Consider the following 71,842-nt stretch of genomic DNA (forward strand, 5'->3'; position numbering starts at 1 on the left):
GTAATTGATTTTTTCTAGCCAATTCCTTAGCTGTTGCTAGCCTAAGATGTTTGGCTAGGGACTAAAACATTTATTGGAATTTGTGTTCCACCCCCAAGAGTACTAGCCAATCAGAAATTAGTACACATTGACAGGCACTTTGTATAGACACTGAGTTGTTAGTGCTGGTATTGTAAATTACCAGAATTAGGTGCATTTTTGTTTGACAAACTATGAAATACCTTAGGGTGAATGTAGAGGGCAGGAGAGTATGTACCAAACCCCCAAATATATGCAGATTAGCTGGTCATGTTGAAAGAGAATGATGGTAGCCTAGCAACAGCTAGATTGGGTTAGCTAAGATAGAATTATTTAGAGCACTAAACCACTTCACCCACTATAACATTAAAATCTTATATGAATTTAACATCCATTTTCTTTAAAAAGTAGCACATTGGAATTATAGTCATGCTTTTTGGGCTACAGCTTTAGTTAGTATTTGTTCTTGGCCCTATGCACTTAACAGACATTATATACAAAAAAAGCAGGACTTATAAATGAATATCCCTTTTTCCTCCAAACAAGGAATTAGGACCATAACTCCCCAGTAGAACTGAAGATGCACAGAGATGCTAACAGTTAAACAGGAAGTTGTAGCACTTCACAAATAGGACTGGCTGTTGTGAATAAAACTCCCATCATGTTAAGACACTGATAAGCACAAACCAGAAATTTACTTAAAATTCTGTTTTATTAGGTGTCCATTGATAAAACATAAATAAGTTTTTAAAAAAAAACACAAAACTGTTTGATTGGGCATTTCAAGTTTTAATTCCAGACATTTTAGCCTGTTCCCCAAGAAAGATGGAAGATGGCGGCTGAATATCCAGTGCAGTCTACAGAAGTATAAGAAATTATGTCTAACCATAAGTGGCTCCTTCATTCTTGTATAACTTGTTTAAAAGGCAGAAAAAATACAAGTTATATTTTAGAAAAATATAGATGTATTAACAAACATTTTAAAAAACATTCAATACGATTTAATATTTGAATGCGCAAAGCTAGCACTAATAAACTGAAGCTGCAAGACAAATTTCATTATCTAGACTTAAAATATGGATCTCCTCTAAAAGCTGCAGAAGACTGGTTCATACATCCCAGAAGAGATGAGGTATTTTAACTGTGAAAGATCTAAATCAGCTTAAGAACCCGTAATATCTTTTCATCCACGAGTGCGTAGACAATTGCACTGCCATCTTTGTTGAACTTTCTGTGCATTCAGTAATTCCCTGTTTAAAGAATCCAAGAAAAAGTGCACAGATATTGTTTTTAAAAAAGTCTTTAAAAAGGTAGCAAAATATAAGGCAAGTTCTCCAGTCTATTAGCATTAAAATTCTTAGTCATTCTTCAAGCAAGTCTGATATAGGGAGGTGGTTTGGATAGTTCTTCCTCTGCATCTAAGTCTTGATCTGGAAACTGCACTGGGGCATTAAAGATTCTGTTCCCATGACCTATGTGAGGGGGAAAGGAAAAAAGACAATAACTCAACATAGTGTGGCTGCTTGGGTCAAATTACTTTGTTTTCAGTCACTATCAGGATTTGGCTTGTAATACATATTCAGTAGATGATACTGTATGGAATGATCACTTTAAACCCCAATGATCTAACTAGGAGTTGGAAGGAGGAGAACGTTACTTACTTTGCATAGTGCAAACCAGTTCCACAGTCTGCTGAGGATCCTCAGCAGGTTGTAACCATTCCTAGAGATGAGATTTATATTAATTTTTTCATTGCTAGTCAAACATGGATGTTCTTAAGCAAGTTTATAATCCAGTTTAGAAATTATCCTTGAAAGTAAACTTTGAATTTGTATGTACAATAGAACCTCAGATTTACGAACACCAGAGTTATGAACTGACCAGTCAACCACGCACCTCATCTGGAATCAGAAGTACAAAATCGGGTGACAGCAGAAACAAAAAATAGCTTACACAGTACACTGCCATGTTAAACTACTAAAAAAAAAAAAAAGGGAAAGCAGCATTTTTCTTCTGCATAGCAAAGTTTCAAAGCTGTATTAAGTCAATGTTCAGCTGTAAACTTTTGAAAGGCCAACTATAATGTCTGTTCAGAGTTCATAACCTCCGTTCCCAAGGTGTTCATAACTGAGGTTCTACTCTAGTTTATTTGAAACGAGGCTAATTTTAATGTACTAGATTTAAATTTCATCATCATTTTTTCTCCCAAAGGAGGGCATAGTTTAACACATGGAATTAAAGAGTGACATTCACCACTTTTGATTTACATGTCATTTTTGACATGCATATATGATAGCCTGATACTTTATACAAATTCTTTCTTGATATGTGATGTAGTCAATTTTTATTTATATTCTGATAAAATAGGGAAAAACGTGATTTTGTACAAGTTGTTTATTCAATCCACTAGAAGTCCTCCTTTCCTACACTAAATTTAAAAAATCAGGAAAGCAAGCTAGAAAACTGGAGTCACAATATTCAGAGAGATTTTATAATAAATAGCTCAGATCTTAATGAAATCCGCTTGGTCAATTATAGTGCTGGTAGAACGTTTTCAAAGTTTGCAGTTTTTACACAAGAGGGACAGTTTTCCTGAAAATTACTCCTTTGTCTCTGACTGGCTCTACTGTAGTGCATGCACATGGACAAATAAGCTTAGCAAGGTATTTAAATTTAAATCTAGTACATAAAACACAAGAAGTGTTACTGGTATGAATTTGGGATGACATTTTACTCATAATTTATGCAGATCATCCCAAACAAGTGCTAGTAAAACCCTTTTCCTCATGATGGAGTTTGTATTTGCTATAGTTTACAGGAAGTGCAGAGTTTAAAATTAAGGGGTTATTTTATTCATCGGTTGGTACTTCAATTGCATTTGTAAATCAAACTGCCCTTATACAGGCCTCAAAAGGAAGAGATGATTACTAAGACACTTCAGAAACCTCTAAAATTGTTCTAAAATGCCTTTCCATATCTAGCATTACAAGTCTGATGTCTTGTGATCTACTAGGACTAGGAAAAAAGTCTTAGAGCATTAGGACGAGGCATCCTCAGCTCAAGGTCACAAAGGGCACATCTTACCCTCTGGGGGTTTAAAAGAAGATATCAGAACTTCTGCCTTTCATTGGATCAGGACTGTCCCGCATCTCAAGGCCAAAGTAATTTTAAGAAGTTGGGGGTGGTGGGGGAGGGAAGGAATCAGGAAGCTTTGACAGCTCCATTTTTGAAGAGGGAAAAAAGGTATGGCACTTTGACAATTTGAATTGTTAGAATTAGCCATAGTGGAGCTAGATGGCGTAGAATTCAGATAAACCAGTCAGATAGTTGACTAATGCATTTAGTCTAATCCACACAGTTTTCCCTACGTACCGCATGTGATGCAATAGAATTAGAATTAGAAACTATGTTCAAAAAGTCAACATTTACATACCATTCCAGTTACATGGTCATAACATGAACAGCGTGGAAGACTTCGGCAGCCCATGTAAGCAATAACTAGCACAATGAAAGCACTGCAGGTAGATGCAATTAACATTGCTACATTGGCTCCTTTGACAAGTTTATCAAGCACAAACTTCTGTAATAGAAACAAAGGAAATGTCAGATGGATAAACAATGCAGGCTTTAACTTAACTTCCAAAACAATGTTTTGATTAGTGACTGAAATTCTTATCTGTAGTGTATTTACTCTTTCCATTGTAAAAATCTTTCCCATTCTTTTACATGTCAATGGGAGACTACAATAGTTATTTTTAGTATTGAGGTACTTCAAGTACTTCTCATTTAAGATTAATTCAGTAACATCATTGATGTTGAGGGGAGACATTTCCCTTCTGTATTTGTGTTTTTCTTTGTACTACCCTCTGCAGAGGCAACAATAATTTCCTATCCATTTTGTACTATATAGTCAAGTTTGAAATTAATAGGCATTTTGTTTAAGGTTCATTGTATTTAACACCTTGTCCCAACACGAATGCACACCAACATTGACTAATGTCAGCTTTGGAAATTGCTGTACCCTTTGTTGCATCAGTAAAACTAAGTAAATACTGAAGGACCATCCCCTTAGATCAGTGGTCTCCAATCTTTTTACGCACAGGATCACTTTTTGAATTTAAGTGCAACCCAGGATCTACCCGGCCCCTTCCCTGAGGCCCCATCCCACTCACTCCCATTTGCCCCAAACACTCCCCCACATTCCCCCACTCTCCATCGCTTGCTCTCTCCCACGCTAAACTCACTTTCACCGGGTTGGGGCAGGGGGTTGGGATTTAGGAGGGGATGCAGGCTCTGGGCTGGGACTGAGGGGTATGGAGTGTGGGAGGGGTCTCCAGGCTGAGCCTGGGGTACGGGTGCAGAAGGGGGTGTGGATTGCAAGCTCTGGGAGGGAGTTTGGGTGCAGGAGGGGGCTCCAGTCTGGGGCAGAGTGTTGGGGTGCAGAAGGGGATGCAGGCTCTGGGAAGGAGTTTGGGTGCAGGAGGGGGAAGAGAGCTGGGGTTCAGGAGGGGGAACAGGGTGCTGGCTTTGGGAGGGGAGTCAGGGCAGGGGATACAGGGTGCAGCAGGGTATATGGGGTGCTGACTCTGGTAGGGGGCTTAAGTGTGGGCTCCTGCCAGGCGGCATTTACCCAGCAGTTCCCAGCTGGTGGCGCAGTGGGATTACTGCTAAGGCAGGCTCCCTGCCTTCCCTGGCCCCATGCCACTCCCAGTAGGGGCCAATGCACCCCTGTTGCCCTTTGGGGGGGCGGGGTGCACATGGCTCTGCATGCTGCTTCTGCATGCAAGCACCACCCCTGCAGCTCCCATTGGCTGGGAACGATGAACTGTGGCCAATGGGAGCGGGGGTGGGGTGCTTTCAGGCAGAAGCAGCACAGAGACCTCTGCCCCTGCTCCTGCCCCGTGGGGCTGCGCTGGCCATTTCTGGGAGCTGCATGGGGCCAGGACAGGCAGGGAGCCTGCCTTAGTGGCAGCCCTGCTGCACCACTGGAGATCACAGTTGACTAGGAGAGTCTCCAGGATCAACCGGTTGGTGACGAGTCAACTGCCTTAGAATCATCTTGGTCTACAGTGAGACACATCACACCTAAGCAGCATGACATCAGAAAGTTGGCCTGCAGTGCATGGGTCTATTTGCATTTTTTTCATAAATATATTAATCCCAACAAGCTGTTACTGGTACCAAAAGGATTTTGTACCAAGAGACCAGATATTAGCAGAAAATTTGCAAAAGTAAGTATCTAAATGTCAGCACCTAAATTTATGTCTAGGTACCTAAGTGGGCTGATAATTCAGAAGACACAGCCTATTGCTTCTAGAGCCTTACATCCAAGACCTCAAAGCATTTCATAGAGATGGGTAAATTTTCTTTTTACACTGTTTACAGAAGTGCAAATTGAGGTGCAGAGAGGTTAAGTGACTTGCCTAAATCATACTGCAAGCTTTGATGGAGTTGGGACTTAATCCTTTCCTCAAACCCCTAGACTACACTGCAGTTTAGTGAAGTTGCTGAGTTATCTTGTAATTTGTTTACATTTGAGTCCCCAATTTGTTTTATAGTAACTCAAGCCAATGGCATCCCTTCCTGTCCCACTCAAAGTTATTCATTGTTTGAAGTTGGGACAGATATTCTAATTTCTCAGTATTTCCTAGCACAATGGGCCTCAGTCTCAATTGGTTTTCCTATTTGTCTCCATAATCCAATAAAATTGTATGAATAGATTCTGTGGCCAAGAGGCGAACGGTTTCAGATCAAATCAAGTTAGAATGTGGACGGTTTTGTTCTAATTCTCCTACACTCAATTTCATATCAAGAACTGTCGGTACCAACTCTCCAGTTATATAGGCTACATGCTGTAATAGCCACCAAGTACTCCCATCTCGTGGGGAACATCTCCAAAGCATTTATGTTCTACAAGGCAAGAATCCAGATCTTCACCACTGAATGTTCTCTCTGTGGGGAAGACCCCGTGTTCCTAACATATTTTGACCACCAGGTTCCTTGCTACTCCAAATTGATATCTCCTAGGATAGGAGTTCAGGATCTTAAGAATTTCCACATCAGAGGAAACCAGTGGTCCACCTAGTTCTGCATTCTCTTTTGGACAGTAGCAAGTACCAGGAGAAGATTATACCATGATTCTTCAGAGAATCACAGAGCTTCCTGCATTCAGCAATAACAAACTGATTTTAGAATTGTTGGTGTATGCCTAGTTTGCACATACTGAAAGGAATTGCAAAGTCTGGATTACATTCCTACAAAAGGGAGCACAATTTTTTCACAAAATACTGCCACTTACTGTATGAATAACATGAACTGGCTCATGTGTGAGCATCTCATCTTCTTCACCATAGCTTAAAGTTAGGGAAGCATAGACAACTACAATGATGGTGGCACAACAAGAAAATATAGAAGCTAATATCATGGCATTCACCTGCATAGGAAAAAATTCAAGGAAAATGTGGGGGTGGAGACAGGAAGAGTTAGTGCATTGTCTATTTTTCCTTTAAAATTAATAAGCCACTCAAATATATTAACAATCAAACTTGAATAATTTCAAATGTTCTGACCACCACCCTTAATGCTGCAGCGATTATATTCTGTTGAGGCTGGTTTGAGAGATAGACTAAAGCCATGCGACTTTGCAACAAGATATCAGTGCATCAAGAGCTCCCCACAATCCCCATTACTGTGTTTACCAGCTGTTTTTTCCTCCCCTCTTAAGGGATCCACAATTCAGGAATCCCTTGTCTGATTCACTTCCTTTTATAGAAAAAAAAAATTCTATCTTGCCCTACAGATCTCTTTCCAACTTGGAGTCTTTGATATTAAGTGGGGCAAAAATCAGGATCATAATAGAAAATCATTTGCAGCAGCTCCTAAAGCTTTATAGTGATAGATTGGTAACAAAGGACAGTAGCAGGAAGAATTATTATGAAACCATGGTCAAGTTCAACAAGCATCTCCAAGCCACTACCACCTCTATATTATATATGCCCTATAATCTCAAATCTTGACCACAGAGATGTTTGTCTGTTAAAGCAATTAGATTAAGTAAAACCCCAAGGGTCTTTTAGCAGTTCACTTATTTGTAAATGAGAACATATCCTTTTGGAGTTTAGCTGGCCAGAAAGTCAAGAAGCAAGCTATTTACACATTCCATTTTAATTCCTATCGTACTATATAGTTCAGCAAGCAGATTAAATTTGTGAAAATATTTCTCTAGTACATTCAAAAGTAACTGCTAGAAAATACAGAGCTTGAAGAAATCTAAAATCAGTTAATAAGAAAAATCACATGTTCTGGAATAACTGATCAGTAAATGCTGCCAGAATTCTCATTTTTCTACAGAATTTAATACTGCTACACAGAACTCAGAGTGAGGATCTTGCAGCAGGATTTAGCACCAAGTGTGATAAAGTGAACCAGGCCACTACCAACTTGATGTTGCTTACAAAAGATGTATCTGGTCACCCCTTCGCCTACCACTTTAAAATAAATAAATAAATAAATAAATAAATAAATCTGCAAACTTACAAGAACTGGATTTTTTTTCTGGGAAGAAAATAAAGCCAGAATTCCAGGAACACCCATGACCTGCATGTGAAGAATAAACAGATGATTTTGCAACCGGAAAAAAAACCATGCTAACCAGTTATGCTACTATATTGGGTATGACCAGTTTCAGAAAATATATTCCATAAGGAGCCATTTTAAATTATAAGCACTCGAAGTTATTTAAGTTCATAGTGACCACACAGAACTAGGACCTTTGCACCCCACTTTATAAGAAAAATGAGCCTATGAAGAGAGCAGACATTTTATGCCACAATAACTGACGTGGTTTTAACGGTGCAGATCCTGGAGTTTAAGAAATGGCATTCTGTCACTTCTTTAGGAAATGAAACATTCTGAGAGTGAAAGTTAATATCAAATTAGCAGTTAATCCAGCCTTGCTTTATAATTTTGGAGCCAGATTTCACATTTCAGCAGTGTTACATTTCTGCCAGTGTGAAAAGTGTGTAATTAGCACATAATATTCCAGGGAATTAAGGACCATTTGCGTTTGGAAAACTGACAGCTCTCTTTAGTACAGGAAAACTTATCACTACATGTCTAGGAAAATTTACCACCATATGTGTCGGCACATTTATAAATTATATAGTAGTTTAAATTTCATCAACCTTTATAGCATATGCTGAAGGTATTATTACAGAGAGACTGTAGATAGCTCTCCATTACCACAAGTTTTGATGCTCTCCCTAACTTTGCTAATGCTCAGCTAATCCACTTGAAATATCTCATGTATGCTTCTGTCATGAGAATGTGTATAGTGAGCTGGGGGAGAGGCATAAAAATCAGGAAGGCATTTATCAAAGTAGTATTTTGCCATTTTAATATTGGTTTGTCATTGACATGTCATCTCAAGCATCTTGGCTGAGAAACTCCAAGCTTGCTTTCTTTAACTGGACTCAGTGAGGACTAGTTTCTCTGACTATTTTTGGTTAAGCCTGTTGGCTATTTGAGTTATTCAGGCTGATTTTGTAGACCTACAGTCACAGTGTCTGCAACAGACTTCATAATTTAAAGCCTGCCACTACCTACCTACCATTGGTCTAGAATTCCTGTTTTCTAAAGCTCAATCCATGAGGCAACCTTGTTTGGCTTAATTTCTGGAAATTAGGACATTTGCTGTCATTTATGTAAATGTGGTAACATCAATTAAAAAGGCAAATCAGGATATTAAGTTACTTTCTAAAATCTACAGTTTTCTGAACTTTCAGTCTTTAACAGCAAGCCAGTGGCAGCACTGGAACCCAGGTCTTCTGATTTCTGGGTACACTGTACTTCAGTGTCAATCACTGTGACCCTGAATGGGCAAACAGATGAGGACTGCAAGCACAGATCAGCTGAAATCACAGATGACATCAGAGCAAGGCTGTATTCTGGCAATCCCAGTTTGGAGCGGCAGAGACCAAACAGTTCTACTACCCTTCATAGTGTCCCAGAGACCAAGCCCAAAGTGGTGCACTCTGGTAAGAGTGACAAAGATGAAGATGGGGCAGAGTATTGGCCAGGTAGGGCTGAGGTAAAGGTGGCAAGCCTCTTGTTTCAGGACTTAAGCTTGTCTAACTAGTAGAGATCAGGATGAGACCTAATTTATTGGGTGATTATCTTACCGCTAAGTTCTTACACCTTCCTTTGAATCGTCTGATGTTGGCCACTGTCAGCGACAGGATTCCAGACTAGATGGGCCACAGTCTGATATGGTATTGCAACTCTTGTATTGACAACCCCAAGAACAGCTTTGAAGCTGCGCAATAGCCAACAACATGTGTCAAGGCACCAGTGAGCTACTAAAAAGTTGCTTACTCCAACATACATTAGTAGTTCCCTGCTCCTTTTGTGAAAGGAAAGAAGCTATGACTCAGGGGGTAGGTACGAGTCCAGGATGAAAGAGGATGCTTTGGGTCAGCAGCTCCCTGGAGTACATGGACAGTGAGAAGGGGAGATCTGGGGACATGTGAGGAACAGGGAGAAAAACTAATAAGTTTTGTACTTTTAATATTTTGTTTGTATTTTTAGGCACTATGGATCAGAAACATTCCCCTAATAAAGCTTTATTAACTGTGAACTGATGTCACTGTGTGCCAGTAACTTAAGGGATAAAATCTTAATATAAAGGTGCAGTCAAAATAATCTCGTGAAAGTCAAGAAACTCAGAAAAAGGAGCAGGGAACTACTAATGTATGTTGAAGTAAGGTTATATTTACCCTCAAACATTGGAAAGCATGGAAATAAAGAGTTTGTATACCCCCAATGTACCTTATATGGTGGCTGCACAAGATGGCAGGAATGAAAAAGCAGAGTTAAAGTTGTTTGTGGTATCCTAGTGCAGTGGTTTTCAAACTTTTTTTTTTTCCTCGCAACCCAGTTGAAGAAAATTTTTGATGTCCGTGACCCAACGGAGCTGGGGATGAGGGATTTAGGGTGTGGGAGCGGCTCAGGGTTCAGGTGCGGGGGTGAGGACTGTGGGGTGGAGCCAGAAATTAGGAGTTCAGAGTGTGGGAGGGGACTCTGGGCTGGGGCTGGGGATGCGGGGGGTTTAGAGCTGTAGCAGAGGGTTGAGATGCTTGAAGGGGTCAGGGCTCTGGGTGCAGGAGGGGGCTCAGGGCTGTGGTAGGGGATCAGGGCTCTGGGATGGGAGTGCAGGCTCTGGGCTGGAGCTGGGGATGAGGGGTTTGGGATGCAGGAGGGGGCTCCAGGTTTGGGGGGGCACTCAGGGCTCTGGCAGGGGGTTGGGGTGCAGGAAGGGGTCAGGGGGTGCAGACTCTGGGGTGGGGGTGATCAGGGCACAGCGCAGCGTTGAAACAGGTAGGGACTAGCTTGCCTTAGCTGGGAAACACTACCGATGGGACTTTTAACGGCCCGGTCAGCAGTGCCGACCAGAGCTGCTGTGATCTAGTGCCTTAGATTCCGGGGCCCAGTGCTGGGTCACGACCCACAGTTTGAAAACCACTGCTCTAGTGTATTTTTTGAGGAAAGCCTTCTGGCTTCCATTCCCATCCCCCTCTACATCACCTTTCCTGCCCCCCAACTTTAAACCCATATTAAAAGATGTGCATCTTTGGGTTATCTACACTTATCTAGAATGAAATCCTGGCCACACTGCAGTCAAGGGGAGCTTTGATAATTACTTAAATGGGGGCCAGGATTTTACCCCCAGGGTACAATTTATTTAAAGTTTTACACAAGTTGCACTTTAGTAACCTGACAACCTGCTCTGACTAGATAACAGAGAACCTATTCTTCAGAAGCAGTAGACAGACAGACAACCCAAGAAGGCACCACCACCGTGCAGCAATGACTCCTGATCATATTATGCTGTAGCAACGGTATGTTACTTTTGAATAGTAGGAATATTTTCATATGGGAAACCTTATGAATCTGAGCTGCTCACAACACCTATAAAGCTTTGATGCAATTATTAAGCTTTCATCCCTAACATCAACGAAGTGGTGCTGCTCCTAATAATGAAGTTAAAACCAATTAGGGTATTGCTGTACTCTTACTACAATTCATTCTCAGTGAAAAATTCAGCTGTGTTATATGGGCACTGAGTCAATCTTATGAAGTGAAGGGGTCCTCTGTGTCCCACTACTACACTGAAGCTCAATACAGTCATTAGCTTTATACATTTTTCTTTTGGTTGCAACTTTTAGAATGGCAACTCTCCACAGCCTCATTTTCTAAATCATCCCATGCCTGATGAAATAAAAGCGGAATTACAGTGTGTCTTGTTATTCTAGTCCCCGCTGGAGGTCTCCCCCCCCCCCCCACCTCGCAATATCCCCAAATCTTTTCCCAGTGCCTCTCCACTCTTGAGCTTTCAGAGCAGTGGACAAATACCAGATTCCAAGAAAGGTGGTGGAGAAGAGTCAGCAGAAGTTCTCCCAGAGGGAGCCAACTTCTGAACTATAACTCCTAATAGGATAAGTACACAGAAAAATAAAATATGCAACTTTACCATTCCAGCCCAGACGGGTGCTCTTGTTTTACTCAGCGCTGTTTGTGTTCGGAAGGTGCCATCCATTAATCCACTGATGACACACACTGTAGCAAAGGCTATCTGCAAGAACCCCAGCACAACCATACTTTTCTGGTTAAAAATGAAATATCTGTAGCGATCCATTACAATGAATCCACACGTGAACCTGTGTGTGTACACACTGTGTGATCTTAGGAAGAAGCACAAGGATTCTTCAGGAAGAGTCTGCCTAACTGTTTTTCCTAAACAAAAGGAAGAAGGTGCAAGAGGATTAGCACTTCAACAAACATCATCATCTGACAAATTGTTGACATACCTTGCCATTAATAGCATGAGGATCTGCTATAGTAGCGCAGCATCAAACATTCAGCTTTGCCGTGTACATGGAACTTATCTTTTTATGGTTGCCAGAAGATGTGGGGAAAAATACAAGAATGAGAAAAATGGATGTCGAAGTCACTCACGCACCACAAAAGCTTTGTTTTTAAATGCACCCAGTAAGGTGTTTCTGGATATAGAGAATTACCTAGACAGATAAATCTTACTTACAATCTCTGCTGCAAATTTTTTCCCCTTTTAAAATGTTCAGACAACCAGTAAGTACATGCAAGATCCAGTTTATTCTTAAGCTTTGTTTAGAAGCCAGGTTTTGTTCCCTTTCAGCGATGACTTGAGTGGTTACTCCTTGGACCAAGAATCAGGGATTATACTGCTCTAGTGTTTAAAATAAAATAAAACTGCTAATAACTTTGCTATAACAAGATTCAGATTGTAGCATGTTTTCAATGTTTTCAATGTAGTCTCCATATTAAAAAAACAAAACAAAAAACCAACTGTTGCCCCGATGTTACAAGCCTATCCTACTCAACGATTTAGCAATGCTTAATACATTTAAAAGGACAGGATTCCAGCTAGTTCATGACCTCCAGAAGTCCAGGGTTTAATCTACTACTGTCCTAACCTCACTACAATTAAATTACATTAAGGAAGCTAAACATTTAAAGAAATTTAGATTCCTAGTATGAATACACACAATGTTAATGACATTTCAGCCTGGCAGCTTGCTGTAGAATAACGTGGGGTTGACTAGGAAGGTGAACACACACAAATAAAGAACAGGTTTGCAGGAGTTCTCAAATTTTACAGTCCACATTTTCACACAGGGTCTCATGAACCTCCTGTTCACAATTATGCAGACTACATCCCATTCCTCTGACAACTACAGTAATTACTTATGTGGACATTTAACATTAAGAAAATAAGTGCTAAAGCTATCTTAATACAATTCTGTAACTGAAAACGCAGAGCTGCCCAATGTGATCAGCATGCTCTCTACTTACAACCTACAAGAACTCTGTGGTCCACAGTTCGGGAACTTCACTTCTGTAAGTCTTTGCTTTAGCTCAGTACTTCCAAACCAGGAAATAAACATGGATATTTGTCTGATCACATTCATATACATTCACCAGCTATCATAATGAAACCTACAGTAAAGACCCTCTCCAGCAGCAATCCCCTCTTAATAATTCTACAGAGCCTACTTTAAACAAGGTTTCCAGTACAGTTTAGTTTGACCTTCAGAATCCACCACAACTAGACAACTAAATTTTGCTCATTCTGGGAGCATCAAAAATATTACTGTGAGATAAAGCTGAAAACGAAACTGGTGTGTTGCTTACTTTGTAATTTTCAGCTCAATCGACATTACAAAGTTACCATTTTAAAATCTAAAAGGTGTTAACATAAATAAGGAATTTTTTAAACCTAAGGACTTGCCTTTAAAACGAATGATACAAACTATCCTTCTTGTCCCTAACACAGAGAGTTAGGCACATGGCTCAACATTTCAAGTCCCCACTAACCTAGGAATGGATTTGGGGGGAGACAGTGGATTCTCCGACAGTACAAAATATTATTGGGCCAGACTTATTCCCCCTTTAGCATCAGTTGTGAGTGGTAAGGCATATGATGATTTAATTTTGAAGAGGATCTTAAAATGGTGGTGCTCATACCAAATTGTTATCAAGAGAATAGTGCAGGTGTTTTGGACATTTATGTCATGTTAAAAGATTAGTCAAAATTTAACTCGGAAAATGTATATATATTTTTTAACATACATCTTTAAACAAAACTTTTTAGCCAATCAGTAGCGATGCCATATTGCTTCACCCTACAGGTTTGATTTTTACCCCCAGTAGTTACACATATTAAAGTAAACGACAAAAAAGAAATTCATAAGCTCACACTCTTTTTAACGTATCTTTTTGGCCTAGGTGCTAGGAGTGTCTCCAGTAAGCGAGATTTTTTTAAGGCCCTGATATGCCTAGACAATTGATTAAATCAGCTGTCCACTATGTTTTTTGGTTCTTGTATAGGAAAAGCTTTACTTCCAGAAGAGAGGCCTTCCAGCCTGGAAGAAGAAAAGGAGTACACGGCTGCTTATCTGAAACCAGCCTGAAAGAGCGTCACCCACACAAACAAAATATTCGTCCTAGAGTTTAACTCAGACTAAAGCAGCCTATCCAATATATGCTATAACTTACTATACTGAAAATCTGTTAATCTCACAGAAAAGCTTAAAGTCTGGTCCTAAGGAACAGCTTCAACGAAAAAGAGCCATTACCCAGGAGGACTGGAAAGGTGACTCATGTTCTTCCTACTGCAGCAGAGGTTTTTCTTTTAAAAGGAAAGGAGGACTTGTGGCACCTTAGAGACGAACACATTTATTAGAGCATAAGCTTTCGTGAGCTACAGCTCACTTCATCGGATGCATCTGGTGGAGTGCATTTGGTCCACCAAATGCATCCGATGAAGCGAGCCGTAGCTCACGAAAGCTTATGCTCTAATAAATGTGTTCGTCTCTAAGGCGCCACAGGTCCTCCTTTTCTTTTGGCGAATACAGACTAAGAGGGCTGTACGCTGAAACCTATCTTTTAAAAGGCACTCTTTCCTTACTTTGGCGTTAGGGAGAAGAGCCGCCCGGGTGAGCATCCAGAGATGCAGCATCGTTCGGGCCATGCCGGATTTGGGCGGGTGGGTACTTTTTGGACGAGGGCTGCGCCAGGAAAGACAGAGAAAAAGGGCAGGGTTGCTCATCGAGGGATGTAACAGCCTGCTGCAGAACGGGGCCCCGCGCCCTCGGAGCGGTGGCGAGTTGTTTTGCCCTTTTCTATAAGCAAACCCTGCGCGCGGCTGCGTCTGAGCGCAAGCGAAGGACCTTGCGTCTGAACCCCGCACCCACCCACGCCCCGGGGAAGCGAAGGGGCGGAAGAGGAGCGTGGGACCGACAGCAAAAGCCCGTCGGGGCCCAAGTAAGCCGGGGGAGGCGCGCACACGGAGCCGCCCGAGCCCTGCGGGGAGCGGCCCCAAAGCCGGCCTGGCCGCTGGCCCGCGGCGCGTCCGGAAGGGCAGGCGGGAGCGAGCCTCGCCCCCAGCAGAGCGGGCAGCCCAAGCGAAGGGAGCCGCCGGCCGGGGGGAACCAACTCACCCGCGCAGGCAGCAGCAGCGCCCCAGCCACCGCCGCCTCCACGCAGCGGGAAGCCCCGGGTGCACCTGGGCAGGTGAGTCACCGCGGCTGCGCCCTGGCGCCCGTTCAGCGACGGCTGCGGGGCGAGCCGGGGCCCCGCCCCCGCCGCTGGCTTTAACCCCTGCAGTGCCGCCCCCGGCAAGCCACGGGCCGCCGCCGCCGCCCCCCGTGCCCAGAACGGCCTCGGCTCAGGCCCTGGTGGGTGCTCCCCAGGCAATGGGCTGACGCTGCCTGACGACTGCGGAGCTGCCAAGTCCCCGCAGAGCGGCCCTGTTAACGCCACCGGCCTCAAGGCCCGGCTGCCGTGGCCGGGCGGGGGCTGCTGGAGGTGGAGCAGCCTGCCCTCAAGGCTGGCACCTTGAATACGGGGTGCAGTTCTGGTCTCCCCCTCGCCGCAGAAATACATTGGAACTGGGAAAGGTACAGAGAAGGGCCACGGAGCTTCTTCTGGAGCAGGAGAGGGTAAAAAGACCGGGCCTTTCCAGCTTGGAAAATAAGACAACTGAGGTCAAATGATAAGAGGTCAATAAACTCATGCCTGATGTGGAGAAAGTGAATAAGGAAGCGTTATTGACTGCTTGAGCTAACACGAGGAGGAGGGGTCAGCGAAGGAAATTAATAGGCAGCAGGTTTAAAACAAACCAACGGAAGGACTTCTTCACGCCCTGCACAGTCACCCTGTGGCCGGTGTAAAGGCCAAAACCGTAACAGGGTTCGACAAGAGCTAGGTAAGTTCATGGAGGATCGGGCCGTCAGCAGCTGTTAGCCAAGATGGTCAGGGATGCAACCCCATGTTCAGCGGCCCTCGCCTCTGACGGCCAGAAGCTGGGAGTGGACCCCAAGGGAGAGATCACTCCATAATTGCCTGTTCTGTTCATTTGCTTTGAAGCAGCTGGCATTGGCCAGTGTTGGAAGACAGGAAGGATACTGGGCGACGGGGACCTTTGGGCTGATGCACGATGGCCATTTTTATGACATTCTAATGCCACTGCAACAGGCTTCTCACAAGCAGGCTAGGGAGGTTATGGCATGCAGGGCGCTAATGAATTGCTCAAGGCTGTGCATGGGGAGCGTTCATGGGGATTTGCTTTTGATAGCTTGCCCCAGACCCCTCACGCCTCTCAGCTGAGCCAAGAAGGCCCAGGCTAGTAAGGGAAGCCTTGAGAAGCTACTCTTGGAGAGAGGCAGGGTGGGTAAAAGGTGGTCTCTGCTTCTCGAGCAGCCTTACAGAAACTCGTGGAGCAGAAGCTAAAAGGCAACCATACCCCACCCTGGCAGACCACTTCATCTCTTCGCTCCAGTACTGAGCGCACAGCTCCTGTCCGAGCAGGCAAACAGCAAATATATGCAGATTGTTTCGTGGTGCCAGGTCTAATTATTGTGCAAGAAAAGCTCTGCCCTGCCTGGAGGAGCACATGGCTAAGATCTTTCACAAGAGCTAGGTGGGAAGGTTAGAGCCTTGCTGCTGTCCTTGTCCACGGCAGCCCTAGGCACTGGTGAGGTAGGAACCGTGGCCAGCTACTGTTCTTTCCACCCTGCTGGACACACACACTTCTAGGCATTCTGGCTTTGTAATATGCACACAACCCTCCCCTCTGCATGGGGAGAGATCACCCTTCTTGTACATTTAGGACCTGTGTCCATTTTGTGCCCTCAGCACTATTCAGGTATATCTTCCAAGGGGGGCAAATTCCAGTCCCCCCTCCCTATTCCAGTCCCTACATATCCCCTTCTTTCCTCCCACAGGGATTCCAGGTCTCCTCCACTCAGCTGGAATCTCCTCTCCCCCTCGCCCCCCGACCAAATAAGCCAGTGCCATCAGGAGTCAAGTTCTTGGCAGACTCCCCTACTCACCACCATCTAGGAACAGCCTCCCCCTGTGCCAGAGAGGTGCAACCAGACCAAATTTGAGTGGCATTGGTGTTGCAACCTGGTGCACAGAGTCACACTCACTGATGCTCTGGCCACGCCTCCATTTGTATGGAGGAGCAGCCGGGTCAAATTTCAGTAGCACTGTGACCACATCAGACAGCTCTGGCAGCAACCCTACTGATTCAATATAGGACCACTGCTTGTAAGCGATCAGGTCATGGCCCTCCTCAGCTCTGCAGCCTATGGAACTTTGAGCAAGTGCAGGAACTTTGGAGGGGGATTGCTGCTGCCATCAACCCCTTCCTCCCCAATTAGCACCACTGCTTTCTACTTAGGTTTCCAGATTGAAAAGATAGGGGGAAATATTACCTTAAAAAGATGTCAGCCTGGGGCTTTCACAGTTCCATCATCTCCTATTTGTCTTATTTCTCTGATCTTCTCTTTCAATAGGCTCTCTTCTCTCCCCTCCCCACAACTTGCAGCTCTCTTATAGAAAACTCCACATTGGGGTCACTCCTCTCCTCCCTCTATGCCTCCAGGTGACAGCACTGGAAGCTGTGAGAGCAGATGAGATTTCTATGCCTGTCTCCCTCCAGTCAACCCAACCTTGCTTGGCCTCTCTAACATCTCCTGGATGTCTGTCAACTTAAAATTAATGTGCCCAAACTGAATTCCTGGTATTCCCTCCCATACTCTCCCCATGCAATCTATTGGTTACTGTTGACACCCACCACCCCCTTCCTTGTCACTCAGCCCCATAACCTTGGTGTCAACACCACCCTCTCTAAACCCACACATCCAGGCCCAGTTCAAATTTCTCCCTGCACATCTTCAAAACCTGGACTTTTCCATGACAATAGATAAAACTCTCATACATCTCTCCAATTTCCCTTGATTAGTGCAACCTCTTCCTCCCTGGCTTTCTGTGGCTCCATTCAGAATACTGCCATTAGCCTTTTCCCCCCTATAATTCTGACCATGTCATCCTTCTGAGTTCCTCTACTGCTCCATCTTCTCCACTGTAACAAAAACAGGTTTATTTTTAAAGGATTGTAACCATTTAGTGCCTCCCTCCTTTTATCCACTTTTCCGATTTATTACATCACCCTCTAACTTCCTCCACTTTGTACACAAAGGCAGTCTCCATGACCTGTTTGTCCACTTTTTGCACAATCTCCTGTTGTGTTTTTTTCCCCATATACACCATCTCCCAACTGGACTCTAAAGCATTATAATCAAGATTTCAATGCCCTGTACCATAGTAATACAGTAGCAGTTTTAACCCTCTATAGAGCACCACCTAAACACTAAAATTGTACTGATTAAACTATTGCTTTAGAAAGAATTAAATCAAGTCAGTGCAATCCTCTTGTGTGAGCCCTCTTAAAAATCCGTATCGGAATGGCTAATACTGATTTAGCTTAATTCTTAAATGGTATGGGGCTCAGATACTCATTTAAGTTTTCTAATTTCTGCAGGCTACACCACACTAATTGAAGAGTGTGCAAAATTTTAAAATAGGAATACTGATCTTAATTTTTTTTTTTTTTAAATAAAAGGCAGACCTTTTCCTTACATGCAGGAAGTTTGGGATGAATACCCATACAAAACTGTTGCCGGCACATCCTCCCAGGTAATTGTGTGTAAAAAGGATGGTTAAGCCAGTCCTTTTCCAAGTTTTGTCACCGACACAGTCTTCCAAGCGGCTTCATGATCTGGGTATTGGTCAAGTGTGGTAGCAGCCCATTTCTTCAGTATTATGATTATGGAAGTTCAACAGGCAGTGCAGAAGCTACACAGAGCAGAAAAAGGGCAGAGGTACAGGTAGTCTTCCTGTATACACCTGCACAGTGGACAGCACATCCACACAAGGACCAGGAAAATTTTTAAAAAGTGGAGATCTCACAAAGCTGAGATAGGACAATAGCCTTGCTCCTTTCCACACCAACCAGATTAAAAGATCCCAGCCAGAAGGGACTATGGTGATCTAGTCTAGCTTGTATAACACGGGCCATAGAACTTCCACAAAATTCCGGGAGCGTATCTTTTAGAAAAACATCCAATCAGAGAATGAGCATCAGCATGAACGAGTGGGGTGTGCATGGGGGGGGGGGGGCAAGGACGGATGAACATTTCAATGGGTATCCCAGGTACTTGTAGCATTCTGGCTACTACGAGCTTCTGTGGTTCTTCCCCACTTCCCCCATGCACACCACATTGACTGCAGCAGTAAGAGTTAGAATAGAGTCCCAGCTACAACCAAACACTTCTAAAGACGTTTTAAAAGCTGTTTTGGGTAAACAAAAATCAACGCACAAGACACACTTCATGTTACTTTAACATGAAAACCTAATTCCATGGGAAAGTGACTAGTACAAGAAATGTTTTCTTGTTAGTTTACTATTTTGTATTAGTACAACATAGCCCAAAAGACTGCTGAAACTGGGGCAAATTCTACTTATGCGCCACCAATAAATATGGTTGCAGGGATCAGAGCTGCATCAGAGTAATAGAAAGCACATAAAATAGGGCAGAGTGTTGGCAGTTCAAGATTTTATATTAAAAAACAAGAGAACAGAGATTATTCTGTTTGAGTATTTTAATACCTGCATTGCTTTCATCCCGCAATTAAACAGTCTGTAAGATTCATTTATCAAATGTTTGTCACTATTTTTCCCCAGACACATCTTTCCTACATCTGGGCACATGCACCCAAACACACTGTATAAAAAAAATCTCATTCATAACATGAGGAAGGGCAGGCATCGTTCATGTAAACATCTTTAGAGTTATCCATTGTTTTAAAAGTTATAAATAAACCTAATGATGTTCAATAAGGCTCACAGTTCTAGTACAAATGTCATAAAACACCTATCAAATTCTGTATACAAGCTAATTATTGTGGGATTAACTTCTCAAGTCACATGTAAGCTTACCCCCGGACTGGATTCTTTAGCATACCTCAGAATTCAGAGACCGAACAATTGTGGCCTAAAAAAGTGTAAAAATAGCAGAAACTGTCAGACCTGGAAGCTTAGATAAAATGGAATTGTTTCCAGTCTCAGTTTTAGTTAACTCAGTACAGTAGTTATTTTGAAATAAAATTACAGTTGAAAAAAGTTTTATAGGAGAAGACTGAGACTGAAGCTTTCATTATATAATGCATATAACTGAGGGACAATTGAAAGGTTTGTCTTAAAGATGTGATTGGCCATGGTATTGAAATGATTTTGATAGTTATATGCAACACTACATACATATCCTCTCTCAATAGCTTATCTATTAGCTACTGTAAGGATAATACACTGCATCTCCACATTTTAAAAGTTTCATGTACTCATTTTCAGTTATACTCAGATCTTACAAAAAGACACCCTTGTAAATTTGATTTCAAATACAGGGGAACTTTTTTTTTTAAATATATTCATTCTACCATGAAAATATTTCATACAAACATCTATTTACATACAAACACGTTAAAACTTGTGAAAAGGGTTTCCCACACCTGTGGTTTTATGGCTTGAATATTTCATTGCTTTGAATTTATATACCTAGTTCCTTTGAAAAAAGAATGAAGTCTATTTAAAAATCAAATGTATTTAAAATAAAATTAGAGAAGGGCAGCTTCTGCTTAACTGGAGGGAAAAAGACAGACACAAGAAGGATCCACTGGATAGTTAGAAATCAGTGTTCAAAACCTTTGATCTATGACAGGTAAACATACAACTATCAATCGTGCAACAATTTTTTGAAGTCATCTGGAATACAATTCCTAATCACTACTTCCAAAATATAGTTCTAAGGCTGCTAGTTCCATAGAGATATCCCCAGATTCTCCACTGGTTTAAGTAAGTGCAAATACATTGATTCCAGTGGAGTGGTGTATGCTTATATCAGATGGGTGAAGTTGGTCCTCTGTCTCAAGTTGCCCATCCAAACACTAACATTAGGTTACTTATCATACTATATACATTGCCCGTTTTTTTAAGGACCATGTTAGAGCTAAACAGGAAATAGTGCTTTTTCCCTTTTTTTTTTTTTTTTTTAAAATAAAGTTATCTGGTACCATTGGACCAAATTGAGAGGTGGCCTCCAGAGGCATGTATGGGCAGAAAGCTTTAGGATACATCTGTTGTGCAGATGAAATAAAGCCACGAAGAATCTGATCTGAGGAATCCCGTACCTCTGACCACCACCAATGTCCTCTCCAAGGGGATGTCAAGTCAAGTGAAAGTGGTCAAAATCGGAAGCTTTTCAAGGCAGAGATAATGCCTTCTTGTGTTTTAATACAGCCACTAGTGCAATGGGGCTGCAATCCTGATTGGCATTTTCGGGTTCTACTGCAATATAAGTGACACCCACAAACAGCAGCTGGGACCACACTGTATGAATCAGTAGGGTCCAAAGCCAATGGAAAAGGGAAGCAGATGGGCTACATCTACCTCTACCATAGACATCCAGTGGTAGCTAGAAGCAAACTAGGTGCACTGGCTATTCTGTGCCTGAAGCACGTGGTGGTTGTGGATCCCCCTGGCAGGCCTGCTGAGTTCTCTTGTTCCTGTGTGAACACAGCAACATTATTGCGGCTCTGATCCCTTGTTTGGGATTGTATAATGGTAGTCTCCCCTTTAATTTTAGCCTTTTAAGGCTTAAAACTCCATTCACTCCAAATGTCTAGGTTCTCACACCACAGATCATCATAGAGGTGGAGATCATCATCAAAGCAAGGTCCCAGATGATCTTTTGACTGTCTGTTTCACCAGTGAGCAGTTAAAAGTAGATCAGAACTTCAGAAAGGCAGAATGAAGTAGAGAATTCATGTAGTCAAATCTTTCTAACCCATTCCACTTTCCACTCAGATTGACTAATGGTGAGCAAAACCCAGCTCCAACATGATTTTGATTTTCCAAAATTATCCCAGCTCAGATTTGTCATGTTGACTTTTGTGGATTAATTCCTCTTAACTTGAGCAAAGCTCAGTGTGACACCCTCTTCAGATTTGTAGTTAAAATGGCCAAAACCAGAGGGAGGTTCAACAGATACAGGGATGCAAGGTGGGCAAATTATGGCATCAGAATCTTGTGGAAACCCCTTAGAATCCTTAAAAGGCATGGTGTGTTGAGCATGACTAAGAAAACAGCCTAATCCCATTTCCCTGTTCCTGATGTCCACAAAATACACCTAGCAGCTAACATTACAGTTCAGAGCCCTTCTTCTCATGCTGCTTCAGCTCTTCTACAATACTAGGTCTTTCAGCAACCTCAGGTTGAAATCAACCTCGATTTCTCTAGTTTCATGAGAGACTTGATGTTAGCTCTCCATAAACTACTGGATTCCTGACTACAATGACAAGCTGCTGTCTTGGCAGTGCTAGGTCCTAGCCAGATTACCTAGCAGAAAGAAAGGCGATCTAGGGCACAAACCACCATAGTATTTAGGTCGAGGACTGATTTGCAAACTGCTTTATGTGCTGCTCCTTCATAAGGAGGAGCTGGGGCAATCATCTTATTACAGAGACTTATTTATGGGAAGATTTTGCAGACCCCGATACAAACAAGGAGGCTGGAATTGGAGTCACACCCAAATCACAGTGAGAATCTAGGAGGGGACTACATATTCTGCGTGCCATCCTCCAGGAATAAAGAATACTATGCCATGTAGTCAAGCAGTGTTCCCTGGACAGCATGTGTCCCTATCTGTAGTTCATTTGCCTTCAATTTCTTGTAATAGGACATGTCTTTGCCAGGCTCTGAGCACAAGAGTTTGCTGTCCTCATGTGAATCTAACTATTTCGATTTTGGTTTATTTACATATTAGCAACCCAGTAAATGTATCCATTCTCCTGTGGGTCACTTTACATAAAGACTACTTGCCTAGAACCAGAGAGAAATTTTCTGTATAGGTCTCTTAAGTGCCACTACTCACAACTCATTCCACAAAAATATTTTACCTGAAGGTTCCACAAGTTTATCTGCAAGGTCTAGAATGGATTAATAAGTTAAACTGCAGGCTACCCATGTAATTCTGAACAATCAAAGGTTACTGAGCCAACAAGGCCATTGAAACAAATGAATATATCAGACTGCATTTCAAACCAAAGTCAGTGTCCCTGTAAAAGAAATGGATATTCACACCAGCTATTTCCAGTCCCCGAGAGCCCACAGGAGAAATGAAAAAGAATCAGACCTGACTCAAACAAAGAAGTTAATGTTATGTGTAATTGGGGAAGAACCAGCAGGAGGATCAACAGATTCTAATGGAGCAGGGAGAAATAGTATAGCAATGTGAAGAGAGATACTAGGCTTTTGCTTATCATGATTATGGCAAATTCTCAGACTTCAATATACTCAAATCAGTACTTGATAATATACTTGCCCAACACCAAAATGAATGGCTTTAGAAAAACAAACAAACAAACAAACCACAATTAAGACCATTATTTTGGCAACCTGAGGGCTTAATTCTCTATTTTTGCACTACAACAATCAAGTCTGAAAGCAGCAGAAAGCATTTGTCTAATGTTTGCCTTAAAAAAGGAAACAGATCACCTCCATGAACGAAGTTCATGGGAGACAGCAGAGGCAGGAATCAAAGTGAAGCAAGAGGACTGTAGCAGACAGAACACCTTATACAAGATTTTCCAAGTGACATGGAAATGTAAGCAGCCTCCCTATGGACAATTACCTAGAGTAAGTCAAATCAGTTTGCTATTCATTCATAGCAGGAGTTCAGCCAGACAATTTCTGTTCCCCATTGAAACACAACCCAAATTTTCAAGATCCTTTCAACAGTTTAAAGGAAGACATGCCTCTAATAAAGCAGCAGTTACGCCTCAACATTGCGATGCTCTTAAAATGTTGATTTGTGTGGAGGCAGGAATAGTTCTAACATTCATATTTCCTTTTGAGAATCATCTGCTGAAGTGTTATTGTCAGTCAGCCTTTGACAACTCTCCACTATGCGTGAGGATCAGTTTGGTCTCAGCATACTCAAGCTGAGTCACCAAAATATCATCTGTGTAGGCTACCTGCCATATATGAAGAAACACCAATGTGGCTACAGTCTCCAGAGTGAAGGAGTGGGTGTTGAAAAAGCCTGCATTCTGATCTTTGCTGGGAGAGTACCATGGAACCCAGGGCATAGACCCACAAACTGAAGATTAGCTTCTGTGCAAGCCTAAATGTCAAAGTCCTGAAAAGGCTTTGTGATCAACAATTGTATGAGCTAAATAAATAGAACCCCAAATTAAAGAGGGCCTTACTTAAAATTCCCTAACTTTGTATGTACATCACATTGAGGATCCTCACAGCATAAAATAGCAACATCATTCTTCTGTGTCTTTGGTCCATCCAATGCATTTTCTAAAAACATCTAGTTCTATACTGTCACATGCTTTTCTCTATTTGAATTGGAAACCTGTATTCATACTAGTTTTCAGATCCAAGAAAACTGGATGAGTAGCTCTCAACTCTTAAAGCAATAGATCAAAGATGCTACTGCTGTTGTTGAAATTTAGGTCTAATTTTCCCAAAAATTTTTGTATGTCACACACACACACACAATTCTATACTCATTTAAACATAAGCATATTGAAAATGCATTTTAACTGTTCCTGAATTACTTAAAACCCCCAAACAAAAAGGTCAACATAATTGTAGATCCCCAAGAAGGCCCGGATTATCTAAACTGAAATGGTGGCTTTATTAATCTCTGCTACAACATTAGGCAAGACTTGTTAATTTCCAGATGAATGTTCAGGAGCCCGTTATCTGCTGAAGTAGATCTATAAACAAGAGAAGTTGACATTTTCTAAATGTCTCTTAACAATAGCGACTGATGTTTTTACATTAATTGTTTCAGTCTTTCAGTAAAACCCCTTTTGCAGTTGCTATTTGAATCTTAGTATGTCACCTATCACTAAACTCATTTACTATGCCTCAAAATGAACAAGACCAGTATTGACCATATTCTCTGCAGATGTTACACCAGTGGAGACGGTGACCCTCTATACTAACCCAGGACTACCTTCTGCCTGCAGATGCATACACTTCTACTGACTTCAAAAGAGAAATATGCATTCAAAGACAGAATTCAGCCTTAAGAATTAGTAGCTCTGGTAAGTGAGACATAGAAAAAAGAAGTCCCGCAGACAACATCCAATGCTTCCTCCCCCCCCCCCCCCCCGAACATAGGTGCTGGAAGTAAGGGTGCTGGCTTAAAGTGTTGTCCATCATATAGATGGTTTACAGTTTGGTACGATGGCTCTCCGCACCCCACAAAATAGTTCCAGCACCCTTGTTCCTGAATGTCAATCTTAAAAATAATAATAAAATCAAACCCCACTTTCTCATCTTCAAACATCTTCATGCAAATACATGTTAATTCATGTGCGATCATAATTAAACAGTGTATCCCAGCCCCAAAGGCCAAACAAGTATTTGTTTTGGACATGAACATCACTAAAACTATTTATATAAAACGCCACAAAGATCTATACACAGCACTCTCTTCAAGTACACAAACCTTTTTCACTTGTTAGAAAGGTTTTCTCCTGCAAGAGAGGACTTGTAGAAAGAACAACGCTCAGATAAGAGGACCAGGGAATTAAAAACCCAGCCTCCCATACACCAATAAATAAACTGCTCTATTGCAAGATTAAGATCAAAGGTTTAAAAAGGCAAATTACACTATTAGAGAATATCAAAATATCATCATAATCACAAATGGCATGTATGTAAAAATGCAGTCGCACAGTAATGCCTAGGCCGTAGAAATAGTAACACTGAAGTCTGCTGACTAAAAGTGAATGATCTTTTCATTTTCGGTCTAACCTTTTGGCATCTTTGCATATGGTGCAGAATTAGATAAAAGCTACTAAAAATATCACACTGCCTTGTATAGAATATTTAATAATTCTTTCAGATAAGACTGGTGCAACACTAGCTAATTTAAAATCTGCTATGAATAACACAAACCTAGTTAGTATGCAAGAAACTGGTTTTTAACACTGAATGAGAGGTTATGATGCAACAGCATGAACAAATCCCTGGTTGTCCAGTTTTCAGTATAAAGGTAGTGCATAGATCAAATTTTCTATTTCAGTTTGCTGAACTGAGAATTTTCCTGCATTTCACTTCTGCTGGGCAGCCTGGAAGGCTTTCAGTTCCACCTGGTACCATTCTGGTGCTTCTGGCCCATTCTGCCCGATGGGATTGTGATCATATCCATAAGCCACCGTTAGTTCTTCATCCTTCTCCACAGCCCTGATGGTGCGTATACACTTGACTGGGCCAAAACGAGGATGAACAAACCTAAACAATGAGGAGTATGCATTGTAAATTTTAAAAATAAATAAACAAACAAAACAAACAAACACTAAACCTTCACATGTAAATTCACGATCCCCTGCCACACAGATTTTTTTAAACCCCGCTAATTAATATTTAAGCCATCAGATCAGTCTTGTGTCTCAGAGTTGGTTGGCACTTAGCAATATTTATGAAACCTTGATTTACATGAATTAAGAATTTGTTTAAGGAATTACTGCCTTGAACTTCAAGACTTACTCTGGTGTAAGATTTAAAAAAGGCTTCAAATACTGCGTCATGTTACATCAAAAAAACAACTTTGAAACTATGACTTGGGTATTCTCAATATTCCTGTAAGATATTTATGGTCTCAAAAAAGTAGTGTCTGATTTGTGCAGGACTTACAACTACCTTCATAATAGGACAACAATGAATATTATTTGCAACAGGGGAAGTCAATCATCCATGTTTATCTACTACAGGTTATTTACTAAATGTTTTACAAGAGCACACTTCTGCTCATCTTCCCCAGGGACTTGCTGTAAGCAAGGCAGTTTTTTAATCTCCAAGTGTCCAACCCATTATAGTTGTAGGTAACAAAAGAGTACTAGAACTTCGGGGGGGGGAGGGAACACCCCAAAACTAGTTTTTTCATTTTTTGTGGATTTTTTTTTTAAGCTGACAGCACTTTGTATAAAAAAAGATTTCACTGTTTCCCATGAACAGTCAACATTACCCAAAACTATTTTTAACTGTCAATTTTTTTTTTTTTAAGTGCCCTCCCCACCCCCCGAACATAATGCAGAAATTTAAGAACCAAAGGTCTTGGGCTCAAAATCAGGCAAAAGAAAGCCAAGCAAGCAGCACTATTGCTTATTCATTGTTCACGTGAAAACAAATATTGACTGGATGTGTAGAATTCACTCAAGAGATGTGAAAGAAAACAGTCATGAGCTTTTTTAATTTGCCCTTCCTGTATGTACTATTTTATGTCTAGGTAGGTTGATTCAATAAGTTCAAAATATTATCACTAAATTAACAGATTCTAAGGGTGATCACCTAGTCCAGGGGTTCTCAACAAATTTTTTTGTGGCTTCAGAATGCGGCCACCAACTCTTGCTGGTGGCCGCTGTTATAATTTTAACTAAAATTCCTAATTAAGTTTAAGACAGACACAAATATGCACGTATACATGTCCAAATCATTAAATTTTTTGGGGGGATTTTTTGCAGACAAAAATATAATGTACACTTGTCTCTATTCTTTATTAGACCTGAACAGAACAGAAACACAAATAAGCTGCTTTGCACGTTCTTGTCTTTTTTGTTGTTTATTTTGCTTTTTTTGGTTGCTTTTTTAAAGACTTGCTAGCTAGTAAGTCTGCTGCTGTGAAAAGGGATATTAAACATAACTTTTCACAGCAGCAGATTTACTCAGCCCTGGCATGCCCAGGAACAAATCAAGCCCTGGATGGGAAGGTGGGTAGGCAGGCAGTGGGGGCCAGAGCGATGGGGAGAAAGGATGGGGGGGTTGAGGGAAGCAGTGGGGGCTGGGGGAATGGATGGGGTAAGCCCAGAGCTGGAGCCTCCTGCCCACTCCAGGGAAGGTGAGAAACTCACTAGAAACCTACTCGTCCAGCATTTGTCTCTAGATGGGGGGCAGGACCCAACCCCTGCTGGCAGCCTTGGAGGTGGGGTCACTGCTTTGCCCCCATCACTGCCCAGGAGATTGTAGCCACAAGAAAAGCTCCTGGTGGCCACATGCGGCCGCATTTGAGAAACGCTGATCTAGTCTGACTTCCTGTATAACAGAGGCCATAGAACCTCCTCAAAATAATTCCTGTTTGAGCTGGAATGTGTCTTATAGAAAAAAAAAATCCAAAAATCCATTAAAAATTGCCAGTGATGGAGAAACTCCCCACTTAAATTGTTCTAGTGGTTAATTACCCTCATTGTTAACAGTTTGTGCCTTATTTCCAGTCTGAATTTGCCTAGCTTCAACTTCCAGCCATTGGATCTTTTATACCTTTGTCTCTTAGGCTAATGAGCCCTCTTATCAAATTTCTGTTCTCGATGTAGGTACTTACAGACTGATCAAGTCACCTCTTAACCTTCTCTTTGTTAAGCTAAAATCAACTGAGCTCCTTAAGTCTAATCACTATATGGCATGTTTTCCAATCCTTTGATCGTTCTCAGTGAGGGCTGCCTTTGGGGGTGCAGACTCTGGGATGGGGCCAGAGATGAGGAGTTCAGGGTGCGCGGGGCTCCGGGCTGGGTGGGGGAGTGTGGGCTCTGGAGTGGAGCTGGGGATGAGGAGTTTGGGATGAAGGAGGGTGGTCCAGGCAGGGATTGAGGGATTCGGAGGGCAGGAGGGGGATCATGGCTGGGGCAGGGGATGGGGAGTGGGGAAGAGGCTCAGGGGTCCAGGCTCCGGGCGGCGCTTACCTCAAGTGGCTCCCGGAAGCAGTGGCATGTCCCCCATTCGGCTCCTATGCAGAGGCGTGGTCAGGCAGTTCTGCACACTGCCCCGTCCACAGGCACTGCCTCTGCAGCTCCCATTGGCACGCTGGAGGGAGCCATTGGAGCATGTAGGAGCCAGAGGAGGGCTATGTGCTGCTTCTGGGAGCCGTGTGGACCAGCCCCCGACCCTGCACCTTGGCTGGAGCGGGGAAGGCCCCAGGTCCCGCTCCCCAGCGGGGGCTCGAGGGCTGGCTTAAAATGGCTTGCCCACCCCTGTGTAGCCAGTGTTAATGGGTGCCATAAAAATATTTATTTATTTATTTGCTCTATAGACCATTGCAGAGGCACTTGAGGCTGTGCTGAGGAACTGGCAGGGGCTTCATGCATCTCCCATTTTCTTGCCCCCCCGCCCCCCAACATCAATAGGATTCTGACCATTTATTCCTAGAAGATTCCCGGACATTTGGAACATATATCATACGCAGCGATCAGAAGTGGTGTGCAAAAAATCACTGAAGACAAATAGGGAAATGTTGAGTTTAAGACCTTTACAAGTTTGGCTGAAAATATATGTAATTATGTTGTTAAATTGGCAAGGATTCAGAGAAGAGCACCCCCTCCCACACCCCAACCCCAATTTTGTGAGCATTCATGGCCTGCCATATAATTTCTATTCCCAGATGTGGCTCTCGGGTCAAAAAGTTTGCCCACCCCTGTGCTAGCATAACAATATTCCTATTTTATCTCTGCCCATTCTCCCAATAGCATTTAAAATGTTGGAACCCTGAATAACTTCTCTCAGATAGAAAAGGGGGGCAGGGGGAGTGGAGGAATGTGGGGGTGCACATAGCTGTTGGCATGGGGGGAGAACGGGGGACCCTGTTGTGGGTGGAGGGGAGAGTATGGCCCACCCAGAACTCCTGCCATGTAGGAGGAAAGAGGACCCTGGAATCAGTGGCACAAAACCTCTGGAGACCCTGACATGGGAGAAGGGAATAGGGGCCATATAGAGAGAGTCGCTGGTGTTTGGAGGAGGAAGTTGCGAGGAGTCCCTGGAAACAGAGGGGGAAAAGGGAGGGATACAAGGAGCCCCTGGTACGTGAAATAAGTTTGGTCTATACAAGCTACAAAGCATATGCCCCTTCCGCCCCTTACTATATTGGTTTTAAAATATGTACATCCTTACACATTTGTAAATGTCAACAGTTTTTCAGCTACTAAAGAGTACTAGAAAAATTCTTATTTTTGAGGCTTCATGTTCCAAAATGATGCACTGTAAAACATTCTCTGTCAAATGCTAGGAGTGAGGCAGCCATGGCCCTATCCTTGGACAGCTAAGATTCATGTTTCAGCCAAGGACGCTGTATTTTGTGTATTTGAGAATCAATGGTCAGACACAAACGCATAATAAACATGCAATATAATTCTAAACCTGAACCTGCCCTAAACGTTTAGAGATGTTGTGTACCTGCAGTGCCCACTTGGTGCAAGTCTCAGCTCCAGTACATAAAGACTGCACGTGAACCTGAAGAAAGACTCTTGGATCCAGAGAGTACATCCGGCCATCTCAAAACATTGTACAAGCGCAGTGCACTATAGTGCAGCAGTCTCACCTCTGCAGTGTTTGGTCTGAAAAAAAGGCTAATACTTACGGGTCATAGATGCAATTAGGAGTGAAGGAGTGGTTGGCCTTATGCCCCAGTGAGGCACAATACTTGGTGGCGTGGTTGTAAGGCTCTGGCACATCTATGACTGTTTCATCATCCAGGGCTATTGTGTTTTCATTGAGCGCCCAGTCTCTGCTGTCCACCTGATTTGCAAGTTAAAAACGCAGCATGTCTGGTCACCTTTTATTTGTTTTCAAAAGTTCCAGTAAGCACACTCAAAAAAAATCTTACATGAAAACAGTTTTAAAAAAAAAAAAGCAATGAAAATTCAGACTGGTTCTATTCCGCCTGCCGCCTTACCTCCTGGTGTGTAATTCGCACTCCATTATAAAAGGACATAACCGTGTGTGATCCTGCTGCTATTTTAGAAAATAATCCTTCACCAGCACTGGAAATGAGAGATGCATCAACATACACCCTAGAAAATAAAAAGAAAGGGTAGAAATTGGATATTTTCTCGTTGTCACGTTTGCAGTCCTCTACACAGTATTATTACTACAGCTACTGTGCAGAGGTTAGTCGTTCATGCCCTTTAGAAAATACAAAAGCAAAAGAACCCAAGACCTAATAACATTTTATTATTAGAGAAACAGGAGGACTTTTCTTGGGACATAGTTCTTAGGAAAAAAGAAGTTACTTCTAATTTCATTTTATTGTTCAGATGACCACCATTTTCCAGTCTCCCCCTAATGATGGTTAAACATGCAGGGACCTCCAATCCTCACTCCATGACTAGTCCAATTGAAATTCAATGGGACTACTCATATGTGCAAGGACTACTCACTTGAGAAAGCACTCTCAGGATCAGGCCCTAGAACTCCACGTTTCTAAACAGTCACTAAGAACCTTTTGCTACATCACACATTTAGATGTCTGCAATACCAGAAGAGGAAGATTATCATCAGGTATACAGCAAAACCTTGTAAAATGAATGGCATTAAGGCAGTGAAGACAAGCAGTTCTACATGCCGTACATTGAAAGCATAAAAAGGTCATGTTAGTGACTGACTGGAATCCAGCATTCTGTAGAGAAACATGGCATGTCAACAGTCTCCCTTTCCCCAGGGCTTTGTACTTTATTACATAATAAACCCAATCCTGCTCACTTTATTCTGGTCAACAAGACTACTCAGATGAGCAGATTTTGACCTAACCTTAATCGCTATGCGTGGCATACGCATCAGTTTGAGACTGATTCTGTCTTCTGAAAAAGGGAACAGTGTATTTGCACCAGATCCTTTAAGATGCTGAGCACCCTCAACTCCCCTTGAGCTTTACCTCATAGGTAGGCCCTTAATGAAGAGTTCTGGACTTCACTGAACGTGACTTTGCAACTATATTTTTTTAAAGTCACTTTCAAGATGTTACCCAGAAGTATATTATGTCCATGTTCTGTCTACTAGATTGCCAGTTTTTCCATGTAAATCCAAAAGAAACTTCAATTCAATTAAGTCGATGCTCCACATCAGTCAAGTTAAAGGCCCAACCTGGCAAACCCTTAGATACCTGACTAGTCCTGCAATTGTTCGTATAAGTAAGGGTTTGCAGGATCGGGTCCCTAAATGCACAGCAGACCAAGAAGTTTACTGAAAGATTTTTAAATGGGAAAAAGAAAAATTCTACCTCTCTGACTCGTAAGGATCAGGAAGAAGTGCATTTGTAGAAATGCAAGATGAAGTAGATTTATCAAAACTGTATACGGGGCCTAAAAATAAATCAATACAGGAATTAAATTAATGGACAATATTAAAAGCATTTCTCTCTTTTGTTAAAGGGACAAGCATTCAAGACATTCAAAAGCAAATTAAGTCTGAAAGCTAATGAGATGAACAAAAGAAGAAACATACTTAAAAAGGATATTACATAGAGCTGCACTGAAAACAAAATACCTGAATCCTCAGCCAGTTACTCCTCCTTGATTTTTCTCCTCCCAGGCAACTGAAAATAGCATATTTTATATACAAGAGCTTAAAAAAACAACCAAAAAAACAAAAAAACCAAAAACAAAGAGGATCTCTCTGATTATTAAAATTAGGGCCTATTTTTTTTTTTTAAATGACTAATGGTTTGTGTGCCCAACTTGGACACCTTACATGGGCCAGACTTTGAGGAAGTGCTAGCATCCACCTTCTGACAGTTAAGCCCTTTATAAGTCTAAATTCTTGCACACTTGTATAATCAACTGTCTGATGTAAATTTGCCCCAAAATAAGCAATGCAGGTGGAAAAGGCAGGGAAAAAGCTGAGTATTTTAAAGTTTGATAAAAAAGTTGTTGTCCATGGTAACCACGTTCTAAAAATGGATCTCTTCTTTCAGCTTTGCACACAGAGGGTAGTTGTATCCTATTTACAAAGCACAAACTGTACCCTCTCAGCTAGATTTTCTTCTTTTTAATTGTGCTGTGCAAAGGTTTATCTACAATGTTTAAAAACAAAAGGTCACTGCTGTCCTCTGGCCTGTTTTCCCCCCTTTTTCCTAATGTTTAGGTTATTTCCAGACTGTTTAAGTACATATATCTTTGGGGCACAAAAGTAACAGTGCTAGGATAGTTCATATTTCTACTAATGATCCTTTCTTGTCCACAACTGTAAAAATATCTACAACAATTAAAGAAACACGCCAAAACACTAACTGGTCAATTCACCATAGCCCTACACCCTAATCATTTACCGCAGTACTGAATTGGTGTAAGATACTATCATTCTTACATTTAGCATTTTACACCCACACGCTGGTGTGAATGACTACACAAGTTGCAGGGAAATGGTGAATCAGATTCTTTCTTTTTGAAACTCATTAATCCTGATGTCTATGTTCCATGCTCTCTATTAATGCAGTATCTAATGGCACCCAACAGTGTTGGTACTGATTTGTACAAACAAACCCAATAGATAGCAATACAGTTAGGATTGAATCATGACCCTTCCTTGCTTGTTTGTTTGCTCGCTCATTTTAACAATACGTCTGTCAACACGAAGAATCATTATAAGCTAATCTTCCAGCTGGCATGGGGAAAAAAGTGAATTTAAGGAGTGAACTGGATGGGGCAGATTTCCCAGACTTTTCCTCAGCCTTCCCCCTGCGCTGTAAATTCCCACAGCATTTCTGCATTTTTCAGAGCAGTGGACAACACTGGAAATACACACCCACCCCACCTAACTTATAAAAGTCCTCATTAATGTTCTGTAACAGAAAAAAAATCTGGTGTTCTCCCCAATTGATTCCTCCTTACCAGTCAGTCCTTACAAACCCTCAAGGGGAATATTCAGAGTATGGGGACTGAGGTGAAGAAAGAGAATGAGACACACAGACCAAAAATGATATTTTTTTTCGTCAGTGTATAAGCTGCACATCAACTGAACTTACTGCCTGGTATCAGTTCAAAGTGTGGCTTTCCCTCCTCTACAGATGTAAGAGTTGCCAGTTTTGCTTCTATCATTTCTCCATCTATGAACCTTCCATAATATGCAGTCTTCTCATCAGGGTACACATAGGCTATTTTTTCCCCCGTCATCTCCCCTTCTTCATTCACTTCTCCTACAAGGCTGCCTCCATCCTGAAAGTGTCCAAAAGAAAAAAGTTTTTAATTATAATATATGATAAAAGAGCTGGCTATAAAAATAAAAGTGTCGGAGAAGTTCCTTCATAGTTGTTTACCAATAGAGTTAAAACTAGTTCGTAAGGAATCTATATAGCCTTGATTAAAATAAGACACTTTTATTCTAAGCTAAGTTTGTCCACACACAGATGCACACTGAAACAACAAAAGGTGTGAATTAAAACTCATTTCATTATTTCAGTGCCAGGAGTAATTCCAATCAATGGAATTACACCAAAAAAAAAAAAAAAAAAACCAAAAAAAACCAAACCAAACCTGGTGTAAAATCTGAATTAGGCCTTCGGTCCTGTAGGTAAGTAGAAACCACAAGGACTTCCCTTCCACTTGAAACAAACATTGAGATTTCAAACAAGTAGGGGTAGCAGAGCTAGGCAGTGGCCCAGGGCACTAAAAACCTAATGATCCTGCCTTGTCACATTTTGCAAAAATGGTTCAGTGCTGGGGAAGCGGGAATATGGGGGGGTGGGAAGAAGAGAGAGGAGGAGGAAGAGGAGGAGGAGAAGTGCTGCTTTGTATATTGTTATATGATGGTACATCAGAGGACTGAAGCTTATAAAGCATTATAGATGTATGTATATTGGAGATCTGGGAAGTAATTAGGAGTGGCACTGGAAGGAATGAACAGAATAAGAACTACAATGGAGACAGTAAGAGAAGAAACTAGAGAAAAGGCAATGAATTTGGGGAGAGAGAAAAGGGGACAATGGAAAGAAAAAAACATCAAGAAAACTGGAGAGGTAGGGAGAGAGTGGAATACCAAAACCACAGAGAGAGTGCCTTGTCAGTTGCAGACTTTGAATCACCACTTCCAGCATTCAGGTGGAAAGAAGTGGCAGGAGCAATAAATAAGATCAACTCACCTGAACAAAAGGAAAGAAAAAATGAAAAACAAGAGACTAAAGAGAATTACAAATAATTATTTTTTACTACCAATGCTTCCAAGCAGCATTTATTTTTCAAAGTTTTCCATGGAAAAGACCCCAAGCCACCCCACCTCCTCCATCTCCTGTTGACAGCTCCCGGCAATGTAAGCCCCTTCCCTTTTCAGCTCTTCTTTCTTCCACCCCAACCATGTCATTTCAGTGCAAGATACTGTTGCTGTGCCAGTGTCAGTCCAGAGCTACCTACAAGAGCTTACCTACTGAATACCAGGGAGCTTAAATGGGTTATAACTCCCAACTGTTGAGTATATTTTGCTCCTTCCAGCCCCAAAATTACAGCTCATCAAATTTTGGGGGAGAATTTTTCTAGGCTTGGCTTAATCCTTGCTGGCTGCAGGAATGCCATACAGAGACACACTGGATTATGTACCATACTGCCCAACTACAATGGTTGTAGAGTTTCTAAGGCCTAGTCTTCAAGACAAAACTATCTTTAAACATGGGTATGGCTTAATGATGTTACAGCATATTTTGACAACAGCTATGTTTAAACAGTTATTTTTGGAGCAAAAATGGCATCTTAGAGATCACTTCTCATCCTAAATTCCATCCTGACAATTAATGCTAGCCAGACTGTTAGGAATGAACTTTCCAGGACTTGCAGCAGAGTTCTATCATTCGGAACTTGAAGGAAAAGTATGCGACCTTCATGGCAAGGTGTATTTAATTTTTTACTTTCACTTGCACTCTGTTCTCGATCACAGATAATTGCTGTTGGCATTTCCCTGGCAGCCTCAAATGTAGTTTTAGTTACCTAATTCACAGACTGGACAGTAGTAAGTTAGGTTTTTAATTCCTCTAAGAAATACCCAATGGTCACAGCATTTGAGAGGCACTATATATGCATACAGATGTAACACAGGAGACTGCCTCTTGCCTCGAGAGAATTCAATCTACTGGGTAGATAATTGTGTACAGAAGTCTTCCACTCCAACACTGCCTTTCATTTTCCACACCCAAAGTTCTTAGGGCCTTTGCAGGCATGCTACAGACAAATGTGCTGTACATGGTCACTTCAGGCCCTACTCAGCACTTACTCAGGCAAAATTTCTACGGACTTGAGTGGCCTGAGCAGGGAGTGCTGAATAGGGCTATTCATGAGTTTAAAAAAAAAAAAAAAAAAAAAAACGGACCACTACTGTACAGTCTATAATTTAGCACATTTTAAAAAAATATTCCCTAGAAGACAAAGATTCACAAAGAAGAGTCCCAGCATTTACTTAGAGACTGAAACAGGAAACCCTTACTATTTTCTGGAACTAGGACTTTTTACCCCTAAAGGAGCGGTCATAGGGAATAAACCTTATTCTTTAAGCCAAGTTTATGGAGCCAGGTCTAGCAAAATGTCTTGCAGCAACTAGAAAGAAGCTTCCTCCCTAGGCCACATAGCAGTAACATATTTCAGCCTATATGGCTTCTGTGCCCTTCTTTTATTCTCCAACAAAGAAAACAGGAGATCAGGCTTACCACGTAATATATCCAACACACGCCATGTCGAATATTATCTTTGTACTGCCCTTTGAATATCAGTCGTCCATCGATGTCATATTCCTGGGCAGGTCCATTAAGTTCTCCATCCACATGTGTGCCATGAAGAACCCCTCCATCCTCATAAGTGTAGAGTCCCTGGCCTTGGAGAGCATCATCGACATAATACCCTTCCAGTGTGCTGGTAAAGAAAAATGGTGCAGTTGTTCCCCACTTTTAAACAGAGCTCTTGAGAACTGAACAGTATACTCAGTACAACCCTCACCCCCTGCTTAAAATCTGGGCATATTGTATATCATTTTAAAACCCCAAATCAAAAACAAACAAACAAGCTAGTCTCCACTGAATTCTCTAGTTAATTAACACTTAGCACTTGTATTGTACTTTCATTGTCCAAGCACTTTATAGATGTTAATCATTCCATTGTACTGATTCAGCATTCTTGATCCACACTGCTACATTTTATAAATGGGAACACTGAGGAAGAGAGGAAGTGATTTATCCAAGGCCAAAGAGGAAATTCTTGTCAGAGCAGATTGCTTTTGGATTAGGATTCTCTCTCGTCTAACGCTATGCTCAGACCTTCAGATCCCATCTTTTCAAAGTCAATGTGTACACTACCCCCCTGATCGACGCTCTGGGGATTGATGTACCAGGGTTGATTTAGCAGGTCTAGTGAAGACCCACTAAATTGACCATAGATGCTCTCCAGTTGACCCCAGTCCTCTACCCCGAATGAGAAGAGTAAGGTAAGTCGACGGGAGAGTGTCTCCCATTGACTCAGCGTAGCTTGGACCCCGAGGTAAGCCGACCCAGGGCTGGCTCGAGGTTTTTTGCTGCCCCAAGCAAAAAGTTTGCCACCCCAAACTGTGAGAGCGCAACTGCCCAAGCAAGAAGAAGAAGGGGGGGAGGGGAAATTAAAAAGGAAGTATGGCTGGAATGCCACGCCTGGAATTGTGCTGCCCCAAGCACATGCTTGCTTTGCTGGTGCCTAGAGCCAGTCCTGAGTAACCTAAGCAACATTCACTCCAGCTACATTATTCATGGGGTTGTGTAGCTTAGGTCGATTTACTACGGTAGTGTAGACATAGCCTAAGTCTTGGTCTACACTACCAACTGACGTCAGTAAAATTACGGTGCTCAGGGTGTGGATATTCCACACCCCTGAGCAACGTAGTTATATCGACCTAACCCCTAGCGTAGCCAGCACTTCTCCCATCAACATAGCTACTGCCTCTCGGGGAGGTGGAGTACCTACGCTGATGGGAGAAGCTCTCCTGTCAGCATAGGCTAGCAGCTGCACTGCTGTAAGTGTAGCCAAGCCCTAACATAGTACCAGCCTGGTGTTAGTTCTTGTCAACAGCGTATTTAACAGCTGCCTGCACCAGATTTTCCAGAATCGCTGTCATTTTGTTTTTTATTAGGGCTGTCAAGTGATTAAAAAAATTAATCGCGATTACTCACACTGTTAAACAATAATAGAATACCATTTATTAAAATGTTTGGATGTTTTCTACATTTTCAAATATAATTTATTTCAATTATAACAGAATACAAAGTGTACAGTGCTCACTTTATATTTTTTATTACAAATATTTGAACTGTAAAAAAACGAAATAGTATTTTTCAATTTACGTAATACAAGTACTGTAGTGCAATCTATCATGAAAGTTGAACTTACAAATGTAGAATTATGTACAAAAAATAACTGCATTCAAAAACAAAACAATATAAAACTTTATAGCCTACAAGTCCCTTCAGTCTTATTTCTTGTTCAGCAAATTGCTCAAACAAGTTTGTTTACATTTGCAGGAGCTAATGCTGCCCACTTTTTGTTTACAATGTCACCTGAAAAGCGAGAACAGGTGTTCACATGGCACTATTGTAGCTGGCATTGCAAGACAGTTTACATGTTAGATGCGCTGAAGATTCATACATTTGTTCATACTTCAACCACCATTCCAGATGACATGTGTCCATGCTGATGATGGGTTCTGCTTGATAATAATCCGAAGCAGTGCGGACCAAAGCATGGCATCTGACTCAGATGATGAAAATGAACAACAGAAGGTTGATTTTCTTTTTTGGTTCTTCGGGTTCTGTAGTTTCCGCATCAGATTGTTGCTTTTTTAAGACTTCTGAAAGCATGCTACACACATCATCCCTCTCAGATTTTGGAAGGCACTTTTGATTTTTAAATCTTGGGTCGAGTGCTGTAGCTATCTTTAGAAATCTCACATTGGTATCTTCTTTGCATTTTGTCAAATCTGCAGTGAAAGTATTCTTAAAATGAACAATATGTGCTGGGTCATCATCCGAGACTGCTATAATATAAAATATATGGCGGAATGCAGGTAAAACAGAGCAGGAAACATACAATTCTCTCCCTAAGAGTTCAGTCACAAGTTTAATTAATGCTTTTTTTTTAAAAAAAAAAACAAACAAACAAACAAACATCAGCATGGAAGCATGTCCTCTGGAACGGTGGCTGAAGCATGAAGGGGAATACGAATGTTTAGCACATCTGGCATATAAATACCTTGCAATGACCGCTACAAAAGTCCCACTTGAACACCTGTTTTCACTTTCTGGTGACATCGTAAACAAGAAGTGGGCAGCAGCATCTCTGTAAATGTAAACAAGCTTGTTTGTCTTAGCGATTGGTTGAATGAGAAGTAGGACTGAGTGGACTCCTAGGCTCTAAAGTTTTGCATTGTTTTGTTTTTGAGTGCAGTTATGCAACAACAAAAAGTCTACATTTGTAAGTTTCACTTTCACGATAAAGAGATTTGCATTGGAGGTGAATGGAAAAATACTGTCTCTTTTGTTTATCATTTTTACAGTGCAAATATTTGTAATAAATAATAAAAAGTGAGCAGTGTACACTTTCTTTTATGTATTGTAATTGAAATCAATATATTTGAAAATGTAGAAAACATCCAAAATACTTAATAAATTTCAATTGGTATTCAATTGTTTAACAGTGCAAATGAAACCACAATTAATCGCAATTAATTCTTTTAATCATTTTTTTTTAGTTAATTGCATGAGTTAACAGATTGACAGCCCTATTTTATATATGTGTGTATATATATACACACATACATATACATACACACACACACACACACACAGAGCTATTAAAAAGGAATGTACGTTGTCAAGCAAAACTCAAAGCATTTCACTAGTGAGTCACTGATTTCACATAACTTTTCTCTTGCAATACCTGTAAAAGAGTAGCAATGATACTCAGAGCTAGAATATGCTGTCATTTGTTTTCTTTTTTAGAAATCAATGCTGAGAGAAACTAACAATTAGAGATTAAAAAAATTCTTTATAATGTCTTTTTCCTTGCAAGCTAAAACTTTTTTTTTTTTTAAACAGTGTCTACTTTGCCTCAAGAAAAGGAGTACTTGTGGCACCTTAGAGACTAATAAATTTGTTAGAGCATAAGCTTTCGTGAGCTACAGCTCACTTCATCGAATGCTCACGAAAGCTTATGCTCTAACAAATTTGTTAGTCTCTAAGATGCCACAAGTACTCCTTTTCTTTTTGTGACTACAGACTAACACGGCTGCTTCTCTGAAACCTACTTTGCCTCAATATATGTAATTAACATATTAGCTGTTTTCTACTTAATGTCTAATAATATTGTCTATATAATTTATCTTAAAATGCAATGACATCTATGGTAAAAGCATAACTGTCTATCTGGGAATATAAGACTCTATGTGTTTCAGAAGGTTTCAAATATTTGCTTTATTGTTGTTGGATACGGGTATCAAAGTGACTCTTGAGTTTCTAAAGTTTCCCTTCTTGATTTTTACAGTGTTTTGTCCCACTGCAAAAAAGATACTTTTGCTGATACAACGCAAAGCAAGATGCCCATAACTCAGTATTTCAGATTGCACTAGGACTTCAGGTTTATCTGCAAAAGGAAATGAACCTGTTCATTCCAAATGTCAGTTGAGGGAAGGCTAAGGAAAAGTGGTTGTGGACATGGTTTGGCTACTAAAATGGACAGAGTTAAACTTTTTTCAACAAGGACAGGACATTCAATACAAGCACAGGGGACCAGTTGTTGTCAACCACTGGCCATTTTCCTAGTGTATAAGGTGTTAGTTTTCCCTGCTTGTTTCTAGCTCCAGTAAAAATCAGCTTCAGAAATCTTCCGATGAAGTGAGCTGTAGCTCACAAAACCTTATGCTCAAATAAATTTGTTAGTCTCTAAGGTGCCACAAGTACTCCTTTTCTTTTTGCAGATACAGACCAACACGGCTGCTACCCTAAAAAGAGATCTTCCTGGTAACTGAACATGCAAAGAATGCCTGAATTTTAAGAATGTAAGCTCCTCAGGGGAGGAGTCACCTTCACATTGTGTCAAGCACATTTTCAGCAGTTATTATTATAATAAATTAAAATGTTAAAGCCCCAGGTCACTGACATTACAACTGCCCTGTAAATCTTAGAACAATTTTTGGGAGGTTGTTTGTCTTCCCCACCTCTCATTTTCTCCAATTCAAGTCTCTGGGATTTCTCTTTACAACTTAAAAATGTCAACCTCCCACCCTTCCTCTCTATGCTCAGGGATGCCTCAATCTTTCCCACTTCTAGTAATTCCCATACAAATAGGCTTCAAACTTTCCCCTCTGTAACACTGTTCTCAGCACTTGCTAGAGAAGTGCCAGTTTAGAAAAGGCATATGAAGAAGTGGGTTTTTTACCCACGAAAGCTTATGCCCAAATAAATCTGTCAGCCATCGGACTTCCTGTTTTAGTTTAGAAAATGTTTCTAGTTCTCCATGGAGAACAGCAGTTGTTCGATGACACCCAACGCTTTTCTGCTCACAGGGATTATTCTCAAAATGCTCTCAGACAAATGTTAGTGTGAAAGTAAAAGTACCCAATACAAAATGTGGAGCATGCTGGAGTTGAAATTACATTCTTTGCAAAACAACATGTTTTTTCTACAAAATGACAATTTGATCCAATCTCTCTCACTTCTTTAAATAATCAACAGACAGGACAGCAATGCTGACAATGAGCTGAAAGGTTAACTTCTGCTAAATACCCAAGTGCTGGTTTGGACCATTTTATTCCCCTATCCAAAAAAAGTTTATAAAAAATGAGAACATTTGTAATGTTGCATATGGGCCCTATTCAGGGTTTGGTAGGAACAACCTACTCCTGAACAGGAGAGCTACAGTGCGGTTGTCAGCCTTCACTGGCAGAACTGCAATGGGAACTGGCCATGGAGGAAATGTGTCTGGGCTAAGCCAAAAACAATTAATTTGTGCTAAAGCACACAAGAGTATAAGGGGTTGAGTGTTTTGGGAGTCATGACAGAAGGAGCTGAGCTCTGATGAATACATGGAGCAGGGAAATGACAGTTTTGATGAAACCAGGGGAGCAGAAAATCTGGTGTAATTCCTTGTTTAAGAAAAAAAATCCTTAAAAAAAACAAATATTAACTTTCCCGTCCCTTCCCCCCCCCCTCATATTTAAACCATGAACTTTTGGGTGCAGCATCCTTTTTTGTTAGCTGTCCCAAAACTGTGCAAACTGCAATATCATCAGTTAGGCTTTCCAAAAGTAACTAGCAGCATTTGAGTCAACTCTACTTTAGTTAAGCTCAAACCTGTATGGGCCCTATCCACATTACAGAAAACAGTTTTAAAAATATATATATAGGAGATACTTAGACTATTGTGTTTAATTTTGGTCTGGTAGTTACCAAAAACGTACAATAGCTAACTGTTTTGTTTTTCAAAGAATCTGATGTTCACGAAAGGTGCTGGGTTGACAGCTCTGAAGAATTACAGAAGAGACACGGCATAAATACAGAGAAGCTCAGGCTGCCAATGCAACCCTACCTGCACCCTGCCATTTGGAGGGACCTCTTCTCAGAGAGAAAAACAGTAGCTCAGTTTCCATATCTAGACAATCTTTGGCCTCTCTGTGGAGATTTCCAATAAGTATTATGTATACACTGAAGCTTCCTCTGAGAAATCAAACCTCATTTTACATATGCCAGTTGTTAGTAATATCTTTCAGTCATTCCCAACAGGCCTTGAAATGGCCAATTGCTACCGACAAATAAGAAGCTTTCCCTAGTGAGCATACAGGCCCACGAAATTCATTTCTGCAGAACTTATTCTTTAGAAAAATCATTTAGAAAAATTAGGTTACAGGCCCTTGTGGCTTGGAAAATAAACTTGCCAGTCTGAACTACATGTAAAACAATGCCATGCTGCACTCCTGAGTTAGCTGATAGGCAGCTCCAGTACCTCTGGCTGCTGCTCAGAACTTTGCCAAGCATAAGCAGAATGGAATTGACAAGACTTTGGGGGTCAGTTTCACCAACACTATTCATAGCACTACACAGCTGCGAAAATCAAGAATGTTGTCATTTTGTATATCAGCTGCTCCTTCTGAGGAAATTGCTGAGCAACAGCAAAGAGGTACTAGACCAATTTGTGAGGAAAGGGGTGGGGTGGGGGGGAGAAATACAGCTAGGAACAGTAAAGTAATTAAGACCTTCCACTTTTTACAAATGAGGAAACTAGCCTGATTGTCACAGCATAACTCCCACTGAAGACAGTGGCAACTGTAGGTGCATTTCTGAAAAGAAGAGTCAGGTCATAAATGATTTTTACAAGATCAAAGAGCTGGGAATAGAAGCCATATTTAATTCAGTCCAGTATTTTAACCACTAGACCACACAGTGTCCACTAAACAAGTTTCAGCACTAATTAGATTGTAAGTTCTTCTGTGCAGAGACCATTTCTTTCTATATCTTTGTAGTGGCCCCAAATCCCAAATGGAGCCTCTGGGCATTACCATAATACAAAAAGCCCATTGAACCAGCCTGGAAAATAGTTGTCAGCAGGTTTTTAAACCACCATGTATGGAGTCTTAAAATCATAAGACTTTCTTGAAACCTTGAATTAATTTAAAGCTTTAATATTAAACAGGACTACAGTTACTTGACTCTCATATTAAGGAGCAGTCCCTGGGGTCACTCCATTATTTTCAGAGTTCACAAACAGATGGAGACATTGTCTGTTACTCTAGCCAGCACACAATGAAGAAACTATCCAACTAAAGCTCTCATGGGAAAGCAGCTGCTGGAACTAGGAACACATATCCTCCCCCGCCAAAAAAAAAGTTACATACTGCTGTAAACAGGAGAAAAACAAAAGGAAGACAAGCAAAGAGCCAATGTTTACCTTCCATCAAAAAAGAAGAACTTGCCACGGCCGTTCTTTTCTCCATGCACAAAGTTTCCCTCAAATCTGTCTGTGGACGAATAGGTGACTGTACAGAATCCATGTGGCAACCCATCATCATCCAGAAGCCCTTAAGCAAAAACAAATAAAAAATAGCAAAGATATCAGAACAGGTGTGCAATCACATATAGTAATCAACATGCATCTCCCTTCCATATGTTGTTGCTCCCCAAAATATTTATTTTAACAGACCTACTAGTCAAAATATTTTATTTAAAAAAAAAAATGGACCAGAGCTATTCAGGACTATTTGCAGCAGTTACTTCATGTCAACAACCTGTTTCAAAAATCTCTGGGGGGAGGGGAAAAAAAAAGTCAAGATAGAGTAGTTGATGGAATAAGACAACACACTTCTCAACTAAGTATTGCCCATACTGTATTGTGTTCAAGTACCTTTAAAAAAAAAAAAAAAAAAGAGCCATTTCCTAGAAGTATTTCTCCCACATGTTTGGAACGGATTCAAGACTTTAATTCATACAATTCTAAATTAAAAAACAAACAAACTTGTACATCTTGAAAAACATGCTCAACACCTACTAGCCCAAAGACAAATCCTACTAGCCAGGGTAAAAAAAAAAAAAAAAAATCCCTTTGTGTCCAAACCACATCCCCTGAAATTTAAACAAGCTTTGTAATGTTTATTATTTACTCTAGTTGTAACAAATCAGACCACTTCCTATTTAACAGACTTTAAGTGTAGTTTACTATGTCTTGCTTGCTCAGGTTATACCTCCTTTCCTTCCAAGCTTCATGTCCCTTTTTCCTTTATTGCAAGAGATCACAGTGCATCTTTTTCTATTGCTTTCAATCTCTTTTTCCTCTCTTCCTTCACCCTTTGTAAGCTTCTCTTCCTACACCGTGTGCTTTTCCTCCTCTCCTGTATTTTCTGTCTTTCCCATTTCTCCTCAAAGGCTCTCCGCTATCCCTTCCTCTATTTCTTCCACCTCCCTCCTTAAGCAGACAAAAACCAAACATCTAAAAAGCGAGAAGATGATCACATGTGGCCCTGCAGACTAGAGGCGATATCCAGGTGAAAAACCCAAGTTCTCTCCACAGCTGCTGGAAGTGGGAGAGTGCTTGGGAAATTCACTGCTTTGTCGACTCCAGCTGGGAAGTGTCTGATTTGAACACCTCCCAGCCCGATCTGACCATTCCATTACACCTCTGCTATAACACAGCTTCTGGTTTCTCACAGAGTGGGGAGCATGGCAAGTCTCTGCTAATCTATACCTCCTCAGCTTCTGATTCTGGGGTTCCTCTCTAGGAAACAGCTTCAGCATCTGCTTCCACTGTTGCTCTGAACTTTCCCAAGCAGCAGCATGAATAAGACCTGATTCCTCCCACTTTCACTACTGCCCATAGGATTCAGAAGAGCAGCTGTGTAAACTGATGAAGGTCTGTCAGTTTTCACTCTTCTGTAGTTTTGGAAAACCAGGAGCAGCAGCAGCAAAGAAACCAAAGTCACTTGATTAAGAAAGATGATACTTCACTGGTTACCACTTGGATTCACATTCTGGAAGATGATCTTCCCAACTCCACTGTTTTTCGCTGCCCTGCCAAGCTTACAGTCTAGGTCAGAGAGGAAAGATGGCACAGAAAGAGACACTGTAAGGGAAGGAGGACAAATGAAGCTTCTATGAGCTCAGGGAAAGCATGTTGCATAAGCATCAATCCCCCTTCTCTTGAGTCAGGACTTTCTGTGCCCTTATTTCCCCTTCTTTACTATTCCCTAGAGCTGAAAGCCCCATGTTATCGTTTATCTACAACTCTTCTACAAAGTACACCATGCAGTTCAGAAAAAAATGTAACTACCTTTTTCCAGGTAACACACGTATATACACTCCTACATCAAAGCTGGACACAGTGTGCTCTAAGGAATCTCCTCTCAGTGTTAATAAGTTACATGCACAGACCAAGGGGGATAAGCCAAGCCGCCACATCCATCATTTTAAAGCAAGCTGGTTTTCAATACGTCTCCTTAAAAGGATGCTGCCAGCTAACAGATCACACTGTCAACATACACATTTCTTCACCTTTGTTACCAATATCACCTTGAATTATTAAAGACCTTAAAATCCATTTTACTGTCACTGCTGTTTACTGCTTGCATTTCTCTCACTTGGATAATTAAAGTGCACAGAGTCAGTGTTAGCTTGTAAGCGCTGCAGCAGTGACTGTCTTTTTGTTGTGTGTTCGTACAGTACATAGCACAACGGGGTCCTAGTCCATGAGTAGGCTCTTAGGCACGACGGTAATATAAATAAATAATATTTTCAGGATGTCAGTGCTTCAATATTTGGGTTTCAAAAATTGCAGAGGAATGTTTGCTTAAAATTCAATTGTTTCCACTAGCATTTAAAAACATAAGATCAGATTCATTCCGCTGCAGGTGCCATGGAGAGGCAGTTTTCACCTCTCCTACTCAGGGGCTGCAGGGATTGATGTAGGCTATTATTCACTTCTGTGCTGCCCTAAGTTATGCCCCTGTTGCAATGGCACCTATGGGGTTTTGCAGGGACAGAGAATATCCAGGCTCCAGTATTTTGGGCTATATCCCACTCCCTTGTGAGTGCCTGCACCCCATTTTCACACCATCCTCAGCACACCCTGGAACGCCACAAGCCAGGATCTGCTGTGGAAGTGGTGCAGATGTGGCTCTGTGCCTGGCATAGGAGCCTTCTTCAGCAGGAATACTCACAAGTTGTGCGTATGCAGCGCTCCCAACTCTCATGGTTTTGTCATGAGTCTCATGATAATTACTGTTTTCTTAAAGCACCAGCTCCTGGAGACAAGGGGATATGTGATGATTTCAGCCTTCATTCTTAAAGAAAAAGTAAGTTGCCAGCCCTCATGGAGAAAGTTTCAAAATGTGACCCTAGTGCACCCTAAAAGCTCAAAAAGCAGAAGGCAAATAAAAAGACCACATCTATTATTTTTACATAATCATGATTTTTAAAGCAAATCTCACGATTTTTGAGCATGGCAATACTGCCTATACCGGTCCTATGGACCTTTCACTCCAGACTAGCTCACACAAAGGAACCATAAGGTAACAAATAATCCTGCCCATTGGGGAAAACACATCCATTGGTCTCAGGATTTAGGAAAGAATTTAAAAAAATATTTTATTTAAACAAAAAAAGTTACCTTTTAAGCCAAACCCAAATGGATAGTGTCCCTTGGTACTCTAACATTGGTTTATTTCATTATTTAAACTTCACAATTGCTACAGGGAGAGTGACACAGAGGACTGTCTGTGCCAGTTGACAAAGGGCTCACTGTTTTTTACAAGCAACTCCTGCCTCAGACCTAACAAACTCATTACACCTAATTCACCCTTTGATAATATTTATCCAAAGGTAGCATGTGATATCTGTACTGAAAACTTGTAACTTACCAATATTCAATCATTGCAAGATGCAGGTACAAGTAACATTTAAGAACTAATGTAGCTAATGAAGTTACACAATGAGGGTCATTCTTGTCAGTTGCCAGCTTGTGCAGATCAAAGAGTGACTGGTTCACATTCTTTTCCAGGTGCAAGTGTGGAAAATTATGCCCTTATGGAGTGAAGTGAGTCACGAGGGAATCATATGGCTAGGTACTGGCCCATTCAAGCCGGAGACAGTTGAGACCTCCCTGGCTAGCCAATTATGTAATGTATTGTTCAACTGTCCACCTCTGCACTAAGCCAGAACAATCCATGGAAAACCAAAGAAACAACAAAACCACTTGGAAGTTAAAAGGAATGATAGGACAGTGAGGGGATTGCCTTGTCTGTGAATAAAGCCATGAGACTGATTCAGTATATCACAGGGTGGAGAAAGATACTCCACCTCCATTGACTGAGGAGGCACCGTGATGAAAGACTGGGTCCTAGCTCCTTGGGGCTAGCAATGCTTCAAAAGACTGACTTGCAGGATAAGAATCTACTTTACTAGATAGGATAGGTAAGATGCATAAATTTAGGCCCTAGTTCACATTTTATTGTTTCCACCACTCACACTTATTTCTACATAAATCTCTATTCTTTCTTAAATAAGTTTCCTTTTTGTTTTACTATAATTGAATTCAAGTGTTGTGTGTGATACAGCAGTGGGTTAAAGTCAGACTGGTAAACTGGGGTGCACTGCTCCTTTGGGAATGGAAGATCAGGGATTTCTATAAGTATCCAGTGATCAGGGGCTGGATACCACAGGAGGACACTCTTAAGGGACTCGGGGACTGGGGTGTAAATATTGTCAAGCTGCAGGGCAAAGGCAGGGCTGGCATAGGCCAGAGGAGAGTTCTTGAGTTGCTGACAGGATAGCTCTGTAACACCCAGCTGGCACAGGCAAAGAAAACTCCATCGTGCTGTAGGCAGGTGGCAACAAGCTGACTCACAGATCTGGGTTCTCCAGAGAGAGTCAGAGAGAGTATGGAGTCTAAGTTGGAAAGGAGATGTCCAGGAGAAGATTGCTGTGGGTAGGAGTCCAATTAAGTATGAGCAAGTTTGAAAAAAGCTGAAGTTGACTAAAAAGAGCAGGTTATGTCATCTTCAAGCTGAGAGTAGTGAGAAAAAGGTAGTGAGAGTGTGGGAACAGTGAAAAATAAGTTACATTGTAAAATATTTTGGTCTTAATAATGTAAGGTATTACTAGTAAGTAGGAGAGAATGTTTTTAAAACAGGCAAGCATGCTGCTCTCCAAACTAGTGGAAGAAAGGCAAGCTCCTGGCCCATTGGGTGTGGGGGGAGTATATGTGTGTGAGAGAGAAAATAAATACAGTTTGTCTACATGGGAAATTATTTACTAGTTACACCAGTATAGTTAAAGTGCTGTAGTTACACCAGTATAACAGTGTGGACACTGATTCTGGACTCAGAGTGGCTTTTTCCTGTTCACAAACTAAACCAGAAAAAAAACAAACCTCTTATACCAGAGTAAAAGTGCTCACAAGATGAGTTATACTAGTGTAACTATATGGGTTTAAATTCACAACTTAGTTTACATTGATTTACCTTTCCCATATAGACAAACTGTAAGAAAGTACAACTAATTCCTGACAGAAGAGCAAGATTGTTATAAAGCACTGAGGAAAAAATATTTACACTTTTCAGGTTAAGTCAAACTGTGCACGCTGTACTGCAACAAAATATTTATTCAGTTTAGTGAGGATGCTACTGGAGTGCAAAAACAAATAAAACTGTCATTAATGTATGTTTATACAGGTTATACATGCCAGAATGTGTGTTGTAGGAGGCATATTCTCCCAATGATTTTAACAGAGACCTGCAGTCTAGTGGCCTCTGTACAAAGAGAGAGCCATGAACTTGAGTTCTAACTTCAGATATGACAGAGAACAGTGACTCTCAAACTTTCGTACTGGTGACCCCTTTCACATTGCAAGCCTCTGAGTGCGACCCCCCCTTGTAAATTAGAAACACTTTTTTATACATTTACCACCATTATAAATGCTGGAGTCAAAGCAGGGATTGTGGTGGAGGCTGACAGCTCATGACCCCCCATGTAATAACCTCACAACCCCATCGGGGTCCCCAACCCCCAGTTTGAGAACCTCTGACATAGAGCGTCCAATTTTTCTCACATTACTTTTACATCAGAAGAAGCGAAAGGGGAAAAAAATTAAATCCAGCCTGCCTTAACCTAAGGCAAATCAATTTTAAGCTTAGTTACACTGGTGCAACTTTTCTAATATACACCAGGCCTTACGATTCAGTCCAATTCCTGCTGAAGTCAATCACGAAAGTCTCACTGATTACAGTGGAACCAAAATGGAATACTTCATTCTCCTCCTCAATTGCCCCTACCCATTTGTAAAAGAGAGAGTTTTTACTTCGTTCCCTTATTTGGATATTATCAAGATTCTTATATCTTCTCTAGATAAACTCTTCAGAGCAATGACCTGTCTTTCTGTGGGTTTGTAAAGCATGTAGCATACTAGACCCCCAGTCTTAATTGAGACCTTTATATAAGGCTACAATACAAATAATAATAATAGGGTTAATAAGAGACTAAAACACATGAAGGCCAGCCTGTTGGTCTAGTAGTAGTGGTCTGGATGGTAAGGCAACAGACCTGGGTACGATCTCATTCCTAGTTCTAGCCCTGGGGTAAGGGCAAAAAGGAAGTCCCTAATGTCACTCAAAAGCAATCCCTCTGCCAACCAATAGTTACCTTCAAAACTCACCTGAAAACACAGAGAAATAAGCCATTATATGAAACCATAATGTGCTGCAAAGGAACTAGCTATGATATCAGGAACAGTATCATGATGCCTAGCACAACTAAAAATAGCCTCCTTACAAAGTATTTTTTGGCACGGGTATAATACCAAGTTCCTACACAGGTACACATATAGGCAGAGGCAGTCTACACATCACATCCACAGTATCCAGCACTTTAAGAAATCCCTCTATTCCCCTTGCAATTTAAAGTTCCTATATAATCTATGAGTTTTGCATAGCCCACATTGCTAAAATATCAAATCACTTATTATATCTATGTCATAAGACCAGATTCTAGTAATAGCTGCACCACACACACTATCACACATCTACTGCCATGCTGGCAAGCTAAGCTCAGTAACCTCTTCAATAAGTGATAATGCACAATGGGTCCTGTTTGCCTGCCACAAGATACAAGTAACCTGCCAATGACTGATGGGAGTTAGTTGTATCCTGCCACACAAATTCCAACATCGTGCTTTTAACCATGATATCAGAGTATCTAGGACTCCTCTTGGTAGTAAGAGCTGTGACCAGGAATGGTCAGCTGGCAAATTTTACTTAAGAGCTTCACAAGGCAAATCCTGACTATATTCCTAAATGCCTAAAAGGGGAATGTATGTTGCTGACAGGGATGCCATTTGTGCTACTATAGGAAATTCTGGTATAGCTGTGACATCACAAACTTCTCCTTTTTAAAGTCTGTATCTCAGTCTCAAAACTCTTCTCTGGTCTTAAAAATGTGCCAACCAGGTGGTTAGCTTTGGGGAGGCACTAGGGCCCCAAGGATAAAGTACTAGACTGGGAGTCAGGAGACATGGATTCTATTCCAGCTATGCTACTGATCTGCTGCGTGACCCTGGGCTTTTCACTGCCTGTCCCAGTTCCACCTTCCACTCTTTGTCTCCCTTGTCTCTTTACACAGTAAGCTCTTCAGGGTAGGGACCATTTCTCACTATGTGTAGGTATTTAGAGACTAGCACAATGGGGCCCACTGTCATCTGGGACTGTGGATGCTCCTGTAATACAAAGAGTATCTCCATTTATATACGTGTGTGTATATATATATATATATATATATATATATACATATATATACACACACACACACACACACACACACACACGTTAGTTAATATTTTGTCTTGAAGATACAGGACAAAACTGTCAATTTTTATATTGCAGAGAGCGTGTGTGTGGTGGGGAGGAGGAGGACAGTAAGATTTTACATTTACATAGTGCCTTTCATGCTGAAGGACCTCAAATAACTTAGAGTCACTAGAAATATGGCATACTACTGCTAAAATGCAGTCACCTCAGAAGCAGAAGCAGGCAACTAACTGGTGCACACCATACAACACAAAAATGGGAAATATGAGAGTGGAAATGTTGGCTGTGATGGTCTTTAAGTTGCACACGGAGCCATTGTTTTATACACTATCCTCCAAAAAAAAATATGGGCCTGATTCTCTGTTGTCTTGCACTTGTCTAGTCATTTACACCAATGCAAAATGTGTGCAAATCAGGGTAAGACACCACCAAATCAGAATGCAAGTGACCACACTAGGTGCAAGGCTACAGAGAATCAGATCCAATTACTTTAAATTAAACACAAAGTAGATGCCACATACACTTATTTCTTGTTTCAGGTCAAATGTGTCAAAACAGAGCAACTCCACTGAAGTCAATTCAGATTGACTGGATGTAAACTGTTGTAATACACTACCAAACAGAATCTGGTCCTTAATTTGCCATGTAAACTAGGTCCTTTCTGGAAAGTCTCCCAGATCTTAACATTAGACAATTATATTTTAAATGAAACGTGCGTACCACCATTGTGATCGTGCATACTATAGAACACCAGGGACTAGGGGCCCAGACCTTGAAACACTTAAACATAGAAGTAATTGTATTCACTTAGCCTTGTCCCACTAAGTAGTGGAAGGATCAGACCCTAAAGATTTACACAGCAGCATGTACTTATGAACAGCAACGATTTAGCTGAAAAATGAGCGGCTACTCTCAAAAAAAAAAAAAGTATAAATTGGCCTGCAATAAGCCAGGCACTAGCCGTTCTTCTCCATGGCACTGCTAAGTTTTCCAAGACATCAGATACCATCTGAAACCTTCTGCCCCACTTGAGATCTTGCCTCGCTATAAAAAGCTGCTCCAAGCACTTTTTTTATTTTTTTTAAAGTGTCGTGAACACAAAAAGCGGCGCCTTACAAAAGGAACCACCGCCCCGCGGCTCTTTACGCACGGTGGGGGGGAGGGGGTCGGCTGGCCGAAGCCGGTAGGGAGAGGCGGAGCAGGGGGAGCGCATCAGCCTGGAGGACGGGGCCGTAGGGCCCGGGCTGGGAGGAGGCGCGCGGCCCAGGCCGTGCCACGTGCTGGCCCCTGCAGGCCAAGGCTGGGCTGCGGGGAGGAAGGGGGGGGGGCGGCGCTCGCACTGCGCAGGCCGGCTCTGTCCGCCCCCAAACTTGCCCCCAGCCCCCAGCCCAGGGGGAGCGGTAAGGCCCAGGGGGCTGCAGCAGGTTTCGGGCGCCGGCGGCTGCAGGCTGGGGCGGGCAGAGCCGTGCCTGGGGGGCGGCCGTTCGGCAGCGCGGGGCTGGCAGCGAGCCGCGGTGACCCCCGCCGGACGGGGCTCGGTTACCTTCCACGGTCTCCTCCAGCGTGTCCTCATCGCTGTCCATGGCCGGGGCCGCTGGGCGCTGGGGCCGCTGGGCGCCGGGGCTGGCCGCTGGGGCCGCGCTCTCCCGCCCTGTCTCCCCCTAGAGCCCGCGGAGCGAACGGCTCCGCGCAGCCCGACCGCGGCGTGTGGGCGGGCGCCGGGCTCGCTCCGCTTTGTTATAGAGCAGCTGATCCGCTGACATCACCCAGGCAGGGCCGGGGCCGCCGCCTGACTGACAGCTCCCTGCAGCGCCCGGCCCGCCCACCCCCGCCGCGCGCACAGCCGGGAGGTGGGCGCCGAGACAGGGCGAAACCCACCCGCCTAATGCACGGGAACCGGCACCCAAGCAGGCCCCCGCACGCAGCCAGCGGGGCAGCCAGCAGAATCAGCAACCCCCCCCCCCCCAGTTCCACAACGGTGAGTCAAGGCACCCAACATCAGGAGATTGATTAAAAATCATGAGATTTAAAAAAAAAAATCAATTTTAGATTATTTTTATCTTCCAACAATTGAAGCTTTAGGAGACACGTGGCTCACAGTTGTGAGTTTCATCAGCAGCCTTATCTTGCAGAAAAAATGAAAGCTGAGATTCTCATGAAACAACATGATTCCTGTAGCGGGGGGGCTTAAGAAAAACACCAAATATCACAAATCGTGAGAGCTGGCAAGCTACTGAGTCATGCACAAACTCTGAGAAAATGGCAGGCACGCAGTGGTGGCCTGGCATGCACACATCGGCAGGCTCCCCCAAAGAACCCTGCACACACACAGGGCAGGACTGACTGTCCCAAAGAGAAGGTGTGAATCTGCACTGGATTCTTTTTGCGGGATGTCCCCAACTTACTATGAGTCCTACATGACGGCAAAGGAATAAAGCAGAACCTGTCTTGCTTTGTAGCCTTTGACCTGCTATAAGACCTTAATCTGGTAATGCTAAAGACGAGTTTTCTAGCTCAGGGCTTCTCCAAATTTTTCATTCAATCGACCGCTTTGTAAAGAGATCCTCTTTTGGATGCATCTCCCTACCCAGCGTCTATCCCCCACTCCTTAATACATAGAACCTTGTGTTCTGCAGGCCATCAGGAAGATCTCTGGTGGCCCACAGACCAGTTTGGTGTGGTCTTTTTCACTGTTCTCTGTTAGGGAACAGACAAAACAGCTGTGGATGATATTCTGGACAGAACTGTAACTACTACAATATTTGAATACTATTTCTTACGTTCACTTAGTCTAATAATTGTTAGAGGTGTTAAATTTAACTGCATGGTAATATAGAGAATGCTGTGTTTAAGGGTCAATGTATTGTTTTAGGAAGGGATGGGGAGGCTTCTTGCAGAAAGTCCGTATTGCCTATAGAACAGCTCCTCTTCCACAGCAAGAAAAAAAACAACAACCCTCAAAGCATGGAACAATGCTGGTCTTATTTGTAAATTCTTGTCATCAATATCTAGGAGTTGCTTTCTTCTGAACACAGAGTACAAGCTGTTTCCTAGACTTTCAAACATTTAGTAAATTATACAAACTTCAAAACACCACAATGAGGTAGTTATTATTACAATTTTATAGATGGCAACACTGAAGCAAACAGTTAAGATCGACATTTATTTAAAAACGTGGGTGCCTAAAGTTAGGCACTTATATCCATATATGGTAATTACATAAAGGAGGCCTAATTTTCAGGGTACCCTGAGTTCCTACTCACTGACTTCAGTGTATGTTCAGCACCACAGAAATTCAGGGCACTTTTAATTAGATATCTAACTTTAGTCAACTAATTTTGAAAACTTGGCCTATATCTCCTGACACCCAGCCTTGTGTTTTGTCCAGCCTTTACCTAGTCTGTGTTATGTCAGCTTATGCTACAGGTCACTTTTTGAATATGTACTCATAGTTTGGCTGTTTTCCTACTTTAATCAAGATTAGGAGCCCCCCCCAAAAGGGGGGGAGGGTTTCCTTCAAATCATTCAATTGGAGTGGTGGAGTATGCCTCCTCTCCAGATCCTCAGTATCTCCAGGGATTCCCTGCACAGAGGCCCTATGCCTCCACCCCCACTCTGGAACAGCAGATTTGCCTGATTCCATGTTAGGGAGGTCCAAGACTTTTTTAGTAGGGGCTTTCCCAACATAGGGGGAACATTAGGCTTAGCCTGTATTAACTCCTGAGCAGACATCCTGGGCATTAACTATACACATCTTTCCTCCCTGCCTCCTCCCCCCCGAAATCCCTGAACCCACTGAGTGCCCAGGTCCACTTGAGCTGTTTAATGGTGGAGCCAGAAATGGAACTCAGCAATTCCTACCTTGCAGAGCTCAATCCTCCGTTTGCTTTGAGGCAATGAAAGAGGAGAGCAGATAGGACATTGTGTCACAAATGCTATGGTGATTGATGCTATAGAAAAACCTGAATGCCTTAGAGATTCTTCCTGCCAAGACCTTGAATTCATCTCTAGTAAAAGATATTCTTTCCTATGGTCTCATGTCATGTATTATTTTATTTGCCTGGCTGTAGCAAAGCTTTTGATCTCGGGGTTCAAAACAGAGAAACACTGCAAATTATTTTATGGAATAAAGTGGAAGGAATGTGTACCTCTAGAGAGGTTCTATTTGATCTGTTAGCCTATCATCTTTCAAGACTCATAAAAAAGATAACATATTAGAGTTATAAAAGTATTGAGAGATTACACCACCAAAAATATTATCTGGTATTTTAAAAAGAAATTTACCCCTCCAGCTGCTTAAGTTACAAGCTTTATGGCAGTCATGCTTTTGACACATGGTTTATGGAAAACTGCTACTTTGCCAGTTAGAGCTATTACTTCATTTCCTGGCTGGAGGTACGTTCCTATTATGACAAGTTCTCATCAAAAATAAACTGAATAATAGGGAAACAAGGAAACATTTGAACTTTTTTTTCAGCTCTTTAAGTGTAGTGCAGCACTTCCACTATAATTAGTATGTGATTCTCTCTCTAGAGAGAGAGAGAATATATAGTGATGTGGTATAAAGGTTTTATTGACTTGATTTTAGGATGGCTAAACTGCCAACTTACTCCTGTGTATGAGATGACCTCTTAGGATTGGTCTACCAAGACACTAATCGCTCTTCACTCAAATCCCTCTTTCAAGAAAAAAAAAATATTTTATGCATCTCCTTACATCAAGAAGCAAGAAAGGGCACAAATCCATTTTTCTCCGTTGCAGGTCACCTTTAAGGTGTTCCCTCTCTCTGCAAAATTCCCATTCCCTCCTAACCCGTGAGAGAAATGTCAAGCTTGGATCATTGAGTGACAGTACTGCAGGGGGAGTATCAGTCCAGTCCGCTGTACAGTTTGTTAGAGAGGAATCCCAGCTAAAAACCCTCTTTCAGGCTCCATCTGGGACTTTAGAAACCTCTGTGGTCAGGCCTGTGCACGAGGATGTAGAGGGATAGAGATGTTCTGTAAGCTTTGGCCAGGGTCAGAGCCAGCAAAGGAAGAAAGCCAAGGTTCAAAAGTGGTCTTTTTAAAAAAGTCCTTGCTGCTCTTTGCATGGCTGAGAGTGAGGATTAATTTCAGTCACCTAGTGAAAGGGAATCACCCATTGCCACCAGCTTACAGGAAGATTTTCCAAGAGGTACATCTATGGATTTGTCATTTCTGAATTGGAAGGCATTTGTGCTCAATGGAATGATTTGCTTTCAAAAGCCTTACTTATATTATTTGTTGTGTTATTCTGCATCACATTGCAAAGTCTGACATTTCATGTTATCATGAAGCTTTGATTTCAGTTACATAACCTGTGTCAGTTTGAAATGAGCCCAAGTTGCTATAACACGTGAGGCTGGGCTGGTATCTAAAAAGGTATGACTAGCTCAGCATAAGAGTTTGTCTCTCCTTTTCTCTGAAACATTTTGAAAAAAATTGTTTATAAAAAGATAATAAGGTCCTGGCAATTGAGTTTCAGATTTCTATTTTCCCACCTGTGTGTGTAGAGGGTCACGTAGTAACACCCAACTGAAGCTTAATTTACTTATTTGGTGCCAAGCAACATCGTATCTGGGATCTTACACTATTTTAAATAATAAATACATCTACACTGTTTGCAAGAGGCAGCAGGAATCAGGGCCTATTCCTTATCTGTAATTATGCTTCTTTGAAGGTATCGCTGTATCAGATTCCCACGGCTGAGTCTCCAGTTGCTAGTACAGAGAAACTGTCCTAGCTCTGAGTTTTGAGGCAGCTGTTGTTGAGCACAACTCTGCTTCATCATACATACTGATCATCCGTCAATAGCTTACCTGTCTAGAACCTTCCCAGTTGTTTCCTCCACATGAGCCAGCTGGGAAATAAAGCAGGAAATGCACATACTTTCCAAATAAAAAAACAAAACAGCTCCTCCTTGAGGCTGTACAGAAACATATCCATAAAGGTGCCTTAAAAACCAGAACTACCGAATAGTGCAGGGACACTGCTGGGTAAACAGTACTCCTGTGACATCCTATCATTTTAAAAACCAATCTTTCATACAGCATTAACACTCTTGGGCCCCACTCTTGCATTGTGGGGTCCACACAGATGGACCGCAGCATACACACAGAGCCCCCCCCCCCACTGAAGCCACTGAGCAGCTGTCCGCAAGGGTGGATCACAAATACATGATCAGAGTCTTAAAGACTGCAGTTTGAAGAGCATTTCAGAATAGAAATGGATACCCAATACTGTCACAAACAACACAATGGCAGCTCATTAGAAAGCAGTAATGAATAACATGAAAAGTTTAATATCTATATCAGTATCTTTACATGTTCACCTCCTTTATCTCCCTCCTCAAAACCCACCTCTGGCACAAGGAGTTAAAGTTAAATCAGGCAATTAATCATAGCTCAATTGAGGAACAGATGGGGGTAGTTGGCACTTGCTTTATTGATAGTAATAAAATATCGCAAGTGTTTTATACACACACAGTCTATATTTGATTAAAAAGAAAAGGAGTACTTGTGGCACCCTAGGGACTAACAAATTTATTTGAGCATAAGCTTTCGTGAGCTACAGCTCACTTCATCGGATACATTTGGTGGAAAAAACAGAGGGGAGACTGATATACACACACAGAGAACATGAAACAATGGGTTTATCATACACACTGTAAGGAGAGTGATCACTTAAGATAAGCCATCACCAGCAGCGGGGGGGGGGGGGGGGGAAGGAGGAAAACCTTTCATGGTGACAAGCAAGGTAAGCTATTTCCAGCAGTTAACAAGAATATCTGAGGAACAGTGGGGGGGGGGGGGGGAGAAATAACATGGGGAAATAGTTTTACTTTGTGTAATGACTCATCCATTCCCAGTCTCTATTCAAGCCTAAGTTAATTGTATCCAGTTTGCAAATTAATTCCAATTCAGCAGTCTCTCGTTGGAGTCTGGTTTTGAAGCTTTTTGTTGAAGGATAGCCACTCTTAGGTCTGTAATCGAGTGACCAGAGAGATTGAAGTGTTCTCCAACTGGTTTTTGAATGTTATAATTCTTGACGTCTGATTTGTGTCCATTCATTCTTTTACATAGAGACTGTCCAGTTTGACCAATGTAGATGGCAGAGGGGCATTGCTGGCACATAATGGCATATATCACATTGGTAGATGCGCAGGTGAACGAGCCTCTGATAGTGTGGCTGATGTAATTAGGCCCTATGATGGTGTCCCCTGAATAGATATGTGGACAGAGTTGGCAACGGGCTTTGTTGCAAGGATAGGTTCCTAGGTTGGTGGTTCTGTTGTGTGGTGTGTGGTTGCTGGTGAGTATTTGCTTCAGATTGGGGGGCTGTCTGTAAGCAAGGACTGGCCTGTCTCCCAAGATCTGTGAGAGTCATGGGTCGTCCTTCAGGATAGGTTGTAGATCCTTGATGATGCGTTGGAGAGGTTTTAGTTGGGGGCTGAAGGTGATGGCTAGTGGCGTTCTGTTGTTTTCTTTGTTGGGCCTGTCCTGTAGTAGGTGACTTCTGGGTACTCTTCTGGCTCTGTCAATCTGTTTCTTCACTTCAGCAGGTGGGTATTGTAGTTGTAGGAATGCATGATAGAGATCTTGTAGGTGTTTGTCTCTGTCTGAGGGGTTGGAGCAAATGCGGTTATATCGTAGAGCTTGGCTGTAGACAATGGATCGTGTGGTATGATCTGGATGAAAGCTAGAGGCATGTAGGTAGGAATAGCGGTCAGTAGGTTTTCGATGTAGGGTGATGTTTATGTGACCATCGCTTATTAGCACCATAGTGTCCAGGAAGTGGATCTCTTGTGTGGACTGGTCCAGGCTGAGGTTGATGATGGGATGGAAATTGTTGAAATCATGGTGGAATTCCTCAAGGGCTTCTTTTCCATGGGTCCAGATGATGAAGATGTCATCAATGTAGCAAAAGTAGAGTTGGGGCATTAGGAGACGAGAGCTGAGGAAGCGTTGTTCTAAGTCAGCCATAAAAATGTTGGCATACTGTGGGGCCATGCGGGTACCCATCGGCTATCCTTCAACAAAAAAGCTTCAAAAACAGACTCCAACGAGAGACTGCTGAATTGGAATCAATTTCCAAACTGGATATAATTAACTTAGGCTTGAATAGAGACTGGGAATGGATGAGTCATTACACAATGTAAAACTATTTCCCCATGTTATTTCTCCCCCCCCCCACCCCCCCACTGTTCCTCAGATATTCTTGTTAACTGCTGGAAATAGCTTACCTTGCTTGTCACCATGAAAGGTTTTCCTCCTCCCCCCCCCCCCCCCCGCTGCTGGTGATGGCTTATCTTAAGTGATCACTCTCCTTACAGTGTGTATGATAAACCCATTGTTTCATGTTCTCTGTGTGCGTATATCAATCTCCCCTCTGTTTTTTCCACCAAATGCATCCGATGAAGTGAGCTGTAGCTCACGAAAGCTTATGCTCAAATAAATGTGTTAGTCTCTAAGGTGCCACAAGTACTCCTTTTCTTTTTGCGAATACAGACTAACACGGCTGCTACTCTGAAATCTATATTTGATTGTATCTCTCTAACCCCACCCTTCACATATCACTTAATTTAAATTCTTTGGGGGAAGAGATTGTGTCATTCTACATATCTGTAGCACAACGAGACACTGATCCTGACTGGCGCCTCAGGCGTGGGGCTACCATAATTAATATTGAACAATAATAATAATTTCTCCAAATAGAAAAGAAGTATATATGGTGCATGGGGAGAACATGTTAAATGGCTACTGCACAATGAGCTGAGGGGAGCACGGCCTACAGCACCAATAGGCTTTGAAAGATCCTGCTATTCTAGGGCCACTTTCCCTGGAGTGCTGAAATGGACCCAGGCAGACTAAAAAAGAAACAGAAATGTACTGGGGCTGGCTCTGGATAGAGCCAATACAGCATTCCTGGTGTTGCTATGAAATGCAGCAAGTTGTTGGCAGAGCTGGAATGGCAGCAGCTAAAGTTTGGTGTCCAGCCCCATGATGCAGCATCTTCACTGATTGCGTTCCAAAAGGAACTGACTGAGAGGATCCTAGAGAGCTCAAGTACTGGAAGTTGTCAGCACCCAACCTTGAAAATGTTGGCCACAGCATCCACAGGTTCATATGATCTTCTGTCCCTGCTCTAAAGTAGACTGACTTCCAAAGTGTGGTGTCTTCACACTGGCACAAATCTACTTTCAGTCCACGTCTCCAAAGAAGACTAACTCCTACAGCATGGGGTTGCGTGGCTGGCACCAGCCTCCATTCCCTGCTCATGCTAGGAGTTGGCTGACTCCAAGAACAGATTGTGGTGTTCACTAATCACTCTGAGCTACACAGTCTGACACAGGTCTTCTTCATTCAGTGTCTGGCTTCTAACTGATCAGCATTACATGCCAGGCAAGCTGGCTCCATGGCATTTTTTCTCTCCTTCAATGTACATAAATTCTCTTTTGCTGTCTGGGTCTCGCCCTTTCTGCAAATCCCTGGGCTGCTTTGATATTGCATTAGCTCAAACCAGGACCAGCTCTAGGCACCAGCAAAGCAAGCATGTGCTTGGGGCGGCACAATTCCAGGAGCGGCATTCCGACCGTCCTTTTTTTTTTTTTTTTTTGGGCTTGCTTGGGCAGTTGCGCTCTCGGAGTGGCAAAGTTTTTGCTTGGGGCAGCAAAAAACCTAGAGCCGGCCCTGGCTCAAAGCTAACATTAATGCAGGCCTGGAATTTGCAGAAAACTAAAGCTACTATTGTGGTATAACAGCACTTGCTACCTTGTTTCAAGCATGGTGGAAAGAACTTGCTTCATTTTGTTAATTATACTTACATTTTCAAAAGGACACTGCCAATATGGTGTATGGATTTTGCATCTATACGTCTGCTGTAAGGAGTGTGTTCTCATCTTGGTGCTCAGAGATTTACACATATAATTCCTGTTCATGCTAATGAGTTAATCCTTTTGGCAACACATACTGCCAAACTAAGCTCTTCATTCAGGGTGCCTATGTCACGTCAGTGACAAGGAACAGATGTTTACATCATACTCCTGAACCAATACAGGGCATGCCTAAAATATTCAAAAGGTTGGGACAGATCTTGATAAAAAAAATGTAGTTGTTTAACCTCTTTTGCCTTGAACTAGACTGGAAGCGTTATGACAGAGAGCAGGAAGGATGCGCTCATAATTAAGGTATAGAATTACGTGTCAGATGACCTGGGTTTTATTCCTTGCTGTGAGACAGATGTCCTTTGGAGTCTTATGCAGGTCACTTTAAAATAGCTCAGCATTGGCCTAACTCTCTTCCTATTACCATTGATTTCAGTTTGAGCAGAAGTAGCCAGTGCTGACCACTTTTGAAAATCCCACTCCTGCAGTTTCCACTGAAATCTGTGCACCCAAACTCATGAGTGCTCAGCACCTCTGAAAGTCAATGTATGATTGCTCCATGCCTCAATTCTTCACAGTCTACTGTGAAACTAAATTAATGTTTGTAAAGCACTTTGAGATCCTTGACTCCATAAATCTTAACTAGTACGAGTAGTTTGGGACTTCCTATTATGTCTGGGAACAAAGCGGAAGTGCAGAGATACCCTTAAAATAATTGCGTATGTCTAACTACGAAATTAGGTTGAATTTATAGAAGTTGGTTTTGTAGAAAGCGTTTTTATACAGTCGAGTGTGTGTGTCCCCACACAAATGCTCTAAGTGCATGTAGTCGGCGGACTGTTCCAAAGTACCGAGGCAACCGTCGACTTCTGGAGCTTTGCACTGTGGGTAGCTATCCCACAGTTCCCGCAGTCTCCACCGCCCATTGAATTCTGGGTAGAAATCCCAGTGCCTGATGGGGCTAAAACATTGTCACGGGTGGTTCTGGGTACATATCGTCAGGCCCCCGTTCCCTCCCTCCCTCCCTCCGTAAAAGCAAGGACAGAATCATTTTGCGCCTTTTTTGTTGAGTTACCTGTGCAGACGCCATACCACGGCAAGCATGGAGCCTGCTCAGCTAACCGTCACCGTATGTCTCCTGGGTGCTGGCAGACGTGGTACTGCATTGCTACACAGCAGCAGTTTATTGCCTTTTGGCAGCAGACAGTGCAGTATGATTGATAGCCATTGTCGACAATCATTCCGCGCCTTTGTTCTGTGCAGACGCCATACCACGGCAAGCATGGATCCGCTCAGATAACTTTGGCAATTAGGAGCACATTAAACACCACACGCATTATCCAGCAATATATGTGGCACCAGAACCTGGCAAAGTGAAACCGGGAGAGTAGGCGACATCAGCGCGATTACAAGAGTGATGAGGACGTGGACACAGACTTCTCTCAAAACACGTGCCCTGGCAATGTGGGCATCATGGTGGTAATGGGGCAGGCTCATGCGGTGGAACGCCGATTCTGGGCCTTGGAAACAAGCACAGACTGGTGGGACCACATAGTGTTGCAGGTCTGGGACGATTCCCAGTGGCGTGAAACTTTGCATGCATAAGGGTACTTTCATGCAACTTTGTGGCTTGCTTTCCTTGCCTGAGGCGCAAGAATACCAAGATGAGAGCAGCCCTCACAGTTGAGAAGTGAGTGGCAATAGCCCTGTGGAAGCTTGCAACGCCAGACAGCTACCGGTCAGTCAGGAATCAATTTGGAGTGGACAAATCTACCGTGGGGCTGCTGTGATGCAAGTAGCCAACGCAATCAAAGATCTGCTGATATCAAGGGTAGTGACCCTGGGAAATGTGCAGGTCGTAGTGGATGGCTTTGCTGCAATGGGATTCCCTAACTGTGGTGGAGCCATAGATGGAACTCATATCCCTATCTTGGCACCGGAGCACCAAGCCAGAGAGTACATAAACCGCAAGGGGTACTTTTCAATAGTGCTGCAAGCACGGGTGGATCACAAGGGATGTTTCACCAAGATCAACGTGGGATGGCCGGGAAAGGTACATGACTCTTGCATCTTCAGGAACTCTGGTCTGTTTCAAAAGCTGCAGGGAGGGACTTACTTCCCAGACCAGAAAATAACCATTGGGGATGTTGAAATGCCTTTAGTTATCCTTGGGGACCCAGCCTACCCTTTAATGCCATGGCTCATGAAGCCATACATAGGCAGCCTGGAGAGTAGTCAGGAGCTGTTCAACTACAGGCTGAGCAAGTGCAGAATGGTGGTAGAATGTGCAGTTGGACGTTAAAAGTGCGCTGGCGCAGTTTACTGACTCGGTTAGACCTCAGTGAAACCAATATTCCCACTGTTATTACTGCTTGCTGTGCGCTCCACAATATCTGTCAGAGTAAGGGGGAGACATTTATGGTGGGGTGGGAAGTTGAGGCAAATCGCCTGGCTGCTGGTTATGCACAACCAGACACCAGGGCGGTTTAGAAGAGCACAGGAGGGTGCGGTGCGTATCAGAGAAGCTTTGAAAACCAGTTTCATGACTGGCCAGGCTACGGTGTGAAAGTTCTGTTTGTTTCTCCTTGATGAAACCCCCCCCCGTCCCTTGGTTCACTCTACTTCCCTGTAAGCTAACATCCTCCCCTCCTCCCTTCAATCACTGCTTGCAGAGGCAATAAGGTCATTGTTGCTTCACATTCATGCTTCTTTATTATTCATCACACAAATAGGGGGATAATTACTAAGGTAGCCAGGAGGGATGGTGGAGGAGGGAAGGACAAGGCCACACAGCACTTTAAAAGTTTAAAACTTATTGAATGCCAGCCTTCTGTTACTTGGGCAATCCTCTGGGGTGGAGTGGCTGGGTGGCCGGAGGCCCCCCACCGCGTTCTTGGGCATCTGGGTGAGGAGGCTTTGGAACTTGGGGAGAAGGGTGGTTGGTTACACAGGGGCTGTAGCGGCGGTCTGTGCTCCTGCTGTCTTTCCTGAGCTCAACCATACGCTGGAGCACATTAGTTTGATCCTCCAGCAGCCTCAGCATTGAATCCTGCCTCCTCTCATCACGCTGCTGCCACGCTTTCAGCTTCAGCCCTCTCTTCAGCCTGCCACCTCTCCTCCCGCTCATTTGGTGCTTTCCTGCACTATGACATTGTCTGCCTCCACGCATTCGTCTGTGCTCTGTCAGTGTGGGAGGACAGCATGAGCTCAGAGAACATTCATCGTGAGTGCGTTTTTTTCGTCTTCTAATCTTCGCTAGCCTCTGGGAAGGAGAAGATCCTGTGATCCTTGAAACACATACAGCTGATGGAGGAAAACAAAAGGGACAGTGGTATTTAAAAAGAAAGACATTGTATAGAACAATGGTTCACTCTTTCACGGTAAACCTTGCTGTTAACATTACATACATAGCACATGTGCTTTCGTTACAAGGTCACATTTTGCCTCCCCCCACCGCGTGGCTAACAGCAGGGAACATTTCTGTTCAAACCATAGGCAAACAGCTCAGCAAGAACAGGCACCTCTGAATGTCCCCTTAAGAAAAGCACCTCTTTCAGCCAGGTGACCATGAATGATATCACTCTCCTGAGAATAACACAGAGATAAAGAACAGATATTGTTTGAACGCCAGCAAACATACACTGCAATGCTTTGTCTACAATGATTCCCGAGTACGTGCTACTGGCATGGAGTGGTAAAGTGTCCTACCGTGGTGGATGGAATAAGGCTGCCCTCCCCAGAAACCTTTTGCAAAGGCTTTGGGAATATATCCAGTAGAGCCACGAATGTCAGGGCAAATCAATCATTAATCATGCTGGCTTTTAAACCTTGTATAGTATTTTAAAAAGGTACACTCACCAGAGGTCCCTTCTCCACCTGGCGGGTCCGGGAGGGCAGCCTTGGGTGGGTTTGGGGGGTTACTGGCTCCAGGTCCAGGGTGAGAAACAGTTCCTGGTTGTCGGGAAAATCGGGTTTTCTGCTTGTTTGCTGTGAGCTATTTACAACCTCCTCCTTCTCCTCCTCGTCTTCCTTGTCCCCCAAAACCTGCTTCCGTGTTTCCTCCATCTCCATTGAAGGAGTCAAACAACACGGCTGGGGTAGTGGTGGCTGAACCCCCTAAAATGGCATGCAGCTCATCATAGAAGCGGCATGTTTGGAGCTCTGACCCGGAGCGGCCATTCGCCTCTCTGGTTTTCTGGTAGGCTTGCTGCAGCTCCTTAAGTTTCACACGGCACTGCTTCGGGTCCCTGTTATGACCTCTGTCCTTCATGCCCTGGGAGATTTTCACAAATGTTTTGGCATTTTGAAAACTGGAATGTAGTTCTGATAGCACGGATTCCTCTCCCATACAGCGATCAGATCCCGTACCTCTCGTTCGGTCCATGCTGGAGCTCTTTTGCGATTCTGGGACTCCATCATGGTCACCTCTGCTGATGAGCTCTGCATGGTCACCTGCAGCTTGCTACACTGGCCAAATAGGACTTGAAATTCAAAAGTTCGTGGGCCTTTTCCTGTCTACCTGGTCGGTGCATCTGAGTTGACAGTGCTGTCCAGAGCGGTCACAAAGGAGCACTCTGGGATAGCTCCTGGAGGCCAATACCATCTAATTGCATCCACAGTATCTCAAATTTGACCCAGCAAAACCAATTTCAGCGCTAATCCCCTTGTTGGGGATGGAGTAAGAAATCGATTTTAAGAGCTCTTTAAGTCGAAAAAAGGCTTCGTCATGTGGACAGGTGCAGGGTTAAATCGATTTAATGCTGCTAAATTCGACCTCAACGCCTAGTGTAGACCAGGGCTAAAATTGCTTAGGTTTTGTCTATATCAAAGATTCATTTCAGTGTTTATTTCAGAGTAGTTAGCCCATTCCAATTCCCCCCGTCTATCATTGGCCAAACCAAAATGCTCTGTCCCAACTCTGGGGAAGTGTAGAGCCAGATCCAAAACTTTGGAACTAAGCTTGACTACACCTTCAGGGAAAACTGACCAGTATGAGTGTTGCTCAGAGGGAACCAAGTCATTCTTCACAGTATTCCTGGAAAGACTGTGATCAACTGTAATTGCTTATTATGCAGAGAGAGTCACCCATCATTTCCAAAAGATTATCTTTCATTACAGTCTGGTGAGATATCCTCACTTCTTATAACCAGCTCAGTTTTTAAGGCAGATTTCCTCCTGTCTCAAAGAGACTAAAAGAATCATGGAGGTTGAGAACTGTATATTTCTAAAGTCTAAAATAATTTTGCAAACTTGGTACCTGGCTACAGAAAAGATGCATAAGATATACAATACAAACATAATAGACTTGAATGCCCTACACCCCAGTTCAGGGAGCATTATATGCACTCGCTGTGGGGGAAGCTGTACTCATGGCAGATTCAACACCTTGTCCAGTCAAGGGAAGGCTCTTAGACAGTTGGCATTTGGATACCGTGGTGATGGGTAAGAACCTAGATAAATAAAACCCTAAATGGAGGTTGCTTGAGAAATACACTGAATCAGTTCATCTCCTAGTGTTCTGTCCCATAAGCGACGACTTCTGCTGGTGCTGCGCGGGTGCTTGACCCCCCTCTGCCTTCTGCCCCGCCCCATTCCAACCCCTCCCCCAAAGTCCCCACCCCAACTCCGCCCCCTCCTTGCCCCTATTCCGACTCCTTCCCCAAATCCCCATCCTGGCCCCGCCTCTTACCTGCCTCCTCCCCTCAGAGTGCCACGTTCCCCGCTCCTCTCCCCACCAGAGCTTGTTACTCTGTCAAACAGCAGTTTGGCGGCGGGAAGTGCTGGGAGGTAGATGGAGGAGTGGGGATGCGGCACGCTCGGGGCTAGGAGGCGGAGGTGGGGGGGAAGGGAGCTTGGCTACTGGCAGGTGCAGAGCACCAACTAATTTTTCCCCCATGGGTGCTCCAGCCTCAGCACACCCATGGAGTCAGTGCCTATGTTCTGTCCACACTCTCTCCCAGCCAGGGCTACCCTGTGAATACACAGGAACAACTTGCTCTTCACAGCACTTATCATGAGTAGCTGGCTGGCACCCTAGGCATGTTTGCTGAGGTAAAGGAGGAGGATGCCTTTCCACAGGCAATCCAAACAACTATTCATAGAATCACAGAATATCAGAATTGAAAGGGACCTCAGGAGGTCATCTATTCCAACCCCCTGCTCAAAGCAGGACCAATCCCCAACAAAATCATCCCAGCCAGGGCTTTGTCAAGCCTGACCTTAAAAACTTCTAAGGAAGGGAGATTCCACCACCGCCCTAGGTAACGCATTCCAGTGTTTCACCCACCCTCCTAGTGAAAAGTTTTCCTAATATCCATCCTAAACCTCCCCCACTGCAACTTGAGACCATTACTCCTTGTTCTGTCCATCTGCTACCACTGAGAACAGTCTAGATCCATCCTCTTTGGAACCCCCTTTCAGGTAGTTGAAAGCAGCTATCACATCCCCCCTCATTCTTCTCTTCCGCAGACTAAACAATCCCAGTTCCCTCAGCCTCTCCTCATAAGTCATGTGTTCCAGTCCCCTAATCATTTTGTTGCCCTCCACTGGACACTTTCCAATTTTTCCACATCCTTCTTGTAGTGTGGGACCCAAAACTGGACACAGTACTCCAGATGAGGCCTCACCAATGTCGAATGGAAGGGAACGATCACATCCCTCGATCTGCTGGCAGTGCCCCTACTTATACATCCCAAAATTCCATTGGCCTTCTTGGCAACAAGGGCACACTGTTGACTCATATCCAGCTTCTCGTCCACTGAAACCCTAGGTCCTTTTCTACAGAACTGCTGCCTAGCCATTCGGTCCCTAGTCTGTAGCGGTGCATGGGATTCTTCCGACAAGTGCAGGACTCTGCACTTGTCCTTGTTAAACCTCATCAGATTCTTTTGGCCCAATCCTCTAATTTGTCTAGGACCCTCTGTATCCTATCCCTACCCTCCAGCGTATCTACCTCTTCTCCCAGTTTAGTGTCATCTGCAAACTTGCTGAGGGTACAATCCACACCATCTTCCAGATCATTTATGAAGATATTGAACAAAACCGGCCCCAGAACCGACCCTTGGGGCACTTCACTTGATACCGGCTGCCAACTTGACATGGAGCCATTGATCACTACCCATTGAGCCAGACAATCTAGCCAGCTTTCTATCCACCTTGTAGTCCATTCATCCAGCCCATACTTCTTTAACTTGCTGGCAGGAATACTGTGGGAGACCGTATCAAAAGCTTTGCTAAAGTCAAGGAACAACACGTCCACTGCTTTCCCTCATCCACAGAGCCAGTTATCTCGTCATAGAAGGCAATTAGATTAGTCAGGCATGACTTGCCCTTGGTGAATCCATGCTGACTGTTCCTGATCACTTTCCTCTCCTCTAAGTGCTTCAGAATTGATTCCTTGAGGACCTGCTCCATGATTTTTCCAGGGACTGAGGTGAGGCTGACTGGCCTGTAATTCCCAGGATCCTCCTCCTTCCCTTTTAAAAAAAAAAAAAAAAAAAAAAGAGATGGGCACTACATTAGCCTTTTTCCAGTCATCCGGGACTTCCCCCGATCGCCATGAGTTTTCAAAGATAATGGCCACTGTCTGTGCAATCACATCTGCCAACTCCTTTAGCACTCTTGGATGCAGCGCATCCAGGCCAGCCTCATGGACTTGTGCTCTTCCAGCTTTTCTAAATAGTCCTGAACCACTTCTTTCTCCACAGAGGGCTGGTCACCTCCTCCCCATGCTGTGCTGCCCAGTGCAGTAGTCTGGGAGCTGACCTTGTGTGTGAAGACAGAGGCAAAAAAAAAAAAAAAAGCAGCATTGAGTACATTAGCTTTTTCCACATCCTCTGTCAGTAAGTTGCCTCCCTCATTCAGTAAGGGGCCCACACTTTCCTTGACTTTCTTCTTGTTGCTAATATACCTGAAGAAACCCTTCTTGTTACTCTTAACATCTCTTGCTAGCTGCAACTCCAGGTGCGATTTGGCCTTCCTGATTTCACTCCTGCATGCCCGAGGAATATTTTTATACTCTTCCCTGGTCATCTGTCCAATCTTCCACTTCTTGTAAGCTTTTTTTTTTTTTTTTTTTGGTGTTTAAGATCAGCAAGGATTTCACCGTTAAGCCAAGCTGGTCGCCTGCCATATTTATTTTTCTTTCTACACATCAGGATGGTTTGTCCCTGTAACCTCAATAAGGATTCTTTAAAATACAGCCAACTCTCCTGGACTCCTTTCCCCCTCATGTTATTCTCCCAGGGGATCCTGCCCATCAGTTCCCTGAGGGAATAAAAGTCTGCTTTTCTGAAGTCCAGGGTCCATATTCTGCTGCTCTCCTTTCTTCCCTGTGTCAGGATCCTGAACTCGACCATCTCATGGTCACTGCCTCCCAGGTTCCCATCCACTTTTGCTTCCCCTACTAACTATTCCAGCTAGGGTGATCAGATGTCCTAATTTTATAGGGACACTCATGATATTCAGGGCTTTGTCTTACATAGGTGCTTATTTTCCCCTATCTCTAGTCCTGATTTTTCACACTTGCTATCTGGTCACCCTAATTCCAACCCTTGGAATGGAGTAGCTTCTGCAGCCCTTGACCTCCCTAAAAGTGGATGTCAAAAGTTGGTAGATCCACATAGGCACACATGCTCCCCTCAGCCCCATCTGCGCACCATAGAATTGAGGGTGATGCAAAACGTTTGTGCGTGCTTCTGAAATTCTACACCCTTTGCACAACTATCACACTGCAGGGGAAGAGGTGGGAGATGTTGCAGCCTGCACACGCAATTCAACTGTTTAGCTGCAGTGCATACTTGTGCCTTACAGTAGCTAGCCGAGTTACTGATTACAGCAGGTCTCCATGCACATGCAGCTTATATAATCATCATACTAGTGCCACAAGCCCCTCCGTAATCAAGGCCCTGCCACAATTTTCATTACATTTCATTTCTCGTAGGTGAATAGCTAAACACATTCTTCCCATACTGAAACGTAGCAGAGAAAAGTCTCAATAGGAGTGAATTGTGAAGTTTTTCCTTCAAAATTATTAATTATTAATTTTCTATAGGGAGTTCAAAAACAAAGCACAGGCTCATTGGGCTTGTATAACTAGAAACTGACATTCAGTAAAAGAAATTTCAGACAGTTGCCTATACTGTTCTGGCAATTCAATTAAAAAAAACCCCAACTATATCATTAACAAACGGATCACTCAGCGTGTTGTCATCAGCCCTATCCATAACTTTATGATGGTTCCATAGCATATTTTAACACAAGTTAGTTGGGAATGGATAAGCTATAACATTTTGCAATCTGTACTGAGTATGCAGTTTTGAAAATGTGGTAAATAAGCATTTCCTAGGGAGACCATTTCCTTTCCAGATACCAACCAAGCAAACTTATCACTGTCACCTTTGGATTTACTCTCTTTCCCCCTTTTTGTCTATTTAGTACCCTCATTTGTGAGACATCTCAATATAGGCACCAATCCTGCATTTGGATCTCTGAAGGTGAACCCGTACACTCAGATGTAGTCCTCATTGGTTCAGCAACATCTGGCTGCCCTAATGGTCCCTTGGGGCCAGCCATTGTACTGCTGAGCCAGGACTGGAGGAGTTGAGAGAGGGCTTAAAGCCACCTTTGTGCAGAAGGACACTCTCTCTTCCCCCAAAGTTGCTCTGTGTGCTCCTCATCTGCATCCTCATCAAGGATCAGAACTAAAGTGTTTAAAGGATCAGGCTAAGAAGCATTGGAAATTCCCAAGTTGTACTGACTCCAGGGGATGCATATTTTGCACTACTAGAGAAATAATGTAGTCACCATGGAGAGACAATAGAAATGATCATGTGTATTAAATTTTAATACAGTAGAACCTCAGAGTTATGAACTGACCGGTCAGCCACACACCTCATTAAGAACCAGAAGTATGCAATCAGGCATCAGCAGAGACCCCCCAAAAAAAACAAAAAAAAACAACCCCAAACCAAATACAGTAAAGTACTGTGTTAAATGTAAACTACTAAAAAATAAAGGAAAAGTTTAAAAGAGATTTGACAAGGTAAGAAAACTGTTTCTGTGCTTGTTTCATTTAAATTAAAGATGGTTAAAAGCAGCATTTTTCTTCTGCATGGTAAAGTTTCAAAGCTGTATTAAGTCAATGTTCAGTTGTAAACTTTTGAAAAAACCATACGTTTTGTTCAGAGTTACAAACAACCTCTATTCCCGAGGTGTTCGTAAAGCTGAGGTTCTACTGTAACTGAATTTAATTTGCCCAAAATATCAGTATTTGCCTGAAACTGTTAAATGTGTGTTATGTCCCTGGTGTTACACCACTGTATACAATAATAGCACTAGGCCTGACCTGCAATGGCATCTAATTAGTTCCTGTCACCAGAGGGCATCAGAGGACAAGCTGATTTTTAGATAGCACAAGCCATATCTTCCTTTTAGTTACACCAGCACAACTTCAGTAAGGTCAGGTCAGTGGACCTGTGTCTCCTCTCCCATTGTTTTGACACTGGTGTAATGTCATCAACTTCACCTACCAAAGTGAGAGGGGAATAAGGCCCAGTGCTCAAGGATGCTCCTTAAGTGAGTTGGTCATTTGGAGCCTTCCATTAGGATGGAGCTGGTTGCTCCCTGCACTGTGCCAGCCCTGCTCTATGGGCTGAAGCCATGACCCCACCTCCTACCTGCCCCTCCCTACCTTCTTTTTCTGCATTCTGCTTCCTAAAAGCACATAGACCACAGGGACCGTCTGCTATTGTGTGCCACTCCTGTGCAGTTGTGCAAGGGAAGGGGAATCTCCTTGCTTGCTCCTCTACAGGGACTACACTCAACCAGGAACAAAGGCTTCAGCATAGTTCAGGAGCATAATTAAACCGTGCT

At 42.7% G+C, this 71,842-nt stretch overlaps 2 protein-coding genes across 6 annotated transcripts; both read right to left on the reverse strand.

Moving 5' to 3' along the window:
• Positions 1-713: 713 nt before the first annotated feature.
• Positions 714-15,237, reverse strand: LOC119854463. Of its 4 annotated transcripts, none has more exons than XM_038398919.2 (7): positions 15,054-15,237; positions 11,546-11,808; positions 7,555-7,614; positions 6,317-6,451; positions 3,452-3,598; positions 1,680-1,740; positions 714-1,490 (listed from the first exon to the last, which is right to left on the reverse strand). In XM_038398919.2, exons 2-7 carry the CDS (start codon positions 11,708-11,710, stop codon positions 1,387-1,389), a joined length of 672 nt encoding a protein of 223 aa, XP_038254847.1. In that variant the 5' UTR covers positions 11,711-11,808; positions 15,054-15,237; the 3' UTR covers positions 714-1,386. The 4 variants fall into 4 exon arrangements, with proteins under 4 accessions (XP_038254847.1, XP_043368677.1, XP_038254848.1 ...); XM_043512742.1 differs by having other exon boundaries at positions 11,546-11,810; positions 15,071-15,162; XM_038398920.2 differs by lacking the exon at positions 15,054-15,237 and adding an exon at positions 14,522-14,788.
• A 5,774-nt stretch (positions 15,238-21,011) lies between these two features.
• Positions 21,012-52,863, reverse strand: SETD7 (SET domain containing 7, histone lysine methyltransferase). Of its 2 annotated transcripts, XM_038398916.2 has the most exons (8): positions 52,614-52,863; positions 43,675-43,804; positions 36,426-36,627; positions 33,765-33,954; positions 32,022-32,103; positions 30,699-30,816; positions 30,384-30,541; positions 21,012-26,275 (listed from the first exon to the last, which is right to left on the reverse strand). In XM_038398916.2, exons 1-8 carry the CDS (start codon positions 52,651-52,653, stop codon positions 26,095-26,097), a joined length of 1,101 nt encoding a protein of 366 aa, XP_038254844.1. In that variant the 5' UTR covers positions 52,654-52,863; the 3' UTR covers positions 21,012-26,094. The 2 variants fall into 2 exon arrangements, 1 of the variants encoding a protein (XP_038254844.1); XR_005292494.2 differs by lacking the exons at positions 21,012-26,275; positions 32,022-32,103 and having other exon boundaries at positions 30,399-30,541; positions 52,614-52,854.
• Between the last annotated feature and the right edge of the window lie 18,979 nt (positions 52,864-71,842).

Source organism: Dermochelys coriacea, chromosome 4, assembly GCF_009764565.3.
Source record: "Dermochelys coriacea isolate rDerCor1 chromosome 4, rDerCor1.pri.v4, whole genome shotgun sequence".
Lineage (NCBI taxonomy): Eukaryota > Metazoa > Chordata > Testudines > Dermochelyidae > Dermochelys > Dermochelys coriacea.

Coding starts and splice junctions, on each gene's coding strand:
- LOC119854463 (XM_038398919.2), bottom strand. CDS start 11,710: ATGGATCGCTACAGATATTTCATTTTTAACCAGAAAAGTATGGTTGTG. Junction 3,599..6,316: donor CAGTTCATGTTATTCATACA/GTAAGTGGCAGT, acceptor TTTCTATTACAG/AAGTTTGTGCTTGATAAACT. Junction 1,741..3,451: donor ATGACCATGTAACTGGAATG/GTATGTAAATGT, acceptor TCTCATCTCTAG/GAATGGTTACAACCTGCTGA.
- SETD7 (XM_038398916.2), bottom strand. CDS start 52,653: ATGGACAGCGATGAGGACACGCTGGAGGAGACCGTGGAAG. Junction 33,955..36,425: donor TGTGTTGGATATATTACGTG/GTAAGCCTGATC, acceptor GGACACTTTCAG/GATGGAGGCAGCCTTGTAGG. Junction 32,104..33,764: donor CTTTGAACTGATACCAGGCA/GTAAGTTCAGTT, acceptor ATTTATTTTTAG/GCCCCGTATACAGTTTTGAT.